At 41.3% G+C, this 71,927-nt stretch overlaps 1 protein-coding gene across 2 annotated transcripts; it reads left to right on the top strand.

Moving 5' to 3' along the window:
- Positions 1-20,072: 20,072 nt before the first annotated feature.
- CXADR (CXADR Ig-like cell adhesion molecule) lies at positions 20,073-52,649 on the top strand. Of its 2 annotated transcripts, XM_040056001.2 has the most exons (8): positions 20,082-20,179; positions 36,020-36,189; positions 36,866-37,070; positions 37,440-37,595; positions 38,601-38,723; positions 39,004-39,142; positions 39,482-39,668; positions 52,158-52,649. In XM_040056001.2, the coding sequence occupies exons 1-8, from the start codon at positions 20,119-20,121 to the stop codon at positions 52,197-52,199; spliced, it is 1,083 nt and encodes a 360-aa protein (XP_039911935.1). In that variant the 5' UTR covers positions 20,082-20,118; the 3' UTR covers positions 52,200-52,649. The 2 variants fall into 2 exon arrangements, with proteins under 2 accessions (XP_039911934.1, XP_039911935.1); XM_040056000.1 differs by lacking the exon at positions 52,158-52,649 and having other exon boundaries at positions 20,073-20,179; positions 39,482-43,883.
- Positions 52,650-71,927: the final 19,278 nt, after the last annotated feature.

Below are 71,927 nucleotides of genomic sequence, written 5' to 3'. Positions count from 1 at the left end.
GATACCAGAAGTATCACCACATGTTTCTCCGATAGCCATCTGCAGTTATGCTTTATATCCACATTGTGGCTTCTTTTTTTTTTTTTTTTTTTTTTAACTTGCGTAAATGAAATTTTCCCTCTCAAATCTCAGACCTTTCTGCCTCTGTGCTGCCACTAGCAAAGTTTGATTTATTTATGGAAACAATCAGTTCTGAGTAATTTTGTGACAGCTTCTGGGATCTATGACATAACAAAATAAATATAGCATTAGTACTGCTGCAGCTGGCTTAGGAGACTGACTTTCTAGGATCAGTTGATACCCTTATTCCTGCTTTTCCTCTCTCACTTCACTGGGGATTGGTATGGGGTGGGGAGAAGTTGTTTGCAAAACAGACCTTGACCTTGTCAGCAGCAAATAATTGCAGCTGAACAAACAATTGAAGGCCATTTCTTGGATTTTTTTCAAGAATTTTGGATTGGGACTGCATTTGCCATCTGCATTTGCCATCTCTTTTACTACTGTGGCTATTCTAAGAGCTTATATACTAGATTCTCAAACACACTCTTCCTACTGATAATTCAGGTTTGCCAATTCCTGTTTCTGACCTTCATTAAAACCCTCACATGTTTAGAAATTCAGACTCTAAAATTTTAATATTATCAGCTGAATGAACACCATCCTTGCCCTTTAAAATTCTATTATTGCACAAAAAAAAAAAAAAAAAAACAAAAAAAAAAAAAAAAACAAAAAAAACCCTGAAAAATGAGACACACTATTTTAATCAAGAGATGGAATCATCTGTAAGAATTGTTTTGAAGTGAAATATCTTGTAAATTTATTTGATAAACTGAATTATACTAAAAGATTTTGCATTTCCCTTGCTTTTAACTTCAGAATTTTGATCCCATCTGTAAGCAAAGATAAATGAACTCCTCCAAGCTAATCACAAGAGAATGAAATTCCTAGTAATACATCCACCTGTAGGTGTTTGTGCATAAAAAATAAAGTTGTATTATTTTGAATGTATTTGTGCGGGGTTTTTTTCAAATTTGTGTGCTTGTTTTCGACTACGTTATTATAGTGTAATTTCAGAATGAAAAATTATTTGTTATTGCATCAATGTCATAGCAAATTCTGAAGTTGCCAGAAGCATCCTTCCCTCCATTTGACCTCACCAACATGTACATTGGGACAGCTTGGTGATTTTGGCATCTTTTTACCATAAAAAGTGACTTGAATTCAGGAACTTACTGACCTAACTTGCTCTTTTTTTTTTTTTTTTAACAGAAAGAAGCCTTTTATTGTTATACCTAAAATTTCTGTATATCTCTACCTATGAGTCCTCTCTGTTCCTCTCAGGACATGCCCATGCCGGCCAGTTTAATTCCACAGATACATATAAAGGTCTCCAAGACAAAACATGCAGTTTAAGTGTCATTACAACATGCAGACACTCTAATAATTAACTTCTGAGACTGCTTTGTGAGCTCAGACCTTACAGTACACTTGAATTTACCTGGGAAAGAAGAGAGACAAAGGGCAGGACTCTCCAGCGGCAGGAAAAGCACCCACGTCAGCCATGCATATGACAAATATGCAGGAATACAAGTTGCCCTAGTTCTGGTGCTCCCTGAGTGGCCTGTAGGTGTACATGATGCTCTTTCTGGTTCCACTTCGCTGCCTAGAAACCAGTGTCTATCAAGCAGGATTAAAGACCAGTCTGACTTTGCTTGGTTGCTGCTTGGTGGCTGTGGCAGTGCTCAGGTATCCAGGCCATAGCTCTGCCGTGGCACTTTCCATGTCACTCTGCCCTGGACTTCTCCAAGGGATTCTTTGGTCTTGCACAAAGTTAAGTAGAACAAAGTTTACTAGTGGCTGTAGTATAAATTCACCAGTGTAACCTAGCTGGTAATACCTGGGATTTATGTCCTTGAACTTGCTCTGATGATGGGCTGAGAACAGCAGAATGTTTTATATTGTGTGTGTTTATACGCTGCTAAATCAATAAGCTGCTGAAGGGGAATCTTCCACATCATTTATAAATAATGGTGAGAGATGTGCTCTCAGCAGCACAGCTGTACATGCAAAGTGCCTCCATTGACTTCTGCACTGTTACACATTTTGCAGCATGATTAATTTAACCTGTTCCCTCTCATGAACTGCCTACACCAACATTTACTGCTCTAACCAGGCACGTAGCTGTTCCAAAGAACTGCCTTCCCAAATCAGCCTTTCTGATAATGGGGAAACAAAAGAAACTATGAAAATCAGAAGATATTAACATCAGAACTTCTGGTCCGCACCAGACCTACACCTACATCCAGGAATGGATGCTCTCTGCTGATAGAAAACATTCATTTGCACTCCTGATCTTTCACAATATGTCAGGTTTCAGATCCATCACAGGTCTCCTCCCATAGCTTTGTACTTTGGTGTCAAGCACTCAAAATGTCGAGTCCTGTACTCCACACTCATATAACTTTCTGACCCTGAAATTTATTATGATTATTATTATTATAGCAAATTATGGCCTACAGCTGAACTCTGTTGGAAAGTCATCATGGAGATGATGCAAGAAATTAAATTAATCAAAAGCATGAGTGTGGGCACATATACTGCAATATTACTTCAGTACACCGTGAGAGGAGGAAGTATGGGTGATCACAGATAACCAAGAAATCCTAGTCAGAATAATGAACAAATTAATGGCAAAATAATATCAGACTGGTCAAATCCAAAAAGAAGTCTGAAACAATGACAATATAATCATTAATTACTCAGATGTTTTGATGAATGAAGTAAAACTGTGTTTCAATAGATGATTAATAAAAGCATTTAACTGAAGTTATAAAAGTAGTTGTTTCATGGAGCAGTTTTTCCAAGTAAGAGGTTTTCTATTGAGAGCCTCACCACCCTCCACAGTAAAGAATTTCTTCCTGCTCTCTAATCTAAACCTGCTCTCTGTCAGTTTGAAGCCATTGCCCCTTGTCCTGTCATTCCAGGCCCTTGTAAATTGTCTCTCTCCATCTTTTCTGTGAGCTCCCTTCAGGTGCTGGAAGGCCACAATCAGGTCACCCTGAAGCCTTCTCTTTTCCAGGCTAAGCAATCCTAATTCTCTCAGCCGTTCCCCACAGGAGAAGTGCTCCATCCCTTTCCTACCCACTGATGAATGTATTGAATAAACAAAACAAGTTGTACTGTCAGCTCAGTGAGACACATTCCTTTTCTTTGCACCCGAAGTTCAGTCGTACCTTATTCTCACTTTTCTGACACCGTACAGAAGCTGCACTGGGCAGGTCTCAATGTCAATCAGTAAGTTTGTATATTTTCCTAATATAAGCTGAATCAGAACATCCTTCTGACGAGTCTGAATTAGCCGGGTCCTCGAACTAATGAAAAACAGGCCATTTTGAGCAAGGATGAGTTTAATTGGTCGTTTCAGCCCAAACATTAGCGCTCATTTCCTCATAGCAAGTCCTTTTGTAATTGAAGTTACTTTGACAATAGAGAGAAAGGTTCCTTGTTGATCTAGTGACCCAACAAACCACAACAAACAAGGAGCTGCGAAACACCACCAGCAGCCATCTCTCATCCAGCATTTTTCCCCAGCATTAAAAGACTGTCTCATGAGAAGCAAACAAGCCTGTAAGATTCTGCGCTTAATAAGATGTATTTATGCAAAACTGCTGTATCACCTCTTAATAGATAACCTCACTACCCAAAAATTGTCTACATTCTTCTTGATTTTCTTTGTGTTTTCGTTGTCCCGATCAGAACCTTTGGCTGGCAGTAGCTCAGCAGAACTGCACTTGGCCGTGTTTCGTACCTGGTTCTGACTCATAAAGATTGTCTGGGAAAGTTTAAACATGAGAAATAGCCATTAGACACAAGGATCACATTATCAGTCTGACAAATCAAGGAAGTTCTTGCCGGGTTAGGATGAATAACAAGGGGCATAGAGGTATATTTAGAAAGTAAATGTGTATGTATGATGAGTTCCATACATTTCACAAGCAGCAAAACTGAAATTTGTGAAAAAACCGGTTCTCGCAGGACTCCACCCAGACGAAGACAGCAAATAAGCAGCAGCATATGATGAAGCAAGCAAATGAAATCAAGGCATACACACCCAGCCTGGGTTACTTTAGGCATTTATATGATCATACATAACCTAAATGGATTAAATCGGTTTATTGCAATGTGAAATATTAATCTAACTAATAAGACTGTTTCGGAATTATTTTTTTGAGAGAGACGTATGTTTCAGTGCAGCAGTTTTCCGCTTAGAGAAAGGGGTGCGTGTAGGCAGTATACTAAATCTTTCTAGAGAAACACTCCATCCAGTAGGAATGAAGTGCAATTTTTTCTAAGTTTAATTCTTTATGGCACCTCGTCCTCTCTTTCTTCGTTTTCTTCTTGTACGTTTTCATCGCCGATCTCTCTTTTTCACTATTTTATTCTCTCTTCTGATGTTCTGGGCAGTACCGCCAGGAAAAAAAAAAAAAAAAAAAAAAAAAAAAAACCACCCACCACCACCCTGGCTCTGCTCCTGTTATCTGGTGCTAATGATGCTGTAAAGAGCGAATGCCTGGAGTTCCTGTTATTGCGAACAGCCCAGCTGCGTGGAAGAGGCTGTTAGGAGCAGTCCCTCTTCTGATGATGCTTATTTTAGCTGGATCGCGGGAACGAGTACCTGAGTGGGAAAGCCAAACAGCTGCTGCCAATGGCGACGAGTGGCTCAAGGGTGTGTTCCTAGAGAACCCTTGAGCGGCAGTCTGAAAGCACGGTGATCCCCGATAATACATGGAAAACGATGCGCGGCAGGTACTCGCGTGTTTCCCTTGGTCGCAGACCGAGGCTGCTGCTTCAGCCCTCCAGCCACGGCGCTGACCTCCTTTTCCTCGGTGTGGGGAGGAGGGACAGAGCTGGTGGGTGCTGATGAGGTGCTGGGTTACCCCTCGTGTCCTTATTCTGGTCTGCTTTACTGTGACACGTGGTGGGGGAACCTCTCCGTGCGTTTTTAGCAGATTATTTTTAGCCCAGGCAGATTTATAAAAGCGCAGCAGAGACGGTCACTTTCTTTTAGATCAGCTAGCTCGGTAATGAATCGCTGAGGTGGGAACGCCATTGTTTGCCCCGGTCGGAAATCAGAATTCCCAGAAAGGCTCACATCTCATTATCAGCACCAGAGGCAAATAGCGGCATTGTTATTCCGTGGATTGCACCTTTTCAATGGCTGAATTGCCAGCCCGAGGCTGCGTCTGGGCGTGCAGGGGCGGGAGAAGGGGGTGGGGGAAAACGATTTGCCTCAGCCCTTTGGTTTCAGGCTGTTCCATTTGTTTTCCTAGAGGATGAGAGTGCTTTGGCAGGCTGTTTAAGTTTTTTGTCTGGCCAGCTCGCTCTCTGTGTATTGAGCCCCGTGTAGCACGCTGTGCTCTCATGAGCCGGTTTTGTGTATGTGGAAACAAAAAGAAAAAAAAAAAAAAAATCGTGGAAAATTGTTTAATTAATTCACATGGTCAACATGGATATTTTATCTTCACTCTGTTCTTCCTTTCCACCAAGCTGTTAGTCACCAGCTCTTGTGGTTGGCTTTCTTTCTCTCTCTCTCTCTCTCTCTTTTTTTTTTTTTTTTTTTTTTTTTTTTTTTTTTTTTTTTTTTTCCCCTCCCCCTGAACCCTGCACAATGAAATGTGATTCAGAGTTCATTTTGCTAATCAGTCCTCCTTTGACCAAAAAGAGCTTTACGGAGGCTTCACCCAGCTTGGTGGTATCAGATTTTAGTGTGAAAGTGTTACATTCCTGACTGCCCTGCGCTCTCTTTGTATTTGATTCTGCCTGGTAAAATAAATGAAATACTTGGAAAGAATAATCCTATTCAGAAAAGAAGATAAACAAAAGGGGGGGGGGGGGGAAGGGAGGAGGGGGGAAATGAAATTAGAATTTCAACCCTTTTTTGTTGTTTTTTGCATGCTTGATTCCACCTTCCCGTACATTATATTAATTCTCTTTTACTGTTGCTGCCCTACATTCTTTCCTTTTCTTTCCTTTTCTTTCCTTTTCTTTCCTTTTCTTTCCTTTTCTTTCCTTTTCTTTCCTTTTCTTTCCTTTTCTTTCCTTTTCTTTCCTTTTCTTTCCTTTTCTTTCCTTTTCTTTCCTTTTCTTTCCTTTTCTTTCCTTTTCTTTCCTTTTCTTTCCTTTTCTTTCCTTTTCTTTCCTTTTCTTTCCTTTTCTTTCCTTTTCTTTTTTTCCCTAACCTTTAATTTACTTCATGCTTGATGCTACTTCCTGACTTCTGGTTTTAGCTGAAAAAAAAGCTCTTCCCTACAGAAAAATCACAAAACTCCCTCTTTTTTTTTTTTTTTTTGTTTTGTGGGGGTTTTTGTTGGTTTGTTTGTTTGTTTGTTTTTGTTGTTGTTTTTTTCCTTACCCCCACTCCCCCCCACCCCCCCCCCGGTATATCTATAAAAGTTACTCTGGAAGACAGCTGTAACTTTCACCTTTCGCTTCTTGCTGTAGTTCATGACAGAAGAAGCTCATGCTGGAAAAGGTGCTTGAATCATTTGAGACTCATAAAAGCACTCTGGATTTTTATATGGAGGGATGTATTTATTTATTTATTTATCTTTTCTAGCATATAGATAAAGCCTGCATTTTTACACACATCTTTTATTTTAAATGCTGCTTTTCCCCTGCCTTTAGTCTTGTCTATAATTGTCTTTTCTGAAGGCACTTGTGGGGGAGGAAGACCATTTGCATCGCTGTAGCTTTTTGTCTGAACGCAGTTACACTGGCACAAGATAGCATAATTAGGCTGTCACTATAAAGTGACAAAAATGTTGACTAATTCTTAGAACAAAAAGGACTTTAAAACAGTATTTGCTGTGAACTCCTGACATACATTTGAAAATCTGGAGGTTTTTTTGTAGACAGTTAATTTTTAATGAAAAAAAAAAATTAATAAAAGAAAATCCTTCTGCCCACATCAGTAGTGATAATAACAACAAAAAAAACCCCAAAATTTTAGGGCATACTTCTGTTTTGAAAGTTACATTTATAAAATAAGTTGAACCACATTTTGATTCATATATCAGAGAATTTCTTTGTTTTGCATGCAGTATAACATTTGTGTTAGCCGTTTAGTTGTTGTTTGTTGTTATTTTTTTCTTGGAAGAATGTGCTTCTTTTACATTTTTAAGGGCTGCAATTCTATTATCTTCTTTTTCTCCGCTTTTGACTTTCAATTTTTCCTTAAGCAGCCTCACTTGCTTCAGAGACTAAATTAAGAACCTGAAGACCTTCAGAAAAGGAGCTTTTAAAATGAATTATTCTGAATATTATAATGCATATTAAAAAAAAAAAAAAAAAAAGTTTGCATTTCTAAGCATCCCTCCTGGTCTTTCAAAACTGAAGCTGGCATCTGTGTTGGCCTGAATTTAAATGGTCCCTGCAGGCTCTTTAACTCAAAGGGTTATTTTATTCATTTGGTTGTTTCGTATTTCTTCCCGGAGGGTAACTACAAACCTAGCTCTTGTATTTGTTTACTTGCCTCACTTTGTTAAAAGATTATGTCTTCACCAGCGCTTACGAATTTATTAGCGCTTAAAACGCACTCAAATTGTCAAACAGTTTGCCTTTATCGCTGTATTTTACCTGGAGCATTTTGTGCTGCGATTGTTCCCCGCGTATCCCTAACAATGAGCTCTCTGAACGAGGAAATGCACGGAGTGAGCTGAGCAGAGGATGCAGGGAAGTGTCAAACATTATTTGTCTGGCTTTATTTGCTCCTATTAATATAGCCTTCATTTGTACTGCCTGCGGTCAGCATTTCCGAACACGAGGGATCCTAACCGGGTACCCGACCTCCACATCTACTAGAATATGTTCCTGGCACTGTTTAATGGGGACAAACCCATCTCCTAGGCTGTGTTTCTTGCCGTGCTCTCCCTAGTTCCCCCCGTGCCCGATCCAGCGAGTTCCTCCCCGGTGCAATGGAAGGACACACGATGTTCCCAGCCCGGCCCAAGAACCTCCCCGTTCCCTGCGCCCCCTTCCCTCCGGCTGATCGCCGCTCCCAGCGCCCGGAGCTGGCCCCGTGGTGCTGCCAGCAGGTGTTTGAGGCGTTGTGCGGGAACAGAACTCCCTCAGAAGACCTGAGCTAAAGAAGAGGGAGATGTGGTACAGAGTAAGGCCAGCGGGGGCCCGAGTGTTTGTTCAGGGTGGCTGAACTGCGCCTTCCCTTGTCACCCAAAGAGAACGAGACCTCCGGACAGCAAAGTCTGCCTCTTCTAAAACATCTTCCTGAATTCTAATCCTGCAGTTACAGTGGCCAGGGAGGGAGGATGGGTGAGAAAACCATCACTGGAGGTGCTGGAAATCCCAGGATGAGCTTTGCTCTGGTTCTCCAGCCTGCCCTCTCCCAGGGCCGCTCTCAGCTGGTATCATGGCAGCCACACAGGCAGCTTTCTCCATCCAGGAAGTTTCACAGGGTCATAGTGCATTTCTAAAGCACATAAAACAAGTGTCATCATCTCCTAGTCTGTGTTTCCAGCCTGACCAGCCTTTGATGTTTATAAGCTGTGTTCTGCTCAGCGTTAAAGTATTTGATAGTTTTATGCCGTGTTCTACTCAGCATTAATTATTTGATGGTTTTATAGCCATTAACAAATATAAGAGATAGCAAATATAAGAGACAAGCAATGGAAACATAAGAGTCAGCATCTGGCTCAACCTTTTCCCCTCTCTGGCAAGAAAGAATAGCATGTGAGAGTTTTTCTTTGGTTTGTTTTTTCAGTATATGGGTATCTTACCTGTGATCTTGAAGAAACAATTAGGGGAAAAAAAAAAAAAAAACCTGTCCTAGGTTACAATGTAAAATGTGCCCAAAGTATGTATTCTATCACCATCTACATGAAATGTTGTTGTGCACCACTGTTTCCCGTGCCCCCTCCCTCCAGACTATCTTCTGTTAATGGCCCATCAATGCCGTCCTGCATGACTCATAGATAACTCTCCCCAGGAGCTATCTCTGTTTAATAGGCAATCAAGGACCCATTGCAAAACTGATAAAATGATATCAGTCCATTGTGAGATGCTCCGCCCAGGGGGAGGAGCCAAGCATTCCCACCTGGATATAATCGGGGCCTTGGGACAGCACAGGCAGCCTTACCCACTGGATTCCCAGAGGACAAGAGCTACCAGACCTTTCTGCAGGAGCACTGCTTCAACAAGACCACTTCATCTGGACTGCCACCACCAACGGTTTCAGGTTGTATTCTGACTCTGTCAGTGATCTTTTGTACCATTGCATGTGTTTTATTTTATTTTACTTTTTTTTTTCCTCTCCTATTAAATTGTTTTTTCTGACTTGGAGTCTCTCGCTGGTTTTGCCTTCAAGCCAGCACAAAACCCAAAAAAAAAAACCCAAAAAAACCACACCCCACCACAACACAAAAACCTCCAACCCTTTCTTTTTCATAAAGGTAACAACACTCCCCGTGGCAGCAAGAGACTGTTACTGGTGTCAGAGGAGAAACTTAAGGCTGGTGAGAGGAACTGCTGTGCTTGGGGTGTACATCAATACTGTAATATTCAAAACAGGCCACTCAGTTCCCATCTATATGTGAGCAAAGAGACAGTTGAACATAACAGGGACAGAGATACCTGAATATGAGTTGGTGAGGGGAAGATTTTATTATCTTTACTTTAAATCCATGATGCAAAACATAAGTCCATCAAAACACCCAGGCTGTTTTGACTGTCTAAAGTAGCACTAACCATTTCTAAACTGCTCTGAGAGACTTACACCTACAGAGCAAGACAACTGATTTTATTAGATTTATTTTATTGTTACATTTATTTATTTTATTTTAAATAATTGTTGTGGAGCTTCATGGTAAGGTTTTAAATTGTGAAGTGTTTTCTTCTTATGTTACAAGACAGTCTTGTAGATAAGCTGCTGCCATTATTTTTTTCCCCAGTTCAGCAGATAGAATCTTGTTTTCTAAATCCATGTATTAACACGTCTTACTTCCAGCTTAATCAATTTGATCACAGCACATTTTCTTTTGTGTCTTTCCATTACTTTTTTTTCCCAGCACGTCATAAATACTTCTTGTTTTGGTTCTGCATTTGTCAAGACTTTATCTATATTTTCTTACATCCTTTCAATTTGTTCACATTCTTGGTCTCTGCCTTTTCAGATGGCATCGTCTTTTTATTGCACTTAACACCTTTTTGCTTTCTCCTTTGATTATCAAATGACATTATTCGGTTATCAAAGTAGCATCAAAGGACACCTACCACTACCACTACCACCCCCTCCCCCCCCCCCCCCCAAAAAAAAAAAAAAAAAAAAAAAAAAAAAAAAAAAAAAGTAAGGTCACTAAGTTAATTTGTTCTACTTCCTTGCTTAAAGACTGTCTCTCCAAGAAAACATACCAGTTTGCTAGTAAGTAGACAGTTATGTGCTATTACTCATATCATAATAATATCCTTCCCTCTGCTTCATACTCACCTTAGAGGGACTTAGTATTTTCCCTTTCTGGACATCATTTAATTCTTTGCATGCATTGTCTAAATGATAAATCTGTGCCCTACCTTTCATTGTGTTTTGTTTGTTTGTTTGTTTTGTTCTGTTTGTATGTTTGTTTTTGTTTTTCCAAAAAAATGGTATACTCTCTATTTGCAGGGAGAAGCAGAGTCTCTGCATTTCTGGTTAAGACTTATAAATGCTTTGGTTTAGTCCTGATTTGTCTGTGCTGCTAAAGGATAATATAAATAAAATACTTAGCTTCAGGTCAGTGCTAAAACAAATTATAAACATTGGCTTATTAAAAAAAAGGGATAGTTTATAGAGGACTCTGCCCTGCTCAGCCCACTAAGATACCCCTGCCCCAGTCTTCAGACACAAAAAGTTACAACACACAGAAAAGAAGGAATAAAAAGAAGGGCTCTTCTCCTTCCTTCCCTTTTTTTGGTCATTTCTGTTCACCCTGAGGTCGGTGAGTTCACTTTGATCTTGCAGATTTCAAGGTTTAAACTAGAGAAGCTGAGCTCTGGGTGCACTTCCTGTTTTGCTTTTTTTGCTATTGGAGTAGTAATCTCCAACAGAGAGAAAAGAAAGGCATCCAGAACAGCACCATCTTAAATGACAGACAAAAAAACATACCAGGGGGCTGCACCCTTAAGAAGGGCGTGTTATGAAATAAAGTCACCCTTAAAATGAATTGTGTTAGACCTGCTATGAGGTTTCAATGCCGGGTCAACTATCATTGGAATAATGTTACTTTGTGGTAAAATGAAAGTGCTGTATCTCCACCAAGACAACTTATCTTGAATACTTTACTTTTATCTAGTTGGGTTCATGATGACAGATTAATTGCACACCTTGTAGCGTGCTATAAGGAAACGCGTCGGAGAACAGAGTAGATGTCACCTAGGACACAGATCAATGTTTTGTTATGCATATGTACTGGATGAAACAGAGCCATGACTCATAACTGGAACCTTTCAGACTGCACTGTAGCCACAAACAAACAATAGCATTCATAATTTTGACAGTCTTTTAATAACAGGTTTAGCTAAAATTCTATTAGAATTGTTAAGGTTGGAAAAGACCTCCAAGATCAAGTGCAGCTGCCAAACTAGCACCACCACCGCTGAACCGCCAAGTGTCCTCAAGGGCCGTAACCACATTTTTTGAATACTTTCAGGGATGGTGACTCCACCACTTCCCTGGGCAGCCTGTTCCAGTGCTTTGTGAAGAAATTTTTTCTAATGTCCAATCTAAACCTCACTTGGTGCAACTTGAGGCCAGTTCCTCTCGCCCTGTCTCTTGTTTGACCTGGGAGAAGAGGCGGATGCCGCCCTGGTACACTCTCCTGCGAGAGAGCTGTAGAGAGTGACAGGGCCTCCCCTGAGCCTCCTTTTCCCCAGAGCAAACACCCCCAGCTGCCTCAGCTGCTCCTCATCAGCCTTCTGCTCCAGACCCTTCCCCAGCTCTGTTCCCCTCTCTGGACACGCTCCAGTACCCCAATGCCCTTCCTGTGATGAGATGCCCAAAACTGAGCGCAGGATTTGAGGTGCGGCCTCACCAGCGCCCAGCACTGGGGAAGGATGACGTTCACTTTACCTGATAAAATAACCACAACCACACTGCCCGCCCGACCTTTTTCTGGGGTTGTGTCACAGCTTCCTGAGCCACCACAGGTTGCTGCCTGGGGGATGACAGGAAGCTAAACCTCGAAAGAGAAAGCTCTGACCTATCTGAGCCCTGTGGGAGCTCAGCCCTTCATTCCAGAGGTACAGAGGTTCTCCTGCAGCCTGTGCTGAGGTGAAGTACTGCTTAGGTGAAATAGCAAGAGCCATCATCGAAACTGATGATATAAAATTTGCTCACGTGCCTGAGAGGGGAAGGTCTCAACTCTCATCTGCCTTGATGATTCCTTTTCTCTTGCTAAATTGTGGGATTTGCCCAATCCCATCTCCCCAGTGGCTGCAAGGCACTGAGCACTGCCCAAGAACAAAGGAGTAGCAGGGAGCAGTGAGTGCACATGGGAAGGGAAGGGCCAGGGCTGCTGCTTTTCATGTCCTTGCAGACACAGCACTAGCCTTTGCTACCCTGTATTGTAAACAGATCTCTGAACTTCCAAGGAGAGGTCATAAAATGCATTAAATTGTCCTACGAAATGGTCCTTACAAGCTCCTGTAACTTTTCCTGCACTTCACTGTTTCCTGTATGATGGGGGTAAAACAAAGTGTTTTGGCAACTATAAGCTATTGATTTTAGTTTTTCATACTGTCCCTTTCAGACAAGCAAGTATTTAATGACACAGTTACTCAGATGAAGCAAATTGAGAACAGAGAGATGAAGCAAATTGTCCAGAGGTTTAAATAAACAGCAAAACTAAGACTCTGGCTGTCCTGCCTCTCCACTCTCCTCTCCCTGTGTCAGGCCATTTAGCTTTGAACTCCTGAATAAATTTTGCTCATCCTTGTGGAGCATTTCACTAATTGATGAAACATTAAAATATAATTCAGGATGACATTCATCACTGAAATCTGACTTAACAAGAGGCAATAAGATGAAAGCATGGAAAAAAAAGGGGGAAAATGCTTTCAGAAAAAAACCCACTAAAGTACATAATTTGAAAAGCAGTTCATTTTTTGGTAGAAGACAGCTCACAGAATGTCCCCAGATACACCAGAATTCTTCAATAAGTGCCACACACAATAAGCAGTGACATTGTTCTAGTTTGGCATTAGGTTAACAGTGCTAGATTTCCAGCTAGGTGCTACTTCCCCTGGGCAAACACTTTCCACAGGCTCTCTGGAGAGCCGTCCCAAACAGGTTTTGCTGTAAACAGTTACGCAAGACTTTACAATGGTTGTTGGCCATAAAAATATATCTTCTGTACACCGTCAGCGTTTTTTCCTGGGCTAATGTAATTACAAAGCACCACTGAAACCAACTCAACCTGTTTATACAGTAGGAAGGGAAATTACATAAGCCTAACTAAAAAAAACGAAACAAACCACAAAAAACCAACCAGCCAAAAAAAAAAAACCCAAAAAAAAAACCCACAAAAAACCCCCAACACAACAACAACAAAAAAACAACACCACAACAAAAACTGAGATTTTCATAATGATGTGATGCTAAAAGATCCAGCAACTACCAATGCATCCAAGTCAACCTGAAATACAAAGTAGAACCCATCCTTACAACAGGACACTGTTTAACTGCACTGGACAGGGAAAGAAAATCTCCACAGAGGACACCTGCATGTTTGAGAGGGGAGGGCTTCTCTTTGTGTCAGCGAGCAACACCACTGCTGTCTCAAGCAGCCACAGCATACATTCCCTTCCAGAAACTGCTGAAGTTCTGCACTGAATATTGTTCCATCTTTACTTTTACCTCCATGGGGGAAGGCTCCTTCAGAACATCCGACCAGAAACATTACCCTGAAATAAACCTGTGGGTTCCCTGTGCCAAGGTCTCTGCCATACCCAGCGGGGTGTGGCTGCAATGAGGGAGGCAATGAAGGGCAAAGGGTGGTTTCTGTCACTCTTGTCAGTGCAGAAGTAAAGGGGATCTGCTCCCGGGGTACATGGCCGGTACCCAGGGTGCAGGAAGTGGAGGAGGAAGTGGCATCCACCTCAGAATGGTCTAGGAAAATTATGTAGTACAGCCAACCAGAAACTTACGAGTAAAATCCTTTTCCACATACCCCCAAATATTTAGGCTGACTTAAAACAAACAAACAAACAAACAAAATCTTCTTGAAACAAACGAACTTAAGAGTATATTTATTTGGGTAATTTTTGTGATTTCTGCAGGTCTTCCCAGTCTATCAGCTGCAAACAGGTTTTGATATTTTTTTCATTTTTAATAAAATATCTTTTTTTCATGACAGTAGAAACTGACACTTTAGAAGACTGAGCAGCACAAAGCTTCAATCAAACTGGAGAAAATCATCATTCTGCAGCAACCTCATGTGTAGTGACAACAGGTACTCCGTGGAAGTACTGTCAGAATCTCTGTAGGCCCCAACACACAGGTCCTCCGTGTTATTTAAGTGTTTTGTTGGCAACAACAAGAGATAACACTGAGCTACCTTTAAGGAGCTTGGCTGTAAGAACTGTTCCAGTTACCCTAAAACATCTAAGCTCCTGTGGGAGCAGATTTCACAGCCTTGAGCTATCCATCTAGGCTTTCCCAGGAAAGGGGAGTGCCAGACGTGCAAGGAACATGTCAGAAAGCAGCCAGCCGAGCACGGAGTGTCTCACACTGGTCAAGAGTGAGAGGTGAAGTGTGAGACAGGGAGGGAAGGCATCTCAGCTACTGACTCCACAGAAGAGCTGACAGGCCTGAAATGGCACCTTCCTGCCTGTTCTTGAGCTCTCTTCACACACTTGCTTCAGGCCTCATAAGAAACGGTAGTTTCCACAGATTACAGAGAATCTCGCCTCAGGGTTCTGGGATTTCATCCCGGGAAAGGGCTTTGAGTAGTTTCCTAGTGACTAGGCAGTTCAGGAAATGTCACGGGAGTCTTAAGTGGTAGGTACAGACACCAAAGAGACTGGTGAGTGCTAAAGCACCATTTATGAATGCCTTGCACAAATAAAATAACCTGGAAGTTCATCATGCAGTCCAAGCCACCGTCAGCTACTAGTTCTGCACTATTAAAACTGACCTGAGAAGGATTAAGTATGAAAGCCCATTGCTTCTGGCATACCTGTGATTAACTTCCCGTTCAATTGTACTCTCCAAAGAGCTCCTTCCAGTATCTGAAGGGGCCTACAGGGAAGATGGAGAGGGACTTTTCGTCAGGAAATATAATGATAGGACAAAGAGTAATGGGTTCAAACTGAAAATCTTCAGCTCAGCTGCTAATGACGCATTTCCTCATCACTTCTGCAAATCACATCTTTTTTTCCTCTTAAGGAAAGTGGCCTTCAATCATCCCTGTGGTGAATATAAGCTCAGAAAAGCAGTTTGCAAGAGTACGGGTCTGTATTGTCTATTGCATTAATGTTCCAGCCAACAGACATCGTACTTTTACTGCCATCTGCACGGACAATGAAAATTTGAATACAAATAAATTTGAATGCAAACATATAATGAAGAAAGGCAACACTCATTTCTATAAAGATGAATCACACGATGTACTTACTCTTCTTCTGGACTTCAAACAAAGCAAATCTATTTTATATTACATGGATTTTGCTTCCTTTTCACAGCAAAAATATAAAGCTTTAAGCCTGGGTTAACTCTAACCACCATTGGTAGGGGACTGCTCTTCCTTCTTTCTCCTTTGTTTCAGAATGATGCAAACATCTGAGTAACCGCTGAGAGAAAAATTATTCAGGGCAAATTATTTTTCTAAGCTTTAATATTACGTAGAGACAAAGATGTAAACTGCTGCCCTCTTAAAACGTCTTTGCTAAAAATTGTCTCTCCAAAAAGAAGAGCACGGCAAGGTGTGAATTCTACCCTGACTGCAACTGTCACTTGACTGAGGTGCTAAATGGGAAAGCTGTTATTTCAACCAGAAACGAGACTGGCTCTCAAAAACATTAACTTGAATTAAAGATAATTAAACCTCAGCTGCCGTTGGATAATTTTTCCTTTACTCCTCATTTTCCCCAGTAATGGATTGTGTTTAGTTATCATTATAAAATAAGTGCATGAAAGCTTAGTTGGAAGCAGCCCGAGGTTGCTAAAGGAAAGGCAAACCCGGGGCACGGTGCGCTCCCTGGGGAAGCTGAGGTGAGGACGGCGGTGGCGATCCCTCACTGGACCTGTCCCGGTGGGGAGGTTGGAAAGCTGCTCTCAGGACACTGCTCTGGACTCTACTGCCTGGGACAGAGCATGAGAGCTGCACTCTAAGCTTTATGGTCAAACACTCGGCGCTCTGTAACTTTGCCTTCCCGAATCCCTTGCTGTAACCAGGCGGAGCTGATGAGAACTTAATGTAAACTATCCCTTGATCGGCGGCTATTTTCAGCATATCAGCCTGACTCGCCCCAGGCTGGTTTAACTAATGCTGATAAGGACAGTTAGTGCCAAAAAGCTGAGTAGGACAAGTGCCCGTTCCTCTCATCGAGCACAAATGCCAGTATAAGCAATGACAAAATTTATTTTGGAAAAAGTGTCTGCACAAGTTAGACCTTCCCGTTCACACAACTCTAGACAACGCTACCAACTTAAACTGATCGCAGTGGACTCTCAGTCCTCTCCTTTCCCTGCCTGCCCCCCAGCCACTCCCTTTTTTTTTTTTTTTTTTTTTTTTTTTTGGCTGGCTGGCACGCAGGCAAATAACCAGGAAAACACTTCGGGGAGCTCAGCTGGCTGAAAACAAAAGGTCTTCATCTTTGGGCAGCCTGGCTTCCCAAACTATCTTATTCACTGGTATCCTGAGCTCCAGGACACAAGTGCACACATGGGAATTTGGGGCTTGGGGGAGAGCAGGACTGTGGCACCTCCAGTTTAAATGACCAACCTCCGGATGGGTTCAGGCTGAACACCAACAACTTGCAACAGAAATGGTTCTGTCCTCCTACCTCAGTTCCCCAATCCCGGCCAAACACTCCCACATGCCCACTCTGGCCTGGTTTACAGAGTAAAGGGGTGGAGTTTGCTGATCCATCCCTTTTCCAGAAAAATATATGTCCCAGAAATGAATGCAATTACTCCCTCCTATAACTAGAAATCCAGACCTAAAGTCTCAAGGGTACTGTTTTCGCCTTCTCTTTATTTGTCTTTTTTTTTTTTTCTTTTTTCTTTTTTTCTCTTGCCCTTCTTGAGAGATGTTGCTATCCACTTCAGGAACTATATGGTCCTTTGAGGAATTTTGTCTCAGGTCCTGCAATGGCTGATGACAGAAGCTTCTCTTGTACAGGACAGAAACTGAAACAGAAAACAAGCCTGTTTTCTTTGTATGGCACGGACATGTCCTGTGTGACCTGTGTAACACAAGCATGGATGATTTCCATTTCACTGCTCCTGTATGTCAAGCTGGGAATAACTTCATTTGGTGCTCTTTCACTCATCCCCTCAAGAAAGTAAACCCATAGTAATTTCACTTTGTGGAAGGTCAGGCAGATAAGGAATTATATAAAATTTAGAGAACTTTATATTGATTTTACATTTTATTTCAAGTTATCTGTAAGTTCAGGCTGAGGCTGATGTAGGGGTAGTACTGAAGGGTTTTTAAACATTAGACATATGAGATGGATTTTTTATATTTAACATAGAACATAAGATTCTTGAGCATGGGACAGCATTCTCCATAAGAGAGATGAGAAATATTTTTCCATTTGGAAGTGGTGTGTGGGGCTGAACTGCATACCTCTGCTCTGGTGGACACATTTTCCATTTTGACTGGATTCTGCCTTCATCCTGAAGCCTTATTTGGGCTTGATCCAAAATGCTGGCACTAGTAGAAATCCGTTCAAAAATTTTGAACCTGACCTTTTCTTTTGTGAGTGGTCATTTTCACAGTTATCTCTTTTTTCCCATTGTGTTCAGTGTTCCAGGAAGTATAGGTCACTAAAAATCTACAGAATGGCACATCCTCTAATAAACCTGCTAGTTTTATGTCTTTTTAGCTGGACCAATGTTTGCGGTGGGGAAGCAGGGATTTTTTGTTTGTTTGTTTTTCTTTTTAAAAATAATTATTAAACCCTGTACTGCAGCAGTGTGAACTTGACTGCATCAGTGTTGTTTTGGATGTAAATAAGACCAGGAATAGGTCTGTCTAGGTTACTCAGAATGTGGAGCTCCTGTATTCTAGATGCAGTGCAGTATTAATTTTAATTACTAGCTAGGATTTATTTCACAGGAGGGTGAGCATCTCCATTCTAATGACGAATCATTTTCTCTTTCTGTAATGACTGTGATTGCTTCATTATACTTTCCATGGTATATAATTTCTGTGTTGACACAAGTGGATGTGCAGCAAAAAACCTCACTCATCCAGTCAGCCTGGGATACTCGACTCAGATTTTAAGTCTTTAAAGTCTTCAGCACATATAAAAAAAACCCAGAAGAGTGCAAAATCTTAATACCCCTACTTTGAGGTTCAGGTTCCTTTAGCTTCAGATTACATGAATATTTTCTTTCTCTCACAGAAAGAAAAGACAGTTCCGTGCTGTCATTAAATTAAATTATTGAAACCTCAAAAATTGAAATTCTATGCTTTATGTATAGTATCCAGCATCTTGTTGGGTAGATTTGTTTCTAAAAGGAGATCTAACAGACACTGTGAGTTGTCACGTCCTTACAAGATGTAAGCACTACTTATCTGAACCTTCCTGGAAAATGACAACGCATTTGGCCTACTAATCAAAAAAATAATTCTGATCTGGCAGGTAAAAGCTGCTGCTTCACTCAGAGTAACCAACCATTTTGAACGACTTCAGTGCATGTTCACATATTCATAATTCCAGCAGAAATGGCAACACTGTTGATTTCAGCACTAGAAACCCTTTACTGAATGAAAGGTGTAGCACCTCCTTCTTAGCTAAGCGCATCTGAAACAAGCCCTGTATGATGCTTAATCCAATGATTTTGACAGGGGAGGAAAAATTTGGTTTTTAAACTCTCACCTCATACAGAATGTTATCATATAAAAATATATTTGAACTTTATTTATTGTGGGTATCACAGAAAACGGTAACACTTTCAAAATTTGTTTGGAATGCAAATCTGGATTGCACAGCTTTTCTGTAAATATTTGGTTACGGGTACATTTTCCTAATAGAGCTGTGGACATAACAAAGGGCATGGTACCAGTACTACTTAACCCTTTACAAGCGTCAGAAGCACATTTATGTCAAACAGCTTTACTAGTGCAGCATGTTGTAACACACACATGGCAATAAATTGACGGAAAATAAACCTCATCATGTGCACTTTGTCTTCTGATAAACGTATCTGATGGTTTTGCTGCACGTGGAGCACGAATCGGGTTTTTCTGGAACCGGCAAGGGAGGCTATTTTGGACACCATGCTACAGAACCAAAGTCTCATCTGTGCCCTTTCGCACACGCTCTCCTCTCCCTTTTGTCTCCCGAGCTAGATTTCCGCAATTCCAGATCTTTCACCGGCAAGGCGTGTGCGCTGCACAAGGAGCGCACAAGGCACTACAGCCGCGTTGCTATGGGGACCAAGACACGTCTGCTCGGCGCTCGCAGTAATCGCAAGGGACGAGCGCTCCGGACGGGAGCGGAGCGCTGTCCGCCGCACCCCCGGCATCCCCGCGGCTACCGCGGGCAGCCTCCCGCCGCTCGCACGGCGCGTTTCGGGCGCTGCGGCCCCCGCGCCGCCCCGTCCCCTCTGCCGGCCGGGCGGGCGGTCGGGGCAGCGGCGGCGGCGCCGGGCGGAGCGCGGGGAGCCCGGCCCGGCCCCGGCGGCGCTGCGGGCACGCGTGGCGGGCGGCCCCGGGCCGGCGGCGGCGGGCGCAGGTGCCGCGGGCGGGGCGGGCGCTGCGGAGCCGCGGCCGGGGGCGCGGCGGGGCGGGGAGCGGCCGGAAGTGACGGGGCCGGGCCGGGCTGATTCACCTGCTGGGCGGTGCGCGGGGCGCAGCCCGGGGACCGAGCCGGAGTCCGCCGCCGGCTGCCCGCAGCGCCATGGAGCCTCCGCCGCCGTCTCTGCTGCTCGGGGTGTCCCTCGTGCTGCTCTGCTCCGCAGGTGGGCGCAGGTGGAAGGGACGGGACGGGACGGGACCGACGGGGAGGGGAAGGCAAAGAAAGGAGGGAAGGAAGGAGGGCGAGAGGCGGCGGCTCTGTGGGGCTGGGAGAAAGCGCGGCGGGGTTAAGGGGGCCGCTGCCCTCCCGGTGTCCGCCTCTGGGGCTGGGGTGCGCCGCACCTCCGCCCGGGCGTGTGTGGGGTCCCCGCCGTGCGTGTGGGCGTGGGTCTCCGCCCTGTGTGTGTGTGTGTGCGCGCATGCAGGTCTCGGCCGTGTGCGGGTCTCTGTGGCTCGTGTATTTCCCCGTCCCCGCCTGCCCCTCTGCCCTGCCAGCCCTCAGCCCGGGGCGCGGTGCCCGGGCGGGCGCTGGCGGTGGGGCCGCGTCGCGGAGCCGACCTGGGCTTTGTTCGCCCTCAGCGCGGCTGCCGAGCTTTATCTGTCGCCTCCCCCTCCCCTTCCCCCGCCGCCCTCCCGGGCAGCCCCCGGCGCGGCCGGGGCCGCGGTGCCCGCCCGGTGCCTCCCGGCCGGAGCGGCTCCCGCGGCGGGCGGGTGGCGGAGTCAGGGAAAACCGACGTGGAAAAAGCAAAAGGGAGGAGATAAAAAAAAAAATCAAACCCCATCTCTGCGTGTGTAGCACCTCCAGCATCCAGGCTGGCTCTGCTTTTGAGGGGGTGGAAGGGGCCGGGTGGCTCCCGGAGAGCCCTCGGAACCCGGTTGTCCAGACCCGATGGCCCCGATTGAGCCCTGCGGAGGAGACGTGAGAGGATTTGAGGGTGGGAGGAAAGGAATTGAATTGGCTGGACCCAAACGCGTTTGTTTTTCGTGATGAAAGAAAACAAAGGAGTTGATAGCCTCAAACAAAAAAAAAGCAATCAGCCATACCCAGAACCCACACATACCAAATCAAACGTGCCTGGGCTGCTAAAAAGTAGGCAGATGTTTTTCGTCTCGAATACTAGATGCTATTAGGTTCCTGTAATGAACTGGGCTGCCATATCAGTGTTTCCTAAACATATCTCTAAAATAAAAGTAACTTTTCACTAAAGTTGACCCGAACTTATGTGAAACCATAAAAGGTGACAAAACACCTATGGAGATTCAGTTTCACAGTAAAATGTGTATCAGTTGTGTCAGGAGGTCAGGCTTTATTTCCTATTGAAATGTTAATGCCTGTGCTGAAGTCACTGCTGTTTTGGGAAATTACTCATGGGATCTAAATTCTGTGTCTGTAATGGAATGGTGAACTCTGATCTCCTGAGTGAAAGGGAATAGGTAGTTGTGCATTAAATGTGTTTCCTGAAGCAGAGTTAGAAACAAGGTAGATGCTGTGTAAGAACTGTAAGAACCGTGAGTTACTAGTATTTAGTTGATAAGGTTAGTCATCAAGATTTGTGGTGAAACTCTTTGTGTAACAAAAACTGTGAAAAGAACTTGTGAGTAGAATTATGTGTGCTGCATTTGCACTGCTAGGTTATCGAAGGCTATAATTGTTAAAAAAAAAAAAAAAGAATCATTAATATGTAAGGGAATATGATATAAAGTTCTGTTCAATCCAGGACAGAATTTTACACTTAGTTCTGCAGGAGGATACAGATGTCTTCAGACCTCAGTGTGAAATTGGATGACTTTGTATATAAAGAAATAGTCCTAATAAAAACACACTTGTACAGTTACTTGAGTGACTGTACCCTAAAACATATATTTCACAGTCCTCTGAAGGAAATCATTGAATAATCTGTGCATCACAGGAGTTGATATGTCCTCTGAGCTAGGTTGTGGTTTTTTTCCCATCGGACTGAGTTACTGTTTCTGGGTCTGTGCTGCAGATAAGACACTACTTCCTTCACTGAAGGAACAGATGTCAGTAAGTTGCTGTTCTCCGTATGGACCAAACTTAGAGGATGCTATTTTTTGTGCAGTTGAGTGAGAGCTGTTGTCAGTGAAGCATTGCCTAGGTGCTGAAGTTACTTGAATTTGTGATGGTTGTGGTTTAACCCTAGTAAGAAACTAAGGACCACCTACATGTTCACTTGTTCCCTTTGTTTTGCGATGAGGGAGAGAATTGGAAGGGTAGAAGTGAGAAAACGCGTGGGTGGAGATGAAGACAGTTTAATGGGGAAAGCAAAATCCCTGCATGCAAGCAAGGCAAAAGAAAGAGTTCATTCACCTCTTCCCACAGGCAGGGAGATACTCAGCCGTATCCAGGAAAGCGGGGCTCTGTCGCACAGAAGGGTGAGGTGGCAAGAGAAGCATTGTCACTCTGAACATCCCCACTTCCTTACTTCACCCAGCTGTGTTCGGTGATCATGACATCATGCGGTGTGGCATTGTCTCCCTGGTTAAAGAGTGTTGGGGAAGTAATCTCATTCCATTTGGTGCAAATTCAAATTTGTGTAGGGTTTTAGGTGACTAAGAATAACAATGGGTGCTGAACTTGTGATCCTGATTAAACAAATATGATAATAATTTACAGCTTTTAAGCTTCTGAAAACATGTGACATCAGAACACAGATTTTCAATACTTGAAATAAATGTTAACATAGCCAGATTATACCTATACAAAGATAGATGCTAAAAAAAGATACTACACGCATTTGACCTTTGGAAGAAGGTTTTACAAAAAAATAATGCTGTGCATATAAATGCCCCAACTGAGGATGAGTTTTAGTAGAGTTTCAAGGTAAATAATTGGGCAGGAATTTCTTTAGTCTATAGTGGTATCTTTTCTTGCTGCTCTCATAGTTGATAAGCATTTTGGTTTTTTGTTTGCAGTGGTAATAGTTGGTAATTTTGCACTCTGTTGAAATTCTGCAGTGTGTGATGCTTTATTAATAGAATTGTAAGCCTTTAAATCAAATTTCTGGTAAACTCTAGGGAAATATGTGGTTATTGCCCTGCTGTTAAACTTGCAAAAGTGATTCCAATATTGTGCATGCAGGAGTAGAACCTAATGTGGGCACGGTAAGTCAGCATTTGGTGGTTAATACTCTTTGCCAAATGAGTATAATAAGGAACTTAAGCCTGTTCATGATTTTATGCATGCAGTAGGATCTTGCAGAAGCTTAAATTATGAAGTGTGACTACCACAGGAGTTTAATGATCATTCCTATCCCAGTCTTTTAATAGTCAAACCTGGCACACTTCATCTATTGGCAGTAATTGTAACAAGATGCAGGGTTCAAGTTCTTCTGAAGTATCCATTGATGTGAGAAGTTACCTGAAATTTAGGATTCATTTCCTGGATCTTAGAGTTTTAAGAAGTATGAAAGTCTTTAACCAGAAATTACTTAATCAACTGCTGTGACATCGACCGTGATGTTTGAATTAGTGATTTTGCCTTGTCTAATCTGTGTTTCCCAGAAAGTATTTTATGTGTTGAGAATGCTGCTGCAGACATTATTATAGCTCATCACTTTGGTCTCCTCTGACTGCCCCCCTGTGTTGCATCAAACTTCAGCTGCCTCTGTCTTCACTTCCAGTTCTTGCCTCTTCCAACAGCCAAGCCCACTTAACAGACAGATGAAACCACCCCTCCTGAACGTCTGGTTTAGCTTCTATTGCTGCTTTGCAAAAAATACACGTGTTCATGTTTTTATATGAGCGCATGCACGCTCTGCTACTGATTCCATTCACACTTCAAGGAAGTAATCCTGAATATCTTTAAATCTGCCTCAGTTTTGGAGCATGTTAAAACTCCTTTGCCGCAGCCCCTGCAGGGATTTGTACAGACTAGGAAGCTTGTTTTTGGGGCCAGTATTGTTTCAACATACTTCCAATTTAATCAATTGTTGCTTGCATGCTTTCGTAAGCTTGTAATGATGAGGATCGTTTTTGGTCTTGTTGCAACTTATGATTGATTTCTTGAAACTTTAGGATACTGTGTGAAACATTATGAAGTCGGAGAAATTTTAACGACTGTGTGGCTCACAGGCATGGAAGAATGCATGTGTCCCCACCCCCTCTACTACAACAATTTAGTCACACTTTCTTTTTTTCTGTTTATTTCTTTTTCCCCCCTCCTTTTTTAGGGAATTCCTCTTTTACTTCTTTGCACCTTTCAGGGGATGGCTCAGAGAAAAGCTCTTCAGCCAGTTGCCGTGGGAGTAAGAAGCAGGGAAGTCACAGTTCTGCGTAAAACCTGTTTCAGTAGCAGCTGCAATATAAGCAGCCCCTGCATCCTAGCTGGTGCTTTCCTTTACTGCCGTTGTAAATGGGTCTCAGTTGCTGAAAACTTTAGTTTTTTAACTGGTTAGATCACATGATTTGAAACAAGAAAGTGTTTTGCCTCCAATTTGTACTGATACAGGGCAGGAATGAATGACAGGAAGGATGGCAGAAGAGCATTAGGAGAAAAAATTGTTCAGTTTGATCAGTATTTTCCCAACGTAGGAAACTGTCTGTTAAACCTTGGCCTGGAGAGAGCTTAGTTGAAGAGTAAGACTACATGGCTAAATCAGGCAATCAGTTAAATGTCTAGATGTCACCTCAAAGATTATTTTTGCATCCCATTTAAAGTTGTACCTGGCATTCATCTGGCTCCATGGTGAGCTAGTTCAGGGAGTTTAAAAGTTATAAAAAGAATAAATTTTTGTGAAGTCGGTTTTTTGTCTGTTCCTTTTCCTGATCTGACTCAATGAGTTAAGTCTGAATTGTAGCAAGGAGGTGTCAGCTGGAACCTCAGATGCACATGGATGGAATATATTATTGCTATTTTTTTTTTAATGTCACCTACTTACTGTGTCATGTGTTCAGAACGTGATAAAGAGGCAAGATTTGGAGCTTTACTGGTTTTACACTGGAGCCATTCACTGGTACTCTGACGTCCTTTAGCTGCTGTCAAGAAGCATCTGAGGTACTTGATAGCTGCAAGTTTTGTAGTTGCACTTGCTGCTACATTTTTTAACAGATTTGTTTTTCATGCCCTACAGCTGGAGCCTATATGCTTAGTATGCTGAAAAATGGTTAGTCAACCAGAACTGTTTGGTGTGTTGGAGGGAAGGATGATGATTTGATACATTCTCAATGGTTTGGACTTGTGCAGAATTAGTTTGCATAAGGAAGTTTCCTGTATTCACTTATCCTCCATCTTCAGTTCTTAGTTTTATATTTATTAACAGTATAAGCTACAAGGAATATTTAATCTCAGTTGTTTTAAGACATGTAAAAATTAACCTGTATATATAAAAATACATATACTTAAAGTCTCTCTACATTTTTAAATTATTAGTTAACCTTGTAGCTAATTAGGATGGATAGTCTAATTCTTTGAGCTTATTTCTTTCTGTTGCATGGTGGGAGTGGGGCGGGGAGGGAAACAAGAACAGTCAGACAAGACATTTTTCTCTGTCATTGTTATGCTTCACCTTTATATTAAAAAAACAAACAAACAAAAACAGCAACAAGGAAAGAGCCCCAGATCAACTCTGTGCTACTGAATCAAATAGTTGTCAATCTTAATGCAAAACTTGCATGTACCGGGAAAAAAAGCATTGCTTGTTCAGTAGCTCGGAAGAGCCAAAGCCTCTTTACTCGAGTGAAAATAATATGGCTGCTCAGTTAAGTGTTGGATTGTAGCGAACTCCCTGATGCATTGACTGACAGATGTGCCCAGTGCATTCACGCTGCCAGCGAGCTGCTTCATTCAGCTCCCTTTTAAATGCCGTCAAATTGGCAGGAAAAAGATCGAATCATGCGGCTTGATTGCTTAGGGACTGTGTAAGCCTCCAATATCTGTCCGTGACTTGCAGAGCTAAAGGCAAAACAACCTGTGCAGTTGGTGTAGACTTGGTAGAGGAGAGGGGGCACGATTTTGTGTAAGTCGGGCCAGGATTTCAGCTCTGATCTTTTTCTGCGTTCGCTGAACGCAGTGCTTGTAGTGGTTGGCCTTCATTTCATTTTACGCTTCTCAGTACTGTTTCTAGATGGTTCTTTAAAGGGTCTGAAGTGCAGTCTGAAGGTACAGTGTCACATTACACCTGCCCCCGTTACGGATGTGTGATGTGGTTACATCTGGTGTGTAGCTTCGTGTCTGCTGTGGTTATTGCCCCTTCCAGCGGTGGCATTGGATTCCCTCTCCCTTCCCTTGTGTCAGAGCAGCCTCGTGCAGTTGCTGCCAAAGTCCGTCCAGCTGATACCACGGAAAACTTGGAACTCATTGTGATCTTCTGTAGATACTGGGCTAAACACTGCTGCTCTGCTTAAAAGTAATCTTAATCCCAGTTTGTGTTACACTATCCCCTCCCCCTTTCCGTTGCCTCCCGAAAGCTTATCCCTCCCTTCAGTAAGGAGATCTGAATGCCCCCTCTCTCCACTTGATAAGCGCGTCCCTCTCAGGAAGGTCATCAGCCAGCAGTTGCTAGGATACAGGCTGGTGGCTTTGGGTTTAGCAACCCAAAAGCTCCAAGAATGTGCTGAACGAGTAAGGAGCACAAGGGCAGTTGTAAAAGGAGAGGTATGTTGGAGACAATGTGAAGGCAAAGGGTGTGTTGAGGAAAAAACGAAGTTCTGGGTAAATAAATAAATAATTTTAAGTTTTAGCCCATGACTTTTATGTTGTCATAGTTGCGTAACTGTTTCAGCTGATCTCAGTGAATTGTGGTGGGGAGTGAAATCAAGTTCATGCCATGTATTTGCAAAGTTTGGGTTATTGGTAGTTTTGTTTATATGAGCCTTAAAGTTAAGAATTTTTTTAATACATTGGGAGGATCTCTAACTTGTAGCTTAATTGTGCAGCACCTTTTAAACGGGGGCAGGGGTATGCTACACTGCATGAATCGGAGCTATTTATTAATTTAGTGCTGTCTGAAGACATCCAGACTGAAAGAGTTTGGGGGTTTTTTAATGTCTTTGAAGAAAGCGTGTGTAGTCTGTTTCCTGTCTTTTTTTTTTTTTTTAACTTCTGTGATTTGACAGAGGATTTGTGGATTCAAGTAAATAAGCCTCAGAAAAGTGGTGCTTCTCCCCCACCTTGCTCAGAAGAGGTAAAATTTGGAAATACAAGCCCACTGTTTTGAGCCCCAGCAGCAGAGTTGACTATCCAGGTGGTAGGAGTTTCCTAGGTTTATTCTTATATGTAGGGGGATTTTTTGTTTTTTCCCCAACAGCCCTGCTGTTTAATTAGCCACCTTGTGCTAGCTTATGGCAAAAACTTATTTCATGCATATAAATCTTTTATCTGCACCATCTGTGCAAAAAGTGTTCTGAAAATTGGGTGTTTGGCTACTCAGCCTCTTTGAGCTATTGGTGAGGTAGCTGAGGTGAAATATGCGAGAGAGGGTTTTAAAATCTTGTCCCTACTAACATTTAGTGTATAAAACTCTAGCTCTTTTTTACAAAAATTGGTGTGTGGGTTTAGTTTCCTGGACTGTTTTTATATTTAGTCTGGGACTAAGTGAACTAGGAAGGAGGAGATCTTTTGTGGAGCCAAGTCTCTCCTAGGTGAGTGCTTTTATTCCTGAGCAGTCTTTGCTTTTTCTGGCTCCATAAACTGTATGGAGCACCGTAGGAGAGTTTCACTAATTTCTGTGACTCCAGTTTAGAGAGCACTGACCTGGGACGTCTGAAATGCAGGCGTGAACATCTTTTGTCTTAATTTTACTGCCTTTGAGGATTAACCAGTGTTCTGCCTAGTGGAATTAGACTAGTGTAGAATGGCAAGTTTTTATCTTCCCTAACCTTTTTGCATTGGGCCTTTTTGAAGTTTTAAATAGAAGAGTACTTGGTACATTAATGTTGCTAGCCGTGGAAATGATAGGTTTAAGCAGGCTCGTTCCTTTTGCTAAAATATTTTGGGGGGTGTTTTTGCCACTACAGTGAACTGTGCTTATCTCTGAAATTTGTATCACTGCATTGTATGATAACAACACTTAGGGTGTGAAGCATGGAAAAAATGTGGTCTGTGGAGCACGTTAAACAGTAACTGTTTAACACTTGATATCAACAGGACAGTACTTTCTTTGTCAGGAAAAGCTTTCTGATTTGCCTTTATCAACATGGGATTATCCTTAAAACTGAATTCTTTGTGGAGTTCTAAAATTAGAATGTACTAAAACCAAACCTCCTTAGATACATGGATTCAGATGCAGTAATGTTATGTGACTTTTCCTTCTCATTTTATTTACTGCTGCATTATTAACTAACTTTTGTTAATTCCTGGCTAATTGCTTGCTTGTTCCTGTCATTCATCTCCGGCTTTTTTTACCACCGTTGAGGTTACTGTGAAGCCTGAGTATTCTTTGATACTTAGATACCTGGCTAAATTAATAAGATGTGTATTGAGCTGATATGTGTTTTGGAATCTGTCATGAAACATTTTTGAATTTAATTCTCACATCAAAACTCCCCAAGTCTATTGAATTTGCTTTCTAAAGGGAAGACTATTATTATTATTATATATTTTTTTCCTTCTGTTAAACTTCCTCTTTATTGACCTTGTTCTTTAATGTTTACTAAGTTAAAGGATATTGTTTAGGGACTGTTCTTTGTGTTGCAGTTTATGACTTGTGAAGAGCTGGATGCAGCAAAGCTTCATAGTGTTTTTGTGCCCAAGCTTCTGAAAGCTGTATGTGTGCTGGGTAGATGTAGAAACTAAGAACCCTAATCTGAAGCTGGGCCTTTTTTTCTTTTCTTTTTTTTTTTTTTTTTCCTTTTGGGGAGCGGTCTCACTGATGAATTTAGGATATGGGGTTTTTTTTTTCACTTGTGATAAACCGTGGCAAAGCAGCAAAACTGCAGCTTTGTGGCCATCTCAGCTGTGCTGATGTGACTCAGCTTCTGGGTGCTGCAAAAACCACTAAAATAAGTAATTGCCAAGTATTTGTTTCCCTTTATTCCTTTGTGAAGGCAGCTTTTAATCCAGCTACTTGATCAGGAGGACCCTGCCTTGCAGGCGTTGCCTTTGGCTGCTGAAGAAGATGCTGGTGTTTGGTATTGTGAGGAAGCAGGAGATGATTGTGGCTGCTAGTGGGGCTTTCAGCCTTGGAGACTTGTGTCCGTGTTAGATTGTGCCAGTAAACAGCGGGAGATCTCCTCAGCCGGGCGCTCCTCCGTGTGTTCTCCTCCCTGCATACTCCCTGCTTGCTAAGGGTGTAAACTTGACTCCCTCACTCCTGCGGGGCCTGAGTTCAGAAGCGCAGGTTTGAATGAAATAAAATGTTGTAGGAACTTCTGTCCTAGTAAGTGGGAAGGGGAAGAGTTGGACAGCTTTTTTCTGTAAAATCATTACAGCTAGCTGAGAAAAGTAGGAGATGGACTGTTGAGAAGAGGCATATACAGAAGTAAAATGGGGATGTTGGGGGAGGTAGGTTTTGAGAATGAAATCTGCCCATTGAAATGATTTGATCACAGGTATATCTCTAATCTGCATTTGAAAGAAAAGTCTAAGGTGAAGTGTCTCTTAAATGAATTTTATAGTTTGTGGCTCTGGAAGCACTAATGTGCATTTCTGGTTGTGATCATTGCTTGCTACGTAAGGGCACATTCTGTGGATAAAAAGCATTTATATGTTTAGAGCCTCTGCTTGTTTGCAGTCAGGTGTTGGCAAACAAGACTGGTTTTGGAAAGCCTGGTAGTAAAGTCTGAAGATGCAGTTGCAGGTGGATCACACTAAGTACAGCAGCATCTCTGAACTCAACTCTTACTCTGTGTAGAAACTGTCCTGTTCCTCATCTAGGGAGGGGCTGTGTCTGCCGGGTTACATAAGCCTTCTGTGGCACAGCCCTATCTGATGCCAGAAACATTCCTGCCAAATTTAGATGCACGCTTACATTTGTGTAAGCTAGCAGTGCAGAATTTCAGTGTGTCCTGATTAAATAAGAAAATAATAAATGCATAAGTAATTAATCTAATACTTTGCTTTCTGTTATTTATTAGTATATAAGCTCTGCTTATGTCTGTGCTGGAATGAAGGAAGCTTTGCTCCATTTTATTTTTTTGCCTGCTTTCTGTTTTGAAGATTCTTGTGTATTAGAAAACAGCTTCTGTCAGATTCCATAAAATATTTTACTTTCCCTAGATTATTCTTAATAATAATGTAGTTTGATAAACCGTGTTCTGCTTGAGTGATACTTAAAGGCAAGTTCAGATATTCAGAAGGAAAGAGTTTTTCTAAAGATGGTGTACAGGTTTGCACCCCTTCAGAAATCATATGAAAAACTAGTTTAGTCACACAGATATAGTTTGCAATGCTCTTTAGGGTCGGTTCCCCAGAAAAAGAGTATTTTATTCCACCTTAGAAAACTTAAATCTCAATGTTCAGAATCCAGATAGTGCATTGACCTCTTCTAATACAAACTTTTGTAAGGGATAATACTTACTATTCTTCATCATGGGAAAGGTGCTTGTCACTTCTCATCCAGTCACAAATATTTATTATTTTGTTTGCCACAGCTGAATATGGCACACGTTCTCCTTGCAAAACACTTTGAAAACAATATACAGTCATTTGGATGAGGTGCACTTCAAAGTTGACTTTCAGGGTTTTTCTTGAGAGCTTGTTGAGTGCTTCTGAGTCTACACTTTGCAGTGATTTATTTGCTGTAGTTAGAAATTAGATATTCAAACATGCTTAGCATTAAAATAAGTGCGATAAATTGAGTCACTTATCTGTGTCTAAAACAGAAAAGGTATCTGAAAAGGGTCTGAAATTTTATCCATTAAACCATGCTAACCAAAACAAATACAAACCTTCCTTCAGCTTGTGATAAAATGTCTGCCTATCATGTACTAGCAGCTGGATACCACAGTGGATCCACTCAAGTTTTGAAGAGCATACTTGGGGAATGAAATAAACAGAATCTCCCTGATTTGAGTGGAAACTGAAGGGGTAAATCTTAGGAAAAATAGAGAAAATGTCATCTCGTCACTCTGTGTTGGCTTTATGTAGATCTTTAGTGCGGTTGCAGAATTGTTTGTGTTGGACGTGACTGAGGTCACGTCCAACCTTCTGCTCCAAACAGCATCAACACGAAGTACTTTGGCCTTCTGTATATCAGCTGTCACCTGTCCTATTTTTCTCTCTGATTCTTTACTGCTCATGTAATAGTAGAAGGTTTTCATGTGGCACTGGAGTCCCATGCTGCTTTCAGCTTTGGTTGTGTTTTGACTTCCCTGCCAGGGGTGCTGCATGCCTGGGCAATATTTGTGTATTCTTCCCCTGGTGGGTGGTTCTTGCTTCTTCCTCCTTAGGCCAAGCCACTGATTGATCTGTTTATTTTGCTGGGTTTCGGGATGTACTCCTCCTGTGGTTAGCAATTTTTCTTAAATACCACCCCCCCACCCCCCCATCAGTTTTCTTGAGCTCTTTTTAGAACTGGATCCCCCAGAACTCCAGCTACTGGTTAAGTCAGTCTGTCCGTATGAAGTGCAGGGTCTATGCTGGATTTTCCTTCCTCCTCTCAGGATTTTAAACGCCACTATTTCATGGTCAAGGCTGCTGTTGATCACATCCCTCACAAGTTCTTAGGGATTTTCCTTCAAAGCAATTTTAATAAAGTATCCAGTGGGAATTGATTCATAGTGCTGTTTTTCCCTGAAACCTTTCAGAAACCTTATATTTTGTCTCCTGGTGTGTTACCCTTCTCATAGATGTCACAGAGGTGAGATAGTAACCAGTCTATGTCGTTTTTAGAAATTTTCTGTAACTGCTGAAATAGTCTTCCTCAGTTTTCTTACCCCAATCAGGTGATTTGTAACAAACTTTGACTGTGATACTGTCCATACAGTCCTTTGCTTTAATCCTGACCCACAAGCTCTTAGCCAGCCTGTCGTCTGTCCTGTAGAACAGCTTTTTGTGTTCCAGCTGCTCCTGCAGGTAGAGGGCAGGTCACCTGCTGTTCTTCACTTCCTGGCTTTGCTAGAAAGCTTGTGCCCGTTCCTGACAAAGTGGCAGTCGTGCCAGCTGTCCCACACGCCTCACTCTGGTGTCAGTTCTGTGTACAGGTGCTGCAGGTGGCTTCTCTTTTAACATGCAGTATCCTCACTAGGGTCTCTCTTCCTTCAGCCAGCCTGGCCCAGGTACTTCCCATGGCTCAGTCTCTATTCCCTCCCTGACTGCAAAGTTCAATTCACATTCCCTGGTAGATCTCTCTTTTACAGTGCTCGTCACCAGCTCTGATGAGGTTGTTCATAACCTGCTCCCTCAAGTGGATCCCATCTTTAACTTGGCAGCCCTTGTTTCTCAGGGGTACTTGTGGCCGTAAAAGTTACAGTGCTCCTTGCAGTGCCAATCCTGTAGTGAGTTCTTGACTTGAAGGATTTGTCTCTACAAGCCTTTTCCTCCTCACAGGAAAAGAGCAAGGAGAGTAAGCGTCACCTGGGATCCCAGGTCCTCCTTTGCCCCTGGAGTTTTCTAGTCACACTTGTTTTGCTCCAGGTTAATAGCAGGTAATAATTAAGTGGGAAAAGAACAAAAAATAAACTAGTGGTGATGATAATAAGGGTCAGAGGACCCTTTGCAATCTGACATGTCGAATCTGGCCAAGCCTCCTTCTCCAGCATATCTGGCAGCAGATGTGTGTCTTCCCTGCAGAAGGGAATCTCCAACTGGTATTACCTGCCTCTCTCGTGTGTTGCTCCGTCCAAGCCCAGCTAGCTCTGACATGTACCTTAATTGAGATGCTTGCTGCTTCTGCATGCTGATGCTGACCCACAAAAAAAAAAAAAAAAAAGCTTTGTGTTTGCAGCCTTAGTGTAAGAAACGGAGTGTGGAACACTAGGATAATGAAAACGAGGTGTTGGAAGATGTGCAGTAAGAAAGGAATTGAGGTTTATGGAAAAGCTGATAATTAGAAGGCTCAGGCTGAAGTTTGAGTACCTCTCTTAGCAGCTAGTGTGTGATGGAAGCTTCATATGCAGGAGTGATTGTTGGGTATTACTCTGAGGATTGTGTGCTTTAGCTTTCATTGTTACGTTTGCATGCAGTCATTGTGCATGAAAATACTACTTCAGAATTATCAAAATCAAAACCTGAAAAAGATTTTTGTGGCAATCTTCTATTTTGGGCAAGGCTCTTCAGGCTGTTGGGTTCTACTTTTATTTGGCACAAGATTACTATGTTGATCTCTATGTTTGGATCAGAGAAATGAGTGCTGTAGTAGAAACTGAAATACTTGCTTTTTCTGGCTTTTAAAGCACTAGGGCCAAGCTGCCAGGCAGTGATAGGGGGGACAACTGCAGTCTAGTTTCCTAGAAGTGTGTCTTTGAAATGCAGTACTTCTAGCATGTAACAGAATTTTTCTTCCCGGTTGCCGCTTTCTCAGTGTTCTGCCATGAAACTGTGTAATGTCCACTTTGAGTCACGTGAGTTGTCTGGCAGTGAAGAGGCAAGAGATAGTTGAAGAATCGAATGCTTCTTAGCTATCTCAGTACAAATGAGTACTTGAGGGACATCTGTTTGTACTGGACTGTTATTTCTGCTTTTATATTTGTTTGAAATTTTCAAGGAGATGAACAAGTAACAGCTGAAGAGGTAGAGAAATAAAACATTGATCATACAAGTCCCATTTGTTTAGAAAAGTAATCAAAAAAATCAACATAAGGATACTCATTTGTCCCAGTTTGTTTTGGCCATGTTGTGTTTCAGCAGGTATCAACTGAAAATAGAGGGTTGATACTTCTTTAGTAGTAGGGAAGCGTCATAGCATCCTTAGAGTACGAATTCTATTACCCACTCTGCTGTGAAAAAGCAGTGTGTTGCTCTTACATGAATTATCGTTTGTGGAATTCTCAGTAGGTTCTCTTGTGAGGAGGGCAAAGCAAATGTGTGCTGCGGTCCTTTGTTGTGGAACTTCAGATGTGAAGTGGCTGTGACTGGAGGTGCTGCCACAGAGCAGCAGCTCTGCTTCAGTGATTTAGTTCAGAATGAGCTTTTAATTTCCCAGGTTACAGATTTGAGGCTTTTAAGGAAGTAACATCATAATGTATTTCATTATCAGTCACTTAAACTGTACTTGAGTTCACATCCCTTTTCTTTAATATAGTAATGCTGAAGATGCAGAAATGCAATTTGGAGATGAACTTGAAAATATTGTATTACAGTTCCCTAATCTGTAAGGCCATGAGGGAAAGGGAAACAGAAGAGCTAGAAGTCGCTGAAAAAACAGTTCAGGAATTTACATTAATAATGTAAGTACTACTGTGTGTTATGGAAACATGATTGTTCTTTAAATCTACCCATAAACAGAAGTAGTAGTAGTGTTGTCTTTGCTTGTTCAGAAGTTTAGAATGGCTAGTTAGGAAATCTGAAAAGATCTTTTAGGAGGGGGATAGGATTGTCACAAGTCAACCGGTATTCATGGAGACCACTATTATTTAGGGAACAGTATTAATTCAACCTAGTAGCAGAGAGTTAGTTGTTCAGATCTGTTTACTGTGGTCAAAAAGGAGGTGGTACAAAGCTGTTAGAGTTTTCTTTGAAAAGGTGTACATTGTTGGTAGAGACATTGCACATAAATATCTTTCCTACCTCAAGCTGATGTGCGGTTTTTTTTTTGGTCAGTGTTTTTTTTCTTCCCCTTTCTCCCAGACTGAAGGTAATGTCATGGAAAGTAATACAATGAATGGTAGGAAACATAATAATCCTACCTAGTTGGTTAGTAATGAGCTATTGTGAAGGCCTCTTCTTGCAGGCTGTACTCTGGAATTTAGTATGTCAAGTGATTCTTCTTTCTAAAGGATTTTTTAAAATAGCTGTTAAAGAACCCATTGTTTTGTCATCAGGAAGAGAATGCAAAGACTTGCTAGAGACCAAAATTTTAATAGAGCAGAAGAATATCTGTTGGGTCCCTTCCAACTCACCATATTCCATGATATACTGCAGGGAGCTCCTCTACAATATGGAGAAGTGCGAGTTAGAACATAAAAGCTCTGTGTAAAATGATTTTAAACCCTTTCACCTGAGGATGTTACATTACATCTGTAAAAGGCACAAAGCCAGTATCTTCTTTGTGCTGTCCACTCTCCTGGTGGCCTTGCAGCTCTCATGGCGGTGGTCACATCTGTGTGTCCATCTAGCAACCTGCACGCATAAAATGACAGAAAATCTGAGCTTGGTTTCCAGCAAGGTGGACAAAACAGTGGATGTAACAGTGCCAAACCTGTTTCCATCATGAGCAAAGGGTATGCTTTCCACATCCTGGCTGTGATGTGCAAGCATGTACACTTGATATAAGGGAAGCCTGTGTTTGTGGTGAAATAGGGGGAATCTTGCTTCAGGCCTTTTGAGTAGCTCTTCTTGTGTCACTATATGGACTCTTTTTAAGGGTTGAATTGAGGAAAATTTGTTGTTTGGAAGCATGTTTGCCTAGAGGCATGCAGATAAGGATTGCACAGCCTTTTTAGAGGAGTAAGGCAAGCAGAAAAGGCAAACAAATGCAAAAATCTCATTGAGATTTTTGGAAAATATGAATTTGTCCTTTATATCCCTGTAGATAGAGGAGTCCTTATAACTCAAGGCAAAGTAACTTAGCCAGGACTTCTCAAGAATTCTGTCTGTCCTGGCAGACTTAATTGCTATTCCATATTTTCATTTTACAGTGAGGAAGTAATGGTAAGGTGATTATATAGTGACTTGAAAACCTGTTGCTGAAAATGTTTAGCTTAGATTTGTGTGGGACATGGGAAAAAAAAAAAAAGTATGGCTTGAATGATGTAGCTCCCTGTTAGATGTAATTCCAGAGGAGCAGCACGGGACTTTGCACTGTGTTGGGTGACAAGGTCTGCACAGGCTCTCTTCAGCAGTGACAAGTCTGACTGATGGCATGATTTCTGTACAGGAGAAGTATGAGCACTTACACTGAACAACTGCATGTGACTTGTTTTCAAAACATAAAAATGTGTTTTTATAGGTCTGACAAGAAGCGTAACTATAACTTCAGGTGACCAGTCAATGTTTGAAAAAGCACAAGGAGAGAAAGTTACGTTGCCATGTACTTTTGAACTCTCGGAAGAAGATGAAGGCCCACTAGATATCGAGTGGGTATTGATACCAGCAGATAATCAAAAGAGGGAAAAAATAGTAAGTAGAGACTTCTTTTTGCACATTGTTAATTCAGTTGTTTGAGTAGGTCAATGTATGAGTTTTGTTACTGACTTTTTAAACTTCCACCTTTTCAGGTTGGGATGCTTGTGATCTTAAACTGAGTTGAAGCACCAGTCACATGAAATCTAGTTTTGGAGTTTTGAAATACCAGATTAAGGATGAAATGTCAAGACACTTCTCACTATAAACTTGCCTTCTAATGAAGAACTCCAAAATTAAATACACTTCAGTTCCAAAAAGCAAACTTTGTCTTTGTACCTGCATTATCTTCCTTAGCAAAAACACATTCATGAGGACTTAATTTTAAATATATTAACTCTTTTAGTTATTAATGCTTTCCTGTCTTTGAAAGCCTTGTAAGTAAGACGATTCATATTAGTAGGCAGGTTTTGCAGAATTAAATTGGAGCAATTCTAAACAGTTTTCTTTCAGTCAGAAGTCAATCCTGATGTATTGGTACTTGGTCATGTGTTTGGTTGGAGTATTCACCGTAATGCTGAGTGTGGTGATATTTCATAGATGGATACATTTAACTGTGTTTTATTACTGGGGTTAAAACTATTGAAAGAAACTTGAGAATTCAAAGAGACTAAATTATTTCAATTGTTTGCACACTAAGTGGATTTCTGAATCATGTTTCTTTTTTTTATAGATAATTATGTATTCTGTAGACAGGGTTTATGATCAATATTATGCTGCTACGACTGGGCGAATGCAGTTTACTAATCTTGATCCCAAATCTGGTGATGGTTCATTGGATATCCTGAATTTAAAGGCAGCAGACACTGGCACATACCAGTGCAAAGTGAAGAAGGCTCCTGGAGTTCAAAGCAAAAAAATACAGTTGACTGTACTTGGTAAGATAATTTATTTTCTTAAATTTTCAATGATGTTTTTAATGTGCTTATTTCACCATAGTTTCAATGTCTGAAATGAAAGCTCCAGTTGGACAGTGTTGTACTGAATCTGTAGTGATTATGGTCATTATCGAGGCTTTGGGAAGGGTGGGCATAATTCTGTTCTGGAAATGAAGGAATGATATTTAGAATAACAAGCATTTGTAGAAGTTCTGCACCTGACTTGTATTTAGTAGAAAAATCTTTCTGTGTGTTGAAATGGTTTGTAGCACAAACTTTATCTTTCACAAGGTGGACTGGCTACTAGAATACAACTAGTAAACATTTTGATTGTGACTGTTATTAATTCAGTGATGTTTTGTTTATCAGTAAAGCCAGCACGGACTAAATGTTCCATTGAAGGATCACAGGAAATCGGAAAAGACGTTACCTTGAAATGTGTGTCGCAAGAAGGATCCCCACTTTTGTCTTATGACTGGAGGAGAGTATCTGGCACACAGAATCTTCCTGCCACATCCGTGCTGAGTACTGTCAAACTTCATTTATTACTCTGAAATACTTAAAAATATTGCAATAGTATTTTTGGCTTATCCTGTCTTGTAAGCATCTGGGGGTTAATATTACTGTAGAGGAGTCAAGATTAAGTGTCACTTCTGCTCTCTAACAAAACTGACTTTGAAATAAGCTGGAGTTGATTCTGGTTTTTAATTCATGTTTGGAAATGTTTCAAGCTTCAAGTTGAGATTCTTACCATTAGGCTGCAGTATGATGTTCACCTGTGCCCAAATGTTTTCAGTTCTCCTGCTTGCTGATGGTTTCGCTTTTGTGGTTATGTGGACAGTAGGGAATTCAGATATGGCTTCAATTTGATTTGAAACAAGCAAAAAACTCTCCAGTTTTTTGTAAGCTTTTGCACTCTGTTATAATGTGTAATATCTTAAAACAAAGATCCCTAAAAATCAGTAAAAGGAAGAACCTAATACTGTTCGTCATTTTGAACTTGACTCCTGGTCTCCTATTTGATGTCTCTTACTTCTTGTTTTGACAGTGAATCAGTTGATCAGTCATGTCCTTCTCTGTACCTCTCAAGACTTTAGGCTACTGTTGTTATGCTCCTTCTTTCTCCACATCCCAAATTTGGCTTGTGGTAACAAAAAGAGCAATTGGCAATATCAGTGCTGGACAAGAATGAGTGGGGAAATTGTGCAAGAGTGACTTGTCACTCACTAAAGCCATGTTAGGTTTGGGCTTGTGAATGTAGTTTTGGGGACATTGAGTGTGTTGTGAAGAATCTAGACACTACCTAACTTGTTCAGTAGATAGAGTAAGTCAAATGCTGTGGAATGCATTTCTAACGGGGTAAGATTTTACAAGCAGTAGCATTTTACAGCATGATAGAACTGTTTTAATCTGGATGTTTTTCAAATAGAATTTAAGATTTCATGTATATGCTGGTTTAATAATTGTGTGATTGTAAATATGGAATTATATTTAGGAAAATGGTAGACCTCTACCTTCTATTGTTTGTAGATAAAAATACAGGGGAACTTCTTCTGAAGAACGCTTCTCGAGAGTATTCTGGTACATACAGCTGTGTGGCCTCAAACAGAGTTGGCACGGATGAATGTTCTGTTCAGCTGAATGTCACCCCTCGTAAGTGTTTGCTCTGTAATAGTCACACTGTGCTCTTGTATAAAAACGGAACAGTCTTTTTCTCTAAACTCCTAAAAGGTTCGAATCCCAATGCTGTTATATAACTTGTGGGTTCTGCTTCAAGTCTCGCTGTTTTAGATGCATGTGATTGAGCACTCCCCCTCTGATTCAGTGACGTATTACTGACCTGCCTCATGTGAAACATACTGGGCTTAATGTTAAAAGAAAGGTGTTATAACTTTGACGTTTAACACACAGTATTGTTATTTGTCTATTCTAGCCGTAAATACAGCTGCTATAATTATTGGAGCTATTATAGGAACTCTACTGGGTCTCTCTATACTGTGTTCTATCATCTTCTGTTTCTGTAAGAAGCACAGAGAGAAGAAATACGAAAAAGAAGTACATCATGATATCAGGTAACAACATGTCTCTAGCTTCTGAGCAGTATTATTGGAGAATTAACTTTTAAATGTGTATTTCTGCAAATAAGTTACTTAACAGTTGAGATCTGTCTTAATCTGGAAAGCTTATTATAACACACTAGTGGCTTGTCAGAGAACTTTTTGTGGTTTGTCTAATTTCAGCAAACATTTTAGGGGCTATGAGTATTGAGGGTTGTTATTTTAAAGGAAGATATAAGGATGTTTTTGGCTATTGCATTAGAATAGAAAAAGCCAAACTGAATATTTGTGTTAAAGTAATGGTGCCTGAACTCTTGTTCTGCCAACTGATTTTTTGGTTCTTGTTCATTTCAGAGAAGATGTTCCACCTCCAAAAAGTCGCAGTTCTACAGCTCGCAGCTACATCGGCAGCAATCGTTCTTCCCTGGGCTCCATGTCTCCCTCCAACATGGAAGCGTATACCAAAACTCCATATAGCCAAGTCCCAAGTGAAGACTTTGAACGTGCTCCTACTCAAAACCCAGCCTTTGCACCTTCAAAGGTAGCTGCACCTAATTTGAGTAGAATGGGAGCTGTTCCTGTGATGATTCCAGCACAAAGCAAAGATGGGTCGATAGTATAAAATAGTATTAATTTAAAAGCTGTTTTTTAAAGTGTTCATTGTAAGTATTAGAGAAAACTACTGTGTTCCATCCCTCGTTTAAACATTGGCATGAAATTTTCCTTGAAGAAAATATGAGTTAGTTTGAAAAGCCACCAATTCTCATATTTAATTTTAAACTTATTGCATATGACTGAACTATTTGCTAAAAGCATTGAAGTTCACAAATAAATATCAGACACTGAAGGTATTTAGACCTCTGGTAGGTTGCTGAGGAGGCTCTGATACTGTCAGCTAATGTACAGTTCTCAGTGTGTAACAGTGAGACTTAGGTGAGAAGTAACAAAAGCATTTCATGTGTAGACCATGAAGTTTCTCGGAGTTCCTGAGACTTTATTCTCAGTTGTGGAATAGCAGAAATATTTTAACTTGGCCACTGTCTGGTATAGTTGCAGGGGGTTGAAATACCAGGGATTACTTGGAATTCTGTTAAAAATGAGTATTTATTTGGTGGTTTTTTAACCTGGTGATGTTTGTTTGGAGTACTTGAGCTCTTATTGCAGGGGCAGACAGTTATTTGATTGGTTCAATTAATTTAATTAATCCGTTTTGAATTTAAAATGGCAGTGAGTGGAAGTGTGACAGGAAACATTGCAAGTTCTATGAAACACAATTTTTTGTACAGTAACTAGTTCTGGTCCTGTCAGATAACTTAATACTTAGGTTATCTAATGCAAAAGGTCCTATCAGGCTGTTGGTAGAGGTATCTAAGCTCTAAGACCTACAGACAAACTGTTACAGTCACAGTAAGAATTAATTAATTATACATTTATAAATGTATCTTTTAAATTAAATGTACCTTGCAGTTTCCAGTACCTGGTTAGATACTAAGGCAGTGCTCTTAGGTTTTTTTCCAAAGCAATTTCCTAGAAGCTCCATGGGGATTTGACGGAACTTGTTAAATACCTGGTATTTGATGTCTGTCCTCTTGCTCTAACTGCTGCGGAAATAACTTTTTTCATATGTACCTAAGCAGCAGTCAGTCCTTGTTCAAGATGCTAATGTCTGGCTGTATGATTTTGCAAGGAATTCAAAGCTCACTTTTTCTTGCCTCTTCAACAGCCCTAAATATTCTGAACCAATGTTCAGCCTGTGGAGAGCAAGAGTTTCATGTAGCTGAAAGGAAATAATTATCCAGAACTGTTGATGCAAATCTCATGTTGTGAGATTGAAAATACTTCTTCCCAATTTTGCAAACGAAGAAATACAGGAGAAACACAACAATTCCTTGTCTTACTTTCACATGTATTTAAGGACTTCTGCTAGCTTCTGATGACTATTATATGCCTGCAAAAGCTCAGTTTAAAACTCAGTACGGCTTGAATCTGAATTCTTTCTTCCTTCCTGTTTTCTACCTTCTTTATCTTGTGCTGGGGAGCACAGTAGGAAGAGTTCTTTTAGCTTACTCTAGCTAGAGATGTTGAACTGCAAGGTATTTTGGAAAACTGTAAATGCAATATAGTATTTGCATTGATGTTGATGAAGGAAATATCTGAATAGCCTGTTGAAAGATGTTGGGATTATTTGTGTGTAGCAACAGTGGGAGAAAACAACATTACCCCAGACTTCTAGGTTTAGTATCTGCTTATCTGTAGCTGCCTATAGATCTGTGATTAACTCTTTGGCTTACTACTAAATGTTTGTCCTATCTGTAAATAGGTGCACAATTTTTGGCTGGCACTATAAAAGTAAAGAAATTCCCCTGCCCATGGCAGTGATTGGTACAAGGTCATCTTTAATCTCCTTACACCCCAAACAATTTCATGATTTTAACATACCCTTCATACTGAATTTAGAAACTTGAATGGCTGTTAAGTAATATAGAATTAGTTTTACACATTTGGGACTTTTTTAGATTGTAAACTGATACTGTTAGAGATCAGATTTTTTATCTTTCATGTGTGCCTTGTCAATAAACTTTGCCTGATTGTAACTTCAGTTTTTATGAAATTTCTGGTGCCTAAACATACTGTATGAACAGGTGCTTAGATGGTACAGTTCTTAAAACATGACACTGTGATCTGATTTCTTGATTTTTATGTACTATTTATACCTCTTCTTGCCTATTTTTGGATGTGAACTTCAGTGTCTCTCTCTGTATTGTTCTGTATTTCAAAATGTCGCTTAACTCCTTTAATTGCTAATTATGATTTGAGTGCTTGTGTTCCTGAAAGCTCTTCAGTTGTTGTACCAGCGAGAGGGATGATTGACTTTTATTTATGTGGTAAATAATAGGTTTCATAAATGTGCCAAACATAGCTTCTGAAGAACTATAGATGAGAAGACATCTTTTTGCATCCAATTATTGTGTTAGAGGAGACTTCCAAGATGTTACTCATACACTGATTGTTTACCTTGAAACTAAGGCCTTTCTTAATGAAAAGGGTATAGTTACTACAAATATGAGTTGAGTGCAAGACTAAACTGAATCACAGACTGAGAGAGAGCTATAAACCTAAGGAACCAGGCAGCAAACCTACTAAATTTGGTTCTAAGCCGTCTGTGGCCCTATGGTTTTTTTGGTGGTTTGAGGGGGTTTTTTTAATACTAATTTTTTTTTTGTTTGTTTTGGTTTGTTTTTGGTTTGGCCTGAGACCCTGTAACTTATAGTCAGGCAAGCCCTAGGACACAAACTCAGAAACCTGTCTCAGTAAAGCACACAGAGCAGAGTTTACACATGCTTGATGCTCTGTCAGCTTGTGCAAAATAATAAATGGGCAGAAGGACAGCCTGATGTGCCCTCAGAGCCTGGCTGTTAGGCTTAGCAGCCTTGACAGTGTCTTTCTATTTATGTAATGGCATGGAAAAATGAAAGAAATGGAATCTGACACAGTCCTTATCTGAAATATAGAACCTCTGACTTGGGGTAAACTCTGCCTCAAGTTGCTATCGTCATGCCTTTTTGGGTGAATGCAACACTACTATGAAAGCATAATACTGCTCATATAAATTATTTCTTTTGTCACTAGATTATTCACGTACACTGGATTACGATTCTCGAAAGCAGCTACTGTATTTTAACAATAATTTCTAGCTGTGTGGGAGATGAACTGGTTTAAACATGTGAGGTGTCCAATGTGACGGAGAGCTCTGCTGACAGAACGCTTTTAGGGAGTAATGGCAGCTGATATACCAGTTAGGAGGTGGCATTATTAATGTCTCATTTTGTTTAAAAAAAAAAAAAAAGGGGGGGGGAGGGGGTGGTACCATTGTGTAAATACTCTAAGTGAGCTCAAGAAACCTCTAGTTAATGTCATGACTGTAAAAATTGCCTGTTGAGGACTACTATATATAGAAAGAAACCCCTCAATTTTAGCATGGTGTGAATAAAGTGTTAGACTTGTAATACCGTAGAGGTTATGTTACACTTGTCCATACATTACGAGAGTTTTCATCAACTTTCTGCAGTGGGTATTTAAAGATACTTGTGTTAAACTTCCTTCCCTAAAAACAAATACTTCTTCCAAAATTGTATGGTGCACAGAAATGCCTTGTTGGAGGGGTAAAACATGACTTTTGAAAGAAATGTACAACACATGTCTTTCTCAGCTCTTGATAATCTCATTCATGTTAGATGTATGCTTCCTGTTTAATAGTGCAAGTAAGACTTCTGAATTGCAAGTTTTTCTGTAATGCTGAATATTGTATATTATTGGTTTCCATGACAAGCTTTTAGTTTTGTTCTGAGCAGTGTATATATTCTGGATCACTCTAGTCTAAAGATATTATGCTATTTATGTCACTTAAACCTTGTTTTATACACTTGATAGGTGCTTTTTGGGGCCCTTTGTTGAACAGTCCCCTAGCGCTGAGGCATAGCTCAACTGAAATCAGAGCAATAAACAACTTCCTGGGATCCAAAATGTTATGATGTTACGTTACACTTCTCATGCACAAAGCATGGACTTTGAACATTGATATGAATTTCAATATGAGGTTTTGTATTCACACTTTTGGGGGAATGGTATTTTAAAATACAGGTATTGTGAGTGAATTTGTAAAAAAACCCAAAAAACCAACAGAATTCAGAATTTTAAAATGCTGTAGTTCCATGACAGACTTGTGTACTTTTTGAAATAAAACTGTTGGAGAAAACAGTAGTCTGTCCTTATTTTAAAGCAGCACTTGTATATGGCTTCAGCTTTTTCTTTATGTAATTGGAAGTGAACTAATAAATATGGCTGTGGATACCATGCTGGCATGAATAATTTTATTTATTGCTTTTTTCCTCCCCCTTCCAAGGAAAGTGAAGCTTTAGATATTTTAAAATAAGATGCACTTTTAGGTGGAGTTTTTAATTGTAGATATAGTTATTCTGAAGCATAAGGCAGGAAAGGAACTTTAAAGAGGGATGAAAACTAATCTATATTAGGTAGAACCAAAAATTCCTGAAACTGGTTGATCTTTGTCTTTTAAAATTCAAACAAGCAGGTTGACAGCACTCAAAGTATGTTGATAAAATTCTCTGGGTTTTTATTGTTTATGTGTTAATTTTCATCTCTTTCAATTTTGATGAAGCTGACTCTGGATACTCTGCATTGCTTGGCCTTGCAAACCAACTGATTATTGTCCTTGTAATTTTACCTGAGATTAATGTGATTTCTCCAGTGTCATCTCAGGTGGAAATCCAAAGTCTGGCGTGGGCTCTATTTGCATTACTGGCCTATATTCAGTTCATATCAATGTAGGCATCATTAGCTTACATTTGCTCATAATGTATGCATCTTCCTATGTTATAATGCATGCCTATCTTCATATAGTAATGTGTTCTGGACCAGGCCAGATATTCCAGTCATGTCTTTGTATATATAAAAAACCCAGTACATGTGTGCACAAGCATGTGAAGTTAAATGGAGTACTGGTGGATAAACCTCTAGGGTGTTTTTTTTGAGTGTGGGGGGGGTTTTTTGTTTGTTTGTTTGTTTTAAATTTCAAATTAAGACTCATGCTTAAATACCAAAGGAAACCTAATAAAAATGGAAGTTCAGGTTTGTCTCTGTAGAGTTCTAAGAAACCTTTCTTACACTCTTTTTAACATTATTTCAAGACTTGGGAAAGGACAAAAGTGTTTAATTTCGGGTGGCAGTTTTGTCACAGACGGCTCTTGCATGCCTCAGCTGCTCCTCAGGTCCTTTATGGGTGACTGACCCAGAAGCTGAGTGCTACCTCCAGCTTGTCTGTGGAATTCCAGTAAAACAGCTGGAACTTTCCTGAGTGTCCTGACAGAACAGAGGGCACTCAGCACCTGGTAGCTCTGCAGAACCTCTGTGGTCCTTTATATGTGTATTAGACAATGCCTTGGATAAAGTGTCATAAAAGGTACAGCTGTTTGTTTCTCTGAATGTCTTGGCTCAGTTGTTTGAGCTTACTGCCTCTAATTTGTTTCCCTGATGGAGCAGCCTGAGTTCTTTCAAAGCTCTGTGATAATACTGATAGGCAATTAATTGCTAGGCTCTTTTAAAAAGCAAATGGCAGCAACTTAGCCTTGTTTCCTATCTGTAAAATTTGTAAGGCAGAATAGTTTGTAAAGAAAATAGCCGATTAAGTAGCAGAAGCAAAGAATAGGATGAGACAGCTATGAATGTTGCCTACCTTTCCCACTCTCAGCTCATTCTAAAACTACTTTTAGCCTGTGTATGGCTGTAGGTGATTTCTCAAAACATGAAGACTTGAATCTTAATATAAAAATAATGTGTGTACTTGAGTTATGATGATTCTGTTGCTGTTCTTAATTTGCTTTAGGCTTTTCTCAGAATGTTGCAGGCACAACTACCAGGAGAAGCGTATGAACCTTTAATTTTATAAAATAACCACTCTGGCAGAAAACTGGCCTGGAGGATTGTGTTGTCCCTGCATCTGACTTCCATTCAAAGTCAAGTTTCTGGAAATAGGAGCCTTTAAGTATCTTTTGATTTTTGTATTGTTGGAAATCAGTGTCACTCTTGTAAGAAGACCAGCTTTCAGCTGTTGAAGGTCAGGTTGCTTTAGATCTGCCAAGTCAGTAGTATTTAGTGGCAGCCGCTGCTATTTTGGTCCTCATTTTTGGTAAAGTTTCTTTTTGTCAATGCTGTCTGGAGAAACAATGAAGGATAGTTGTACCATATTATTTGGGAAACAAAGCAGTAGAATTCATATAGGAGCCCTGCATCACGCCAGCGTTGATGGATGGATCAAGGGAAGGAGGGGGAGCAGCTTTGTAAGGAAGTTGAGCTTGTTGGTTACACAACTTGATTATGTAACAGTTTTTAAAAGTGGCAATATTAGAAGAGACATTACCAAAGATAAAATTATGTGCTTTCAGATGTTAATCTAATTTTTTCTTAGGGGAAAAATCTCTGGAGGCAGTGTGTCCGCTGGGAAGCGCAGGGAGCTGCGCAATGCCTTGACAGTTGTCCCAATTCTAGGGCTGGATGCTGTGGCTCTGGGGAGCTGCAGGCAGGGCAGAAGCCGAGTGCTGTACCTGAAGGGTATTGTGCTCTCCTACCCAGAGAATTATCCCTAATTGCAAAATGGGCAGAGGAAAGCAGTGGGTCTGATCAGTTTCTGTCAAGTTTTGTACCAGGGATGGGAATTCTGGACACATGCATGAACTTTCCAACTTCTTGAAGCCTTTCCCTACTCTGCTTTGTAGCAACATCTGGCTTAGAGGTCTTCAGAGTCTGCAAAACATTTTTGTATTCAGAGCTGCTTCTGTAGCCAGCATACCTTACTGCTTAAATTGCAGAGCCTTGTACTCTGCCTACTATTTGTAATTTTTTCTGCAGGTGATGACTCTGGTTATATTTCTACTAACAGTACTGTATAAAGAAGCAGAAGAAAGTAGATTCTCTTGAACGCTCCAGACAGGGCAAATGGTGACAGCTCAGCTTTTTGGTGCTCTGGGCACAAACATCTCCAGGGGTGCAGTGGTCACTTGCTGTGAAGATTTTGCGATGAAGGAGTACTGAATCAGATGGTAAAGAGCTATAAAAGTAATTTAGTGCCATTAGTAAATAGCTTCCAATTATGTCAGGTTCTGTGTGATTAGGAAAGCAACTTGAGCTTTTGTTTCTTGTGGCCGGTTACTGCTGTACAAGTGAAGTAACACCTCTTTACAACTTGTAGCTTGTCCTAGTCAGTGATTTGTAATTGAAACTATTATCCCATCCAGGGATCTGAATCTCCCTATTTTGTGTCACTTGGTAATATTTTACCTGTGAAGCAGCAGTTGGGATTAGTCAGACTTCAAGGAGGTTAAAGTGTGCAGCAGAGCATTTGTTCCCAGTGTTTAAGGGCTCTGATTGCAGTCCCAGCCACTCACAGTTGACTCCTCAGGCAGCTGAGTGGGTGGTGTTTCCAAGAGACTATTTGCTGAAGTCAAAACACTTAGGCTATGTCTTACTTAGCTGTAGGAGAGCAAGATAAAATTAATTAAAGATTTCTGTTTCCTGGTACAATAGCTCACGTGGGGGCAAGTCCATACCTTAGACTAGGAATAAAGGCAACTGGTGGGAATACATAAAACTACTGAATTTTTTTGACTGCTAAAGAAGATGCCAATTCCGGGGCACAGCTGGTGGTTCCTGAAACATGTCAAAAAGCTTAAGTTGTGGCTGCTAGCATTGCACTTCTTCTCCAAGTAAATAAAATGCCCTTCCATGTCACTTCCAATTTTGTAACTGTCAAAGACCAGAAACAGTTCATCTCATCTGTAAAATACAAAATAAAGCTTGCAATTAGTTTATTTTCGCATATTCTTCCCTCTTTCTTGTTTGTACATGAGAAAAATTCAGGTTTACTAAAAGGGCACAGCTTGAAATTAACTGTTTGGTCTTGCCCTGGTTTCATCCTTATATTCTGTAATTCAAAATGAAGTTGCTTAGGCATTGCAATACCTTTTGCTTCGGATTTGGGTTGTGGTTTGGGTGACCTCTTTAGGTAACCTATTTAATTTAATGATCTTGTATTCCTGTTTAAGATGGGAAAACTCACTGTGTTTAAAACACAAAACTTAAAAAAAAAAAAAAATGCTGTGGATTCCTATACTGTCTCCAGCCCATTTGAACAAAAACCAAAATAAAACAAAAGTCTAAATATGACTGCTTTGTATGGAGACAGAGTAATAAATGTTGTATGTGGGAATTATGAGTGTCCCCCACAGCTGATGCTTTGGCAGCCTCTGTCCCCATCTCTCTGTGCCTAAATATGACTGACTGGTGCTCTGCAGTGTCTTTCTAAGAGTGCTTTCCAGCAGAAAGCTGAGGAACCCTCTAAGGTGCAAGAGGGTTATTTTCTTATTGTTTACTCAGGAAAATAATTGAGGTGAGAAATCTGCATCAGGTAAACCTTTTTTTTTTTTTTTAATAAGTTCTAATAAAAAGCTCTAGAAATGTACAGCTGAGTTATGAATGTGATTTTTTTATAGGTTTTAACAGTTGTGATAAGAAACACTATATCATCTGTACACACACCGTTGCTGGGATTGAAGTACATACTTCTACATCCCTTTTATTTACCAAAAAAATAGGTGTAACTATTGCCCAGTTGCCTAGTATGAAGCAGACCTTAGAGCTACTCATTAAAATACCAGTATTTTTCAGACTGAAGTTACGGTCAGCAATGCTGGTTCTTCATTTGCAGCTCATTTAGGGGAAAAAAAAAATCCTCAGCTCGACCATCAATGTGTCCGTTGGTTTTCATTTAGCAGCAAGACAATGAAAATTGTGATTCTTTTGCAGATAGCCTACAGCAGTGATCTTGCTAGATTTGCATACTTGAAAGGCATCAAAGTTCTAGGCAGCAGTTCTATGTCTTTAAAACCCAGGTTATGTTGCTACTTGAAGTATTTTAGGTGAATTATTTTAAGTATGATCTTTGCACATCTGAACTGGGTGGGCAGGCAGGAATCTCAACTAACCCACTAAAATCCTTTATTCCTAGATGAAAGGGCTGGAAGGAGGGTTACAGCCTTTATGCTCAACAGTCCCTTTTGCTGCCTATTAGAAATTAGCATAATTTCCCTGCCCCTGGTGTTACCTGAGCAAGCTGGGATTTAACTGACAGTGAAAATTGGGTCGTTACGTTCTACATGTGAATTTAGTTCTGTCAACATCTCATGTCTGTGCCAGCCATATGAGCTAGTTAATTTGCTGCTGGCTTTATAGTTTGTACGTGGAGGGGAAATTGCTGAACGTGCAAGGAGGCTGAGGACATCCTTAATGGCTGACATGGCTGACAGAAGCTCACTCACCAGCAATAAAAGCAATAACAAAAGAATCCCAAGGCAGAGGAGTCCGATTAACGAGGTGGAGAATTAGGGTTGATGTCCTGGCTCTGTCATGACTTAGCTGAGTTGTGGGGTTTTTTTTCAAATTTCCCATTGGCATTGGCATTGCTTCTTCGATCATCATCTCTCATAGCTGTTAGAATGGAGCCTTCTGTTGACTCTTTGTGACTTTTGGAACTAGGGTTTCCCATCACACTGATATTTGCTTTTAAAGCTATCCTTGGTGAGTCTTTTCAGTCTTCACCAGATGCCCATCTAGTACTTTTTTTCCTTTTTTTTTCATAATCCTAGGAAATTTTGAAACAGATGTATTTAAAGATAGTTATCTTGATGAGACCATCTGTGACTGTCTCTGTCCCCTGCTGCTTCCTGTTTTTTAATTCAATCTTGACAGTAGTCACTCTTCCAGTACTTCTGGTGCTCCCTGAGTATTTCAGGTTGGAGGAAGAACTGTAGTTGAGCAGATCCCATTACGGGACTTCCCAAGGGTGAGAGATCCTCCAAGCCTATTGCCAATGTGAGGGGAAATGTCCTCATCACTCCACTGGGTCACTGGATACTCCCTCACCACCTTTTCCCTGCTGCTCACTGCAGGTGTCTTGGAAGGTGTGCTCTGAGTGAGATAATGGAAATACAGACTCCCGATGTGTTGGGGATTTTCCTTCACCATTACTGACACTGGAGGTGTTTAACCCTGTGTGCGCCAGACTGAGGTGCAACCAGAGAGGTGAAAAGCTCCTTGGCATCACTGGCCCTGGTGTTTGGTGTTTAATACACCTTGCCTACAACTTCCCACTTACATTGCTACCTGACCTTCCTCTTTCTTTCACATGCTGCGTTTTTATTTTGTGGTATGGATTTCACTGCTGGAGCAGGACAGAGTTTTAGGCAGGTTTTTCTTTTTTTCTGAATGTGGTATGTTGCTTTTGATCACGCTTTTGTGGAGGGTCATTCTTTTTACTGTCACTTTCTATCATATTTTCTGTTCCTAACCAGTCTTACTTGCCTCTGCTTTAGGCATTAGGCACTTTAAACTATATTTCATACAGTGTATTTCAAACTGGCCCCTGGTTTTCCAGCTTAAACTTAATGGGGTTATGATTACAGTAGTTTCTTATTAACTTATAGTTTCTCTTGCACGATCCAAAGGACTTACCGCATCTTGTTTATAAGTTACAACACTGGGGGGGGGGTGGATGTTTTAAATTTTTTTATTATTTATTTATTTATTTATTTATTTATTCTTTATCACAGCTGTGTGAACAGCCTCTAGCTGCATGCTAAGGTTCACTTGCCAGGCTGCATTTTTCTTTATTTTTTTTTTATTGCAAGAGATTTGCTTGGATGAGAAGGAAAGGCAAAGAAAATCAAGATTGAAAGTATCAGGGCAGTGCAGCAAAGGAGAACAGATTCTGTTTGCCTTTCTAGCTCATTTAAGCATCAGATTTAAAAAAACACTTGCTTTTCCAAACAACTGGGGCATCAAGAACTATTCCCCCATCCCAGATGGTCTTTGTGTGTCATGTAGCACAATTTTCTCCCTAAGCAGGGTATGCTAATGGTCTCTTGACTTGTTCATGAAATGGAGCAAAGAGGAGCTTGATGGATAGATGTCATTACATGAGCTCCTGCTTGCACACATGCCCTATCCATGAGAAAAGCTGGATTTATAAATGTGTTGGAGTGTAAGAGCACTGTTTCTTCAGGCTCTTCCAGTAGAATGGGATAGGATGAACTATATGTGGAGACGCTAAACTTTATTTAGAAGGCATATGCTTGCTAATTATTAACTTGAGAACTATAAATGCAAGAGGTGCATTTATAAATAAATATATAAATAGCAGCATTTTGCAATCCATGATGCAAAGACAGGAATACAGAAAGGACACTTCTGGCCTCCGTGTCGAGTCTCAATTAATGCATCTCTTAATATTCCCTAGAACAGTAATTATGTGAACAACAGCCAGAATGAAGTTGAGAGAACAGCAAGTTCTTGTGCCAGGTAATAGCTTGAAATAGAAAGAAGTCAAAGGTCATGATTTCCTGCCAAGCAGAACTTGGTGCTGCTTTGAGTTACTCTTCCAAGCAAAGTTTTGGGAGGGCACTCAGTTCCTTTTACTGTCACATGCAACTGGAAGATTCCATTTGATGCGTAATTCTAATTGACTGTGCAAAGAAGAAAGTGAGATGTTGAAGAAATATCCTGAGTCAGTTGCTTTAATTACTGGTCTTATGGAGAAACTGTTGTGGCATTGAGGCACATCTTAAAAATCTGTGAGGATGGGTGTAATTATACAAAGGCCTGTAATGAGCTGAAATTCATTAAGAAAATGAGATGTTTCCAGTAAACACAATACATCCATATAGATTTGTGGATTGTTAGTTAGGAAGAGCTGTTTTCTGGTGTATTATCATGTTTGCAGAATTAATATTGGTGACTGTTGGCAGCATTTAGGTAAAGACTGCATGTAGAAAGTGCATTTTGTAGCATGGAGACGTGGCAAAAATGCTGAGTTATCATTTTTCTTACAATACCAGTCTTAGAATATGAACTCAAAGAATACAGAGCTGATAGAGAACTGTAACTGGAACGAAGAATTATTTTTTATTCTTAGTGCAAAACATTATCCTCAGAAAAGTCAATAGTCAAGGGAACTAGAACTGATTTCTAAAGAAATGGTGAAATGAGCTTGTGTGCAGGTTGGGATGAGGCACTTTGAGAAAACTTATTGTTCCTGGCACTCAACAACAGAACTGTGTGGTTCTTTGACAATGCTAAGTTACCAGTGTGAAACTTAGGAAAGAGATATTTAGTGGATTTTGGCAGGTACTTTAAAAGTGCAATGCAGTAGGTACGCAATGGGAAATCTATGAGATACTGAAAATTTCCTGTCAAGTTAAACTCGCAGTTATTTATAGTCCACTGATAAATGAAGTTTCACTTTGCTGCACCACTGCATCTTTTTGCTATCAGACACTGGTATAAACCCTAATCTGAATGACCACGAGTTGGGTGATGATCTGAAGTAGTGCATTTAATTACTCTGTGTTACAGTATCTAGCCTCTTGTTGATGTAGATTAATGATATTCTTTCTTTTTGTAGTATGACATCGCACACAAGATTGGTGACATAACAGTGGTATAAACATGAAGAAACAGGCATCAGTTTTTGCATGACTTTCCAGTATGGTGAAACTGAAGTACATTATGAAGTGCTGGGGTTTTTTTAAATTGATCTCATTTTAGATTCAAGATTTTTAAGTAGGCTGTTTTCAGTTTTGTAAGTACCAATTTTTTTCTTCTTCATATTTTTAATGCAAAGTTTACAAAGCCACTCCTGACGTTTTTCTTAATACTTTTGTGTTGTGAAAAGCGTGCACCATCCCTCCTCTCTGCGTCCCCCACCCCATTCCCGAAGATGCAATAAATTGTGAAGTTAACCAAATCAACTCAGGTAGCAGAAATATAGCCTTAAGCAGTGGGGTGTTAAAGAGATTGTAATCTGAACTAGAGTAGTTTTGGGTTTTCCTAGCTTTCTGGTCTGCTGATTTCATAAGGAAGTGTGTCATCTATTGGATTCTGTAGTGATACCCATGAGGGCTTACAAACTGTGTGCAAGATGCTCTGTTTTGAGATTGTATATATTTTATTACACTTAATAAAATATACGTGAATGCTACAGTTAACGCATGCTTCAGCATAATCTGTTAATGCAGGTGGGTGTGGTAATCCATGTCTGTGCACTTCCTTATTTCTTCTACTCCCCAGTTTACCATGCAGGAGTAAATACCAGAGGGAAGAAGAGTATGCTCTTTAAACCAGGCTGGTTACAGGGTCCCCATTGCCTCCTGCCGTGTGGAGACTTTGGGTATTGATTTCATAAATATTAATTTACTTAACCATGTGAGGATGAGACCACTGTAATCTGATCTAACGGACTGGAATTTCCTGAATCGATTTTGGAGCCTGATACCCCGTTGGTACTTGGGCATTTTTGGTAACTCATTATTTGTCACAGTCCACATAAATCCGAGCACACTGAAGGACACAGGGAATTTAGGCAGTAGCAGTGAGCATATGTTCACTCAAACCTACCTTTAACTACATCTCTGTTCTCTTGAGAAACACTGGTGCTGGTTTCCAACTATTGTAAATACGTAGTTATTAATTTAAGCATTAATCTAGGAGTATGTGTTACTCTGTGGTCTGAAGGCAACCACATCACAGTCCGTTGTGAAACTGGTAGTTATAATGCTGAAAAGTTATTCAATTATTTTTGCGTCTCTTTTTGAGAGGAGCGCAGCTAATGCTAGAACAAACTCAGATGCTGTCAAGCGCAAGTTCCATTTAATGAGTTTTGTCACTGCAGATGAACAGTCAAGTAAAACCGTCTAAGGAAACAGGAATAACTTATTGAGAAAAAATAGTGTGTTTCTAAATAGGGTTTCTAAATATCACAGGTTCAAGTAGCCAATTAAAAAAAAAAAGTTCCAAATCTAAGTTCAACATTGTAATTATAGAAGAGATACTTTGCCTTTAAGAAGCACTTGCTTTTGTGCCAAAATATTTAATTCCTCATTCTCTCCTTTGACTCCTTGCTGCCTAAACTTGTCTCTGGGTGAATCTGGCAAGTAATTCATCAGGGTAAAATTCCATTGGGATCGGTATGAAAGTTGCCTTGTCAAAAAGCAGCAACTGCCTTTTCTGTTTAGTGTATGTTCTGTAAGTAATGATTTGTGGACAGAATTTACCTTTTTTGCTATGGTGTGCTCCATATAAGATTAAAAAGTGTATTTTCCTGCCCTCAATGATCACCATCGTCTAAGTTCTTAATTGCTGATGTTTGAGAAAGTTGGAGAAAGGTAGGAGTAACTGTGCAAGCTTATAGTTTTTTTAAAAAATGAATTTTGTAGAACTGTTTTTCTGCAGAAAAATTTGCAAAGCTGCACTATAAAATTTAGCTGCACTAAAGGATGTTCTTAAAGGAATATGTGAAATAAACTTTTTTGTACTTAAATTCCTACCTAAATTAATAGGTATATATTGTAAGTAAAATGTATGTTTGTGTGTGTATATATATATATATATAATTGCTGTCATTGAAGGTAAATGTGTGTCAATATTGCAAAGAGATTTACATTGGCTTTTGTTTGTTTGTTTGTTTGTTTTCCCAAGAAATTAGTAATTTTAAAGCTTCCTTGTCATCTCTCTGATGAGTTTCTTGGCTAATCCCCATATTCTTACCAGATGTCCAGATACTGAGTTTTTTGCAAGGTGCTTAGTGTTGCGTAATTAGTCCAGAAGTCAACCCTGCCTGAGGTCGCCAAGTACGGGCTATTAACTTTATGTTGCTGTAGTGTAAGCAGGACATGAGTTTGAAAGCTTGTCTGATGCCACACAGAAAGTCTGAAGATTTATTCTCACTCTCAGTCTGTTCTCTGCCACCTTCCTCAAGCTTGAAAGATACGATGGTTAAGCCTGGGGGTTGTACCTCCATAGATTATTGTGGCTATACAATACCAAGTTTTACTTGGTATAGGTTATTTTTCGACCATTTATCCTTTATAATACATAGAACAGCTTGGTCACACATGGTCAGCAGGTGGGAAACTCCCTGACTCTTGTGCCAACACTATTAAATGAGGAGAAGTAGTGCATTTCACGTACTTTACTTCTTGCCTGGGCTTGCTTGTTACAGGAGAGTTAAAACATGTTTGTTTGGTAGCTGTGCTCCTGTTCACACCCAAAAGAATCTCATGTGATGTTTTGCATGCTGGCCTGGACCTGGAGAGTCACAAAGTCTGAATGTCGCCAATAGCAGCTGTATCTTTGCTGCAAAGAGATGAACTAGAAGTGCTTTCCCTCCATCCTCGTGTACGACATCGTTCTACCAAATGGGAGTTGTGAGATTGAGCTGCTCCTTCTCTCCGTTTAGTTCAGACCACTTCTGAAACAGTTCTGTTTCTCCCAAAGCCATTATAATTTGGGGTGTCTGAGGAGCAGCGCTGTGCTCAGCCATTCTCACGCTTCCCAGGATCTTCTCCATGGTGGCCAGGCCTTGCAGTCATGTGGAACTTTGGAGAAAGTGTGTTGTTACTGAGGTTGGCTCTGTGGGCTCAGACTGCCACGGTGGCATCTTGCGTGCTCCATACAGTGTGAGGTGAGCCATGCAGTTCACCAGGTGACCTGTCCCACGGTCTAGGGGGGATTTGGATTCCAGCAGTGCCCCGCAGGCAGTATGGCTGCAACAGGCTCAGGAGCTATGCCAGTGCAAGGCAGCCTCACATTGCTGCAGCTGTATCCATGTCTGAAGGGGGATCGCTGTAAGGATTTGCATAAAATTAAGAAGCCTCAAATCGTGACCCTGGCGTGTGCATTTTGAATGGCAGCATTTGGCAGGCTGCAGAAAGATTTGGCCCAGCCTGTCTTGACTCTTCTTTCCTGGCCTTGGGCTCCCTCCTATCTTGTCAGCATAAGTACTGGTGCAGCTGCCGTGAGCCACATCAGAGGCACAATATGGTTTAAAATTGCTTACATATGGTGAAGTGTAGTTTGAACTCGGGTACGTTCATCCTTCAGTTCAGCAGGCAGCTGCACTCGTATTTGTGCTGACAACAGCGGAAGGAGGCAGTGTGAAAGTGGAAAGAAGGCTCAAAGTACAAGAAAAAGGCAGTGGGGCTAAAAGGGCCCAAGGCACTCAGCTGCCCTGCTCTGCACAGAGACTTGGCCCAGGCAAACTCCAGAAGAGCTTTCCAGCTTCAGTGCTCTGTGATCCTGTAAAAAGGATGCATGTCACCAAATTCTCTCTGCATTCAAAAAATGTTGATCCTCAGCTGCGGTGCTCAAAGCTGCAGACTCCTCAGCTTTTGGCACTGGTGTTTCCAGGCACCTCTACCTTCCTACCATATGCAGAAATGCTTTATTCTGAGTAGGATGCACAACTGGCATCCCATGCACGTGCATCCCATTGCCTGCCACACGTGTGAGCCTTCCTGAGTGTTCATAGGCGTGCACAGCGTGTTCCCAGGGCGCCCTGCTCCGCTCTGTGCCAGGACAGAGCACGCTGGCAGCAGTTGCCACTTTCCTTTTCAGGCTTAAAGGAGATGGTAGTTGATAATGCTGATGTTGTCGTCAACTATGAGCTTGCAAAAAATACATGCAGTTATTTCATGTCACTTTGAAGTAATCCCGAGTCTCTCCCTAAGGCATCTTATGGAGCATCCACATGGGCAAACCACCTTTGGCTTCAGCAGCCGTGCAGGTGGTGGCTGACACTGCAGTTCCCTTGGCAGGCTCCAGCTCTCCTGTGTTACTGACAAAATATAGGTGGGTCAAACACATACAAAGGGAGATAACTTACTTCAATCTCAACTCCAATAGCATGTGGAAGATAAAGAGGGAAATCATTACTTAAAAGGAAGCCCCAGCATCTTTCACTATAATTCAATACCACATTCAGAGATCGCTTGTTGAAATCTCCATGCTGGAGACCCATCTCACTGGGTTTTAACAACACTGTTAACAGAGCATAGTTGCAACTTTAGCATCTTGCATTCCAGTTCATTTCTACTCCTCACATGACTTTCATTGTTTACAGGAAAATGGGATACATTAAGAATCTCAAGTAATTTATTTTGAATGTCTTCCTTTTGCAATACAGTGAAGGCTGCATTAAAGCTCAGGAGGCAGTTAGACGTGAGCTGACACTGAATATGCAAAAATATTTGCAATGAGCTGTTGTACCATGTTCTTTATGAATAATTTGCCTGTTACAAAGTAAATAACATTAATTACAATTATTACAACATAAGCCATGAATGTTTGGGCTGGCAAAAATATGATAATGGGATTACTGCTGTTTTCATTAACACTGGGTCACTTCTGCATTTTACCATTTCTGAGTATCTAACTTGACAATGTCTTCTCTCTGTCCTCATGACTGAATCATATTAATGCATTAAGAATTTGCTGTCCTTACAGAGAAATAGTGTTCCGTTCACATACGTTTTTCTGACCCTTTTCCTCTCATCAGAAATCAAACTTCCATAAACTCCAATAGTCCTGCTTCTGAGGTTAACAGAAAAGAAGGTGGAAATTCTAATAAATCTTACATCATGCACTAACGTGCAGATGAGGTTCATGGAAGCCTTGCAGGACTCCTCAAAGGAGTGAGTTGCTGAAATAGGGAAAGGGAGCACTAACACACTAAATCCTGTCCTATGACAGACAAAAAAGTTTCACACTTTAAAATCCATAATTCTGTAATTTTTATACCTGTTTTTGTAATTTAAATCAGGAACTAGGCTTTTCTATGATGGGTGTGTTCCGAAGTAGCTAGGCTAGTTTCAAACCTTGGAGCAAAATTTTAGAAGGTTAACTATCTTTAACAGTGAGCATTGCCTCCACATGCAAAGCATTGGTCCGTAGCTGTTGTGCCCTGGATTAGCTTCAAGCGCGCAGTTCCAAACCATGGGCACCATGCCCTCTAGTGCTGGCTGCCATCCTGCGTGCCAGAGCTGAGGGGGGATTTCCGTTCTCTGCCTCTCCCCCAGATCAAAATCTTGGCCTTTTGTGAGGAGTTTGAATTGCCACACAGTTCCAAGCTCTTGCCCTGGACCATGTGCTGCAGGAGGCTGTGGAGGTGGGGTGGTTGCTTTACTAGGACATAGCAGATGTCCTACACTTTGCTTAAGTATTTTGGGGATTGAATTTTTTTTTTTTTTTTCCTTAAAGAAAGAGGAATCCTTTTTCATCTCTCAGTGCTGTATTTGAGTGACCAGTGTCAGTGTCTGATAGCTGTTTGCCATTCTAGGGCCGATGCTTTGGCTTCAGCACAATAAGCTAATGGGGATGGATTAAATGAGCTTGGGTGGGCTTTTGCTTGGGTTAATTTGATGTGTGTGTGTGTATACAGTCTTTACTATGCCAGCAGAACAATCTGTCAGCAGAAAGGTGGGTAGATAATACCTTCAGCTGTTCCATCTGGATACAGAAGAGGAGGAAATGCTGTTGGGAAGCACCTGGGTAGAGCAAAGGTGTGGTTAGCAACGGATCTGTCTTGATGTCACAAGACACATTCCAATGACTGGAGTGCAGATCTCTGCAGGAGCTGCTCTTGGCCTAGTTTTTATGGTGATGAGAAATGGAAATGCTGACAAAAAAAATCTGTATTTGTAGTATGAACTATTTCTAGTAATGAAAATCATTATACATGATTTTCTACACTGAAGATAAGAAGAGAAAATGGTAATAGTTTAGACTTTCTTTAAAAAAGAACACAGAAGAAAGAAACTAGGAGGCATCAGGTAGGTGCACTGGGCTCCTCTTCCACCCACATCCAGGGGACAGTGGTGGTATGGACCAGAAAGGGGTCCTGGAGGGTTTTGAATGCCTTGTGATGTCGGAGTTTTCTGCAAAAGTGAGGGGTTTCAGCTTTCCCTGACTACTGCTGTAAATGGATGGAAAACTCACGTTTTGCTTTTTTTACCTTTAGTAGCAGGATAATGGCTGACACAGCGTGGAGCTTCAGGGGACCAAGGAGAAAATGGGATTCAGAACCCCTTTCCCTGCCTCCTAGGGAGCAGGATCCACTCAGGATCAACTCCGCTGATCCTTTTAGTTGGAAAGTAATCTTGACTGTTACTTGACCTGAGACAATGCTATTACTATTCGTAAAAGGCATTGTACACGAGTAAATTGTTGTCCTATGGTATTACACTAAAAGGCCGTATTTTGGCGTGTCAGCGAGTTGCCTGGAGGAAGGAAGTGTATGGAAGAAGATGAAGGATGTGTCTGTCGAGTTCTCTTCTGTCGTGTCCCCCGAATGTTCTGGCTCGGCACTGTGCTTCCATGCGGAAGAATGAGGATTAGGTTTGTCCCGCTGTGAGATGATTCATGTGTGGGGAATGTGCGTGCTCAGAAACAGCAAGATTTCAAGAGTGCACCACTGGAGAGAGGCTTGTATTAAGAATCAGCAATAAAACAATAGCTGAGCAGGGAAAAAAGTATTTAATAAGAGGAATTCACAGTTGAAATCTTAAGCAGTTAGGATTTCTGGCCATTTCTGCTAAAGTTGCTGCTCTTCATTCTATTTTTAAAATGTCTTTAGAAACACTGTTTATTTTTGGATTTTAGATCCATATACATATACATGTTTGTATTACACATTTTATGTGTATATATTATTGAGTTATGCACTCTCTGACGTGTTATTTCCAATTTTACTACACGATTTTGCTTTAATACCATGTTAACATTTACGTAATACTAAAACAGGGCTGGGTACTTAATGTAACAGCAACTAGATGTCAAACTGTTATTTCCTTAATCTAAAATGGGAAGGATATGAGCTAATATTTGACAAAATAATAGTGTTTCCCAACTTTGATATTATTCATGCTTTCCCAGAGATGTTAACATAACCCTGTAATTGGCATGAATTCTATCCAGCAATGAACACTGTGGGAAATGCACTTTATGTTTGTTACTTGTTTTTAAGGCACAGTAGAAATTCATAGGATATAACAAGCTGTGCATTTGAGTGTGGCTGATTTTCTCTCTGTGCAATTAATTTATTCTGATGGGAAAAGTAATATCAAGCTTAACATATTTTTCAGTGGAGAGCTTTCTGTGAAAGATCTTCATTGGGGTATAAGTGCATAATTTCCAAACAGCATGTTATGTTAAACAGGCACTTTCAGAAAAATCTGCATTTGAACTCTCCCCTCCAGAGAAAGGAAAAAAAAAAAAAAAAAAAAAAAAAAAAAAAAAAAAAAAAAAAAAAAAAAAAAACGTGAAAAAGAAAGAAAGAAAGAAAGAAAGAAAGAAAGAAAGAAAGAAAGAAAGAAAGAAAGAAAGAAAGAAAGTTCTTTTGCTTAGATTCCAGTTCTTGTCTTCATAGTGAACAACTGAGGCATGACAAGATGGTTCTGGTATACATGCCCTGAAAAATAGGATTTATAAAGCAAAAACACAACTTAGGCTGGGGTTGTCTTTAGCTTGTCAGTTTGACTTCTGTCTGAGCAGAGGAAAGGCTCATGCCACTAGAGAACTGCTTGGAAGCCCTGTGTGGAACTTGTTTATGCCACTCACTTCAGTAGCCCCTGGCCAGGTAAGACTGGGTCAGGGGTGCTGGGCTGGTCAGAACTGGTGTGTTGTGCTGCTGGAAGAGCATGGCAGAAAGGCTTCATCACCCTCATCACAGCCAACTGCTGCATGAGAGGCAGCTTCCCAAGCCTCATGGACCCTGCTGCTGCTTTCCTGCTGTCCACTTACCCCTCTTTACCTTCCTGCCTTTCTATTTTTTTTTCTTTTTTCCCTATCAAGCAGCTTCATCTCTAGAGCCAATATGTGCCATAGCTTATAGATGCTGCTGCTGAAGCTCTGTGCCCCTAAACTTGTGCAGCAAGAACCCTTTTGTTCCTTTTTTGTTTCTGTTGGGGCACAATTTGGGTAGGCAGTGACTCTATGGGAGGTGAAGCTAGAAAAACACAGCACTTTTTTGCTGAGTTCCATGCTGCTAGATTTTTTTTTTTTCCCCATTTAATTTGACTAGAATTGGGAAACAAAGAAAGCCAAATCCAAACCATTGTTGCTCAGGCAACAAGATGTAGCTAAGAATGAAAACTGCAGCTTCATTAAAAGCGATGCAAAGGATGTGCTGTGGTTGTCTGTGGAAATTTCTGTCAATCAAACCTGGGTGCATTATGAAAACATCAATTTTCATCAGATTCACTACATAAGCAGCTCAACCTGCCAAGACAAGTTTGAATTTGTTTATATTCAGTGGAACTGTTGCTATTTGGGAGTTAAAATGTTTTTGGCAGGCACCAAAGAGAGAAATGTGGTTAGTTTCTTCTTGCCAATTATCAGTTCTGCTGGATATATCATACAGCTACCTAAGAAATCTGACAGGCTTCTTAAAATCAGTCTCAAGCTAATTAGTAATGTCAATGTTTTTCAAATGACTGTTGATATTATTGCTGTACCTGATCCAGGAGTCATAGCTATGAATCCAAAACTGTCTGAAATATGAATGTGTTTCTCTCCTTTTATCTCCTCTGTTCCCAGTTTGTAATCGTGATTTATCTTATGGATTTAGTTAATGTTAACTTAATCTATGTGACTGAAGAGAAAAAAAACCCCACACATGGTGAAACTTCCTACATTAATGGCTTGATATTACACATTCATGATGATGAAGTGGCACATACAACTATGAAGAAAGTGTTAGATTTAGCAGTCTTACTGCATCTCATGAGACTTGATTTTGTTTCCCTTTAGTCTTGAACTGCTGAAATTAATTAATTAAAGGGCAGTTTTGGGGGTGAAACACTTGATTAAGAGTACAGAACAATCATGCAAAAGTAAAACAATCCCATAAAACTGAAACCCCCCACCCCCAGTATTTTTTATACAAAACCCCACCACACACACATATTAACGTGTGCATTGTTGTTAACCTTTATGGTATAGTTAGGAAATAGGAATGTAGTAAGGCAGAAATCTAATAATGTTCTCCTTTCAGGCTAACTTTTGTTAAGTATTAAACACACTCTTATCATTAGCAAATAATATAGCTATTTTTGTGGTAGGCTTTTGTGTAGTCCAATGTCCAGACTGGCATCACTGTGTTAGACACTACAGGCAAACAGTAAGAAACCTGTCCTACCACATAGATCCTGTAATGTAAATAATAAATACACCCAAATGCTGAGAGGTGAGGGAGTGGGCAGATGGTTGTCTTTATTTTACAGAGGGGGAACCAAGTGAGCAATTAGTTCAGTGAGATCAAAGAGGGGCCCTGCAATAGAAAGATAATCCCAAACCAAGCTTCCTGTGTAAAGTCGAGAGCATTCACCAGGTCAGAATTCTTCCAGCAACAAGAGCTGTGGGAGCAAAAGAAGAGAAAATATACCTAGGCATTAGCTGGAAAAGTTGACAGAATTGTGAGTCATTAGGTAGAAAGAGGAAATGGGAAGCTGGAGGATAGGATTATGGAAAAGCTAAAAGCAAAGCTTTTAATCTATGAACCTTCCCTTCATAGATAGTTGAGGTATGACTGCCAAAATACGATGTTTATTTTAGGTTTATTCCCAGTGGGAGACTTCATAAAAATGCGTGGATCATGCTTTTTTCAGTTTTATTTCATCAGCTGTTGGAAAGTCTGTGCTGTCTCTTAGTTCCTGGAGATCAAAGTGTAGGCAGTGAAAAATAATCTAATCTGCCACTTTGGAATAATTTGCCGCAGCAGGCATTCCCGGTGCAAATCAGAGTACAAATCAGATGGTGAATCGGTGATCTTAAAAGAGGATTACTTTGGATTAGTTGTCCAGTGAAGCAGGCACTTTGTACAATGCAGCAGACAGCTCCAGCATGAGCCAATTCATTACTTGTTTATAATTTTTTTTTAAAGGAACATTAGTTTACCAATGGATTCTCATACACTTTTAACACTGTTTTGACAGCGTTCCTGTCGAGAAGACAGATTATGTGATAATACCACCAAGCAAACTTAATGGCCAGACTTTCAGGAGAGGGAGGAGTCTTGGTAGGAAGCAGCCCAAGCTGTGTTTTGGTTGACAGCAGGTGCAGGTTTAAACACTGATTTGAAGGTTCTGTCTTGAATGTCCATTTCAGCTTAGAGCTTGATTTGTGACACAGGAGACAATTCTGTCTGGCCATGGTTCAGTTCTACTGCTTCTCTAGTTTAAGGATGTAATGCTTTAGTGATGCTTGAATTACAGAATCATAGAATGGCCTGGGTTGGAAGGGACATTAAAGATCATCTGGCTCCAACCCACTGCCATGGACAGGGACACTTTCCACTAGACCAGGCTGCTCAGAGCCCCATCCAACCTGGCCTTGGACACTGCCAGGGATGGGGCAGCCACAGCTTCTCTGGGCAGCCAGTGCCAGGGCCTCACTGCCCTCATAGTAAATAATTTCAACCTAACTTCATCCAAACCTTTTCTGTCTCAGTTTGAAGCCATTCTCCCTTGTCCCATCACACCAGGCATTTGCAAATAGTCTCTCTCCATCTTTCCTGTGAGCTCCCTTCAGCTACTGGAGGGTCTCAATTCAGTTACTGAGAACAGAGAAAGCTTTCAAACAATCCTAAGCAATCCCAATTCTCTCTCAGCCTTTCCTCAGGGCAGAGCTGCTCCATCCCTCTGATCACCTTGATGCCTCCTCTGGCCTGGCTCCAGCAGCTCCCTGTCCTTCCTGTGCTGGGAGCCCAGAGCTGGATGCAGCCCTGCAGGTGGGGTCTCAGCAGGGCGGGCAGAGGGGCAGAATCCCCTCCCTGCCCTGCTGCCCACGGGGCTTTGGATGAGCCCAGCACACGGGGGTTTCTGGGCTCCCAGCGCACACGGCCGGGCCATGTCCAGCCTCTCAGCCACCAGCACCCCCAAGTCCTTCTCCCAGGGCTGCTCTTGAAGAAAAGCTTTAATACCATTTTACTGTTAGTATACATTGCTAAATTAATCTGCTTTTCAGTTTCATGGGACTGGTATAAGTAACAAGGTGATTATAAGCTCCACTTATCCACTCATGAACACAATGCCCCATTTCTTCAGGTTAATGTTTAACTCCATCACGCTGTAGCTGTGAAGTCATTACTGTACACAATCAATCGTTTTGCCACCTCCCTGTTTACCTGGGTTCTGGACATTTATTAACAAAGATAAAGCCATTCTTGGCTGCATTTCCCGTGTCGCAAAGTTGGCTTGTTGGCTTAAGAAGCACCATCTATCCAGAACCAGACTCTGGGGTGGCTGTAAAGGGAATGGAAGAGAAGTGAAGGATAAGAACTCACTTGGACAACACTAAAAAGAGGGAAATTGTGCATATTCTGTGAGTGTGAAATGGTATCTGTTTCAGTATGCATGGAAAGCAGTCTTTGATGAAAAGCTCAAATTTTCTGGGCAATATAAAACCCCCCTGGAAGAAGAGCAGAAGTAGCCAACTCTTTCTGTGATGGCTGCAAAAAGCACACGCTATAGCTTGAGATCCAGGCAGCTTTACATTAAGGCAAGCCCAGATCCAGCAGCAATATTTTCTCCTGTGTTTAGACAGTAACAGCTCCAGACCATCATCCCAGCTCTGCCCCCACCCCCTGACACACTGGGGAGAAGCGTGAGCAAGCTAAAATTCCAGGAGTCACTGGTGAACAGTGGCTTTGCACCATTGTTTCTGTGTTCAAAGCAAGCCTGAACAAGTGTTGGGAAGCCTGGTGTCTGCTCCAGACAAAGGTCAGCACATTGCTTCTGATTCAGTGCCAGACTGGTTGTTCTACCAGAGGTTTCTGTATCATCACCCTATTCTCTCCTCTGAACTCTGCAGCAGGCTAGAAGTAAGCCAGAAGAAGAAAATATCACAATTGCTCTTGAATCTTCTTTTGAAATGGATAAAAATGTTGTTTCCCTGGTGCTCACTGTCCTAGGTGAGACACCAGTTTCAGCAATGAACAAAGTGCTATGGAAAGTGACAGGGAGACTTACACCTCTAAACTGCTGGGATGGAATGAGGTCAAGTTTGGCACAGTGCATTACATCAGCTGGAGGAATCCTCCTTTTAAAAACAGCCTTTGCCAGCCACGCCACACACATGTTCTATCCTGCCTGTGCAAAACCACCACTGAAAGCCTCTTTGCCCACCAGGGTGGTGACAAAGATGTTCAGGTATGTTTCTGCAAGACACAGTATATATGCCTACTGTCTTTTATACATATTTGTAATACAGCTCTGTGTGCCCTCAGCCATCTACAGCGTGCTGCTCCTGGAGCACACCAACGATCCTCTGCCATAAAGCAAACATCAGAACCTGTCTTTTATTTGAAGAAATGCTTCTTTAAACACATAGAAATTCAGGCTTGCAAGAATTGTTGGGACTGTGACACAGGACACAGGTTTCTTGGTTGCTTTAGGGGTGTTCTAGTCCACCTGTGCTTAGACTGCATGGTTACTTAACAGGAATGACAATGTACCTATGAACAGTTTTACTGAAGTCACAGGTCTGAAATTCTGCAAGTGATTTTCCCAGCCATGTGTTAGTTCAATATTCAGAAAGCAAAACTGCAATCTACACGCACATATGTACATACTATATGTACCTATATATACATGTGTATGTATCTACCTGTGCAAAAGACAATGATGTATGTGGCAGCCTACTAGCAATCAGAAGAATTTTTGAGCATTACTCGGACGCTTTTGACTCCAGGCTCTCCTGACTTCCTTAGATGTATGTGCCAAAAGGTACAAATAGGACATTGGAATTAAATCCATCATTCATACAACATGGTGAATGGCACACCTGTGCTGAATACACATAAATGCCTACTAATAAGGAGACAGCCATAACTGTCATGACTCTCTGTGTGACATCTGATTTTTTTCTGGTGTTCAAAGGTAAGTGGGCTGTAATTGACATACATGAATATTATATGTATGTAAAGAAATAATGCAATCTGTGCCCTAGCTTTTGACTTGGAGACTGAAGGATTCCTTGGTATCATGCATTTTTTGATCTTGTAGAATTTTTCTTTTATAATTATATATATATATATATATAATTTAGGATACATTCCCCCAAAAAGGTGCCTAATGACAGTATGTGAAAGGACAGGAAGGCATATTGCTCCATAATTTATTGCTTGCTGCAATAACACTATCCATATTAAACATAAATCTCCTACTGTTGTGAAATGTACTTGGAGAAATGTGCAGCAAAAAATACCAGCTATGGCTATTCTGCCTCCTTTCATTCCCAGGACATTAACTTACTTATTATGTTTCCACCTTGGAAGAGGCAAGTGAATTCAGAGTGATAGCTGCTCAGCAGTCAGTGCTACGCACAGAAATTGGATTTGAACATAAGCGTATCTGCTGCTTCAAGCTCTCTCCTCGGGCTAAAAAGGCAGACAGATTGTATTTTGCTGTGGTAAGATATTGTACCTGTAAGAATAAGAATAAAATCATTAAAACCTGAGGTAGATTCTGTTTCCTGAGCTCCTGGATGTGTTTGGGCTTAATGATATGTATGAAACACTCATAAATGCCAATACATAGAAATTTTCTGACCTCACAGCTTTAGATATCGTTTCCAGCTCACTATCTATATTGTCTTGCCTTACCCCAGGTGTGTTCAGCTCTGTTCAAGCAGGACAATGTCCTCCTCTGTTGGCTCCAGTGCTGTCCCTAATCCTGATAGAGCTTGGGGTGGGTTCACAAGGAAAGGGAGGGACAGCACCGAGGTGCTGGGTGCGCTTAGAATGGGAGGGAAAGGGATCTGCAACGACTGAAAAGCACCACCAGAGAGAGCCTTTGTCCTGCTGACTTTACCAGGGACACTGCACGTGGGTGTGCTGCAGCTCTCCGCTAACAGTGGGAGGTTTTGTAGGAGTTGAATTATCAGGTGAATAATAAGCATCGAAATTCACAGCACTGATACCATTTTTACTGCACACTTGATCCTTTGAAGTGATCAGGACAGCTGGTAGAGCTGATGTCAGCCAGGGGAAAGCTGCTACAAGATGAGTGTCTCCTACCTGCAAGGCCCTGGTTTGACACTGGCTCCTCTGATTTTGGCTGATACAACCTGGAGAGCGTGGGGCACCCGGAGTGATGGGACTCGCCTTGGAATTGAGTGGGCACCTGTGCACATCTCTCCTTTGCCATTGTGAAAAGTGCATATTATATGGCTCTACGCAAGATATTTACTATATGTGTTGTGTTGTGTTGATTGTTGATGATGTATTAATATTTTGATAGTATAGTAAATGAAGTTTTGTAGTTAAAATGTAGTTTTTATGTACCAACCACAGGAAAACGTAAATCTTTCAGAGAAAAAAGGAATTTCCTACTTCCTTATCAGAAGAAACCAACTCCTCCTGCCTCTCTCAGCCTTGAGAATGCCACAGAGATTAAAGGAAAAAAGTGATACTAACCAGAGATGGTTCTTTGTTTAAACAGAGTTCATGCATCATGTATGAAATATATGAATATTCAACAGGCTATTGCTTTTAAGAGATGGTCCTTTGTTAGCAGAGGTCCCTTCTTCGGAGCTTTTTGCTCGGAGGAGGCACCCAGACGTCTGTAACTTTGTTTTTTATTGTCTCGTATTGTCCTAATTCTAAAATGCTTCAATTTTTTTTACTCCAATTCTATTTTTTTATAACCATCTTATTTACTATTAAACTTTAAAAAATTTAAAACAAGTGATTGGCGTTTTTCACAGCCATGAAATCATAGATTCATAGCTTTACATAATCACATAGGTTGGAAAAGAGCGTCAAATCCAGCATTTGACCAATCAAGCTCAGGCATAACCTTGCTCTGGGAATATCACTTTTGGTTTCCACAACTGACACGTTATACAATTGCAAAATATTTGGCAAATGTATGCGATCACACTTTCATTGAGCTTTGAAATGCTATTTTTGATTGCTCTGGATTTCTTAAGTGGAGAAAAACAGTTTCCATGAAATGGATACAACTTCAAGAAAGTTTTGTTTCACTCTTCACTTGTCTGTGTGGTAGAGCTTGGAATGTATTTTATCTGGTATTGTTTGTGGCAAAAAACCAGTGTTGGCTCAGGAACAGAATCAGGTAGGTCAAAGCTCTGAAGCTGTTTCTGGGAAGTATCAGATGTTTGCAGGTTTCCTGGCTTCTTTCCTGGGCATCCAGTGCTGCAAAGAGGATCCCAGGCAAAATGGACGGTAACTGGTGTTCAGCATCTCCACCAGCCTTGTGGTTTGAGAGGAAACATCCTCCTCTATGCCCTCCTCACCTCCAATATCCCTCCTCCACTTTCATTGCAGAAGTGTGTTTGCAGTTTTAAAGGTGATCAATACCATCATCATGTGAGCCTCCTGAGACCTGTGTGAAAGTGGATGGAAACCTTTGCTGAGGCAACAACGTCCTTTGTTCTCACAGGAAGATGATTGTTATCGTTCAGATCTTTCACTTAACTGAGCCACACGGCTCCTTCCCACACTAAAACTTTAGGGACTGCCGGGGAATAGGCGTGTTCTGGCCTGTAAAGAAGAATTTCTCACTGCAGGTAGAATAATTGCAGCTGGCTCTGTTCTCTTCCAGAGACTGTCTAGTCCTAGGAATTTCTTAGTGTCTTAAATACTCCTCGTTTCAATATCTCAGTGTACTGGGGTTTTGTTTGTGGTGGGGTTTTTTTGTTTTGTTTTGTGTTGTGTTGTTTTTTGTTTGTTTGTTTTGTTTTTTGTTTGGTTTTTTGTTGTTTTTTTTTTTGGTTGTTGTTTGTTTTTTGTAGTTGTTGTTTTTTGTTTTTTGTGGAAGGAGATCAAACAGCATATTAAATAGCCAACGAAGCAACACATATCCTAAAAGTGAGCCAGACACGTGACCAAACGGCACACAATCTAATTGTATGCAGACATGAACATCAAGAAGCCCTGGAGAAAAAGACCATACCACAGGTCACGGGGATTATTCTGGCGTGTTATGTCAAGCCAACTTAATTATAGATTGTCTTTAATGCCGTGTTGCAGGCTTTAATTTTGTGTGTGTTTGTGTGTGTGTCACTAAATAAATAGCAACACTGACAGCCTAAAAATTTTGTGAAGTCCTACAAAAGCTAAGCTATTCATGTTGGTTTGGGATTCATATAGCCAAGGATTCAAACCCCAGGGGTTCCAGCTAGGAATGGGTGACTGTGCTCAAGTACCCTGGTACAGAGGCAGGTTCTGGTTTATCTGTGTGCACAAAAAAAAAAAACCAAAAAACACCATTGTGGCAGTAGATATATTCCAATGCAGCTTTCAAAATTTTATTTTAACAAAAATGGACCGCCTAAATTTATTCCACCCTGATTTTCACCCCAGAGTGAGCTTTTTATTTGTGATCATTGCACTAGCGCTTGCTGAGAATCCTTTGGTGTTCCAGGCCTTGCCATCAACGAGGACAGACACATTGCTGCACTACTTGATCGACCAGGTATGCAGTCAGAGCTGATCATGTTAAAAATTCATCAGTTCCCAGTCAGGTTTTTAGAGTTGCTACAGTTTGAGAATGTGCTTGAAAGGAAAGGTGAAAAGTTGTGATAAACAATATAGGACTTGACCCTGCAAGACATTGTGACCCCTTGGTAATATGTGCAAATCTCATCTTAGCCACCTTCCTCATTCAGAGTTAATGATAATAAAATAAAGCTTTAGACAGATGAGATCGATGGGCTGAAGCCAAAGGTCTGAGGCTCAACAAGGCCAAGTTCTGGGTCCTGCCCTTGGGTCATAGTGAGGGCAGAATGTCTGGAAAGCTGCCCTGGGGAAAAGGATCTGGAGTGCTGGTTAGAGCTGAACATGAGCCAGCAGTGCCCAGGTGGCCAAGAAAGCCAATGCCGCCTGGCCTGGATCAGCAGTGCTGTGGCAGCAGGACCAGGGCAGTGACCATCCCCCTGTGCTGGGCACTGCTGAGGTCACACCTCAAACCCTGTGTTCACTTTTGGGCTCCTCACTGCAAGAAAAACATTGAGGTGCTGGAGTGTGTCCAGAGAAGGGCAACAGAGCTGGGGAAGGGTCTGGAGCACAGGGCTGATGAGGAGCAGCTGAGGGAGCTGGGGATGTTTGATCTGGAGAAAAGGAGGCTCAGGGGGAACATTATCACTCTCTCCAAGTGCCTGACAGGAGGGTGCTGCCAGTGGGGTCAGTCTCTCCTCCCAGGTAACAAGTGACAGGACAAGAGGAAATGGCCATAGGCTGCACCAGGGGAGATCTAGACTGTGCATTAGGGAAAATTTCTTTCTTTAAAAGCATCAGAACAGACTGCCCAGTGAATTGGGGGAGTCACCATCTCTGGAAGTATTTAAAAGTTGTGTATATGTGGCACTGAGGATCATGGTTTAGTGGTATGCTTGGCAGTGCTGGGTGAATGGTTGGACTTGATGATCTTAGAGGTCTTTTCCAACCCAAATGATTCTGTGATTCTGATTCCAAAACTTCAAACCGAGTTCCTGGCTGTGTCTGTGGATGCAGTTTGGGTCTTCTGCAGTTGCTCTACAACCCATTCCCACACACAAAGGGTAAGGTGTGCTACTGGAGCAGGACATTGCCTAGAGCAGGGGCCCTCCCTCTGCCCAGCAGTGCTTGTTCCCAGGACCAGCCCTACCATGGCCTGTGAAGCAGCATCAACTAACCACTTCTGAGACCATGCTGTAAATCAGCTCAGGGAACAGCTTTGGGTGAAAATAAGCCAGCAAAAGAGAGTGCATGGGGACCTGTGCCTGCCTACCTGCAAAAGCAGAGGGAGGCTGCATAAGGAAAGGGATGTGGAGAAACTTGGGAAGGCACAAAGCCAGCAAGAGCACTCTGACCCTCTGGTTACAATGTGCCTCAGTATGAATGAGGTTATGGCTCTTTCTCTTTTCCACAAAGGGTTAGCAAGGGTGTGAGATGGCAGCACAAACATCCTCAGCCTACCTCACACCAGCCAGCTGCACCAACACACCCACTCATCGCTGTCCTGCTGACCTTCCTCCCTGCCCAGCTATGGGTGCTCCTCGTGAGCCAGCGAGAGCCAGCGAGGCTGCAGCTGGTTTTGTGCCTCTTTAAGGACCAGCTCCCAGAAAGAGCTGGAAGGAAAAGGCCAGGGCTGGCTCGGTGCTTGCAGTGGAGAGACACCACTCTGGTGTTGAGGGAGGGGAGATGGGGCAGTGGGGATGCCTTTGCTTGGCTCAGCTGGCTGGGGAAGCACTGCAGCAGCACAAGGCAGCCCACTTCAAAAGCTGCTGCACCTGGAGGCTCCTGGTGTGTCCACGGAGCGGGTATCAGCGCAGTTCCATCACTGCTGACAGAAGGCTTCTGGACTCGGACAAGAACACTAGAATGGCCTGTATTGGAAGGGACCTTAAAGATCATCTTCTTCCAACCCCCTGATGAGGACAGCAACACCTTCCATTAGACCAGATTGCTCAGAGGTCTTGAACAAACCTGGTCTTGAACATTTCTAAGGATGGGGCATCTACAGCTTCTCTGAGAAACCTATGCCAGTGCCTCACCACCCTCATAGTAAATAATTTTTTCCTAATGTCTAAAACATACTCTTTGTCAGTTTGAATCCATCCAGCTTGTCCTGTCACTCCAGGCCCCTGTAAAAAGTCCTTCTCTGACTTTCTTGTAGGCTCCCTTCACACACTGGAAGGCCACAATTAGATCACCCCAGAGCCTTCTCTTTTTTGTGCTGATCAATCCTAATTCTCTCAGCCTTTCCTCACAGGAGAGGTGCTCCATCCCTCTTGGACTCACTCCAACAGGTCCATGTCTTTCTTGTGCTGAGGACTCCAGAGCTGGATGCAGTACTCCAGATGGGGTCAAACATCCTCCATTTGATGGAGTGTTCACTTCAGTGTTCAGGATTTCTTTACTACTGCACTATCATCCCCCAGTGTGCCTGATCTGCCTTGATAGATCTTCTTTTCCCTACAAATGACTCTTTCATCCTTTCCAAGTGTACCTTTTCAAAGTTTATAAAGGGAAAGCAACACAACAGACAAGTTGCTCTGCACCGCTTTCACAAATTCCAGTGCTAGGTTGAGAGTTTATACTAGATTTTTGAAGCAAGGGACTGCAAATATTACCTTTTTTCCTCTTCTATCAATGCTTTAGCCCAAGGCTTCTAATTTCAGTGTACTGCTTAGCACAGGACATACCATGAGGTAAAAACCATCTCCAAAGCACAGCAGTTCGAAATGGAAGTGGCACACAGCCTTGTGATACAGAACAGCTGACTCATATCAAGGGAAAAATAAAGGAATGAGGAATATTTACAACTAATTTCATGCAGCCGTTGTGGAGGGAGAGGGTAGTTATCATTGTCTGTGGGGCAACACAAGCAGATAAATC

Source organism: Hirundo rustica, chromosome 2 (assembly GCF_015227805.2).
Source record: "Hirundo rustica isolate bHirRus1 chromosome 2, bHirRus1.pri.v3, whole genome shotgun sequence".
NCBI lineage: Eukaryota > Metazoa > Chordata > Aves > Passeriformes > Hirundinidae > Hirundo > Hirundo rustica.
This window is presented reverse-complemented; position numbering and strand designations above follow the sequence as displayed.

Excerpts from the sequence above, each read along its gene's own strand:
- CXADR (XM_040056000.1), top strand. The coding sequence starts at position 20,119 with ATGGAGCCTCCGCCGCCGTCTCTGCTGCTCGGGGTGTCCCTCGTGCTG. Across the intron at positions 20,180-36,019 it reads CGTGCTGCTCTGCTCCGCAG|GTCTGACAAGAAGCGTAACT; the intron begins GTGGGCGCAGGT and ends GTGTTTTTATAG. Across the intron at positions 37,596-38,600 it reads TCCTGCCACATCCGTGCTGA|ATAAAAATACAGGGGAACTT; the intron begins GTACTGTCAAAC and ends TATTGTTTGTAG.